Source organism: Triturus cristatus, chromosome 10 (genome assembly GCF_964204655.1).
Source record: "Triturus cristatus chromosome 10, aTriCri1.1, whole genome shotgun sequence".
Lineage (NCBI taxonomy): Eukaryota > Metazoa > Chordata > Amphibia > Caudata > Salamandridae > Triturus > Triturus cristatus.
Window position 1 is genome coordinate 1015413802 of NC_140593.1, and position 72089 is coordinate 1015485890.

Sequence of the window (72089 nt, forward strand, 5' to 3'; positions counted from 1 at the left end):
GAATAGCATGGGATGCAGTTAAATTTCAAATTCATGGGCCCACGGAAGTGATTATTGTGCCATCTGTATATCATGTTTCTATGTTGCTCATTCTGTGACCCGCCATTGCACCCAGAGTCCAAGTGTTTCAGAAAGTCCAAAGGTGCCAAGAAACAGGACTGATCACCCCCTCTTGGCCAAAGCCCGATCCCCGGGAATTGGTTGGCAATGGTCCCATGGCTCAAGGTGTACAACAATCCCACAGCTGCTCATACATTGTATGAAGGTTTCAAAGAGGTCTTTAGAATCCCAGCAGAGGGTTGTATTGGCGTATCCTATTGCAGAACTCAGTAGTCACTCAGGTCCAATCCTGGAGTGGCTAGTGCTAAAATCCTCAAGTATATGGGTCTGGGGAGGGTGGCAGGCCCCTTTGACTCAGTCCCGTTTGACAACTTTCTATGCAGTTCCCTGAGGGTAGCTCCCGAAAAGAACCTAGGAAATATAGATTGATACATAACCTATCAGCACCTAGGGGTCAGTCAGTGAATAAAACCATTGACAGGGCCTTACGCTCGGTCAAATATGCTTCTTTGGACCAGACGATTCGGATACTGCAGGAGTTGGGGCCAGGAATGCTTTTAGCGACACTGGACTTAGTGTCGGCTTTCCGCTTGCTCCTGGTACATCCAGAGGTTTTCCATCTTCTGGGTTTTCAGTTTGAGAACTCATTTTATTTTGATAAATGCATGCCTTTGGGCTGCTTGGTCTCATGCTCCTATTTTGAGAAATGTAGCACTTTCCTTGAGTGGGTCTTTAGCAAGAAGTCATGTTATCAGTGGGTATTGCCCTACTTAGACGATTTTTTGTTTCTAGTTCCCTCTAGAGCAGAGGAGTATGCTGAGGTCTTGCAGTTTTTCCGGTAACTGATGGAAAATTTTGGAGTATCCCTAGCTCAGGGTAAGATTTTTGGGCCTATCACTACAATTGAATTCCTAGAGCTTGAGTTGGACTATGTCGCCAGGGTCTTGAGGCTACCCTTGGAAAAGGTTAACACTTTTTCCACACCTGGAAACCATGTCTGGGGTCTAGGAAGATTACATTGCACCAGTTGCAAGTAGGGGTGGGGCAGCTGAATTTCGCCTTATGCATCATTCCCATGCGTCGCCCCTTTTCATGATTAATTGCGCAGGCCATGTCTGGTTTGAGGGAAAAACACCACCATACCAGGTTGTCAAGGGAGGTCTGCCAGGATATGAGGATCTGGGAGGCATTTCTGCAACATTTGGTGGTGTGGCTCAGCCCACCCCTGACCAATGAGCAGATAAGTTTGTTCACTGATGCGGCAGGCAGCGAAAGTTTTGGGTCTATCCTACGTCCAGCATGGTTGCCCTCTCTATCTGGCCAGAACATTTATGCAACCCGTCAGTAGTATTCTGGTCGAACAACATGACAGTGGCAGATTGCATCAACCAGCAGGCAGTGAAGTGTAAAATGATCCTTAGGCTTTTTAAGGAGATTGTCTTGCTATATCTGAAACTTAATGTAAAAGCTAAGCATGTCCTTGGTGTACTGAGCAATGCAGCTGATGCTTTATCTCATTTCAAGATGCTGGCTTTCAGGTACCATCACCCAGGAGCAACAGAGTTCCCTGCGTCTTTCGTGGACCAACTGTGGTGGCTTGATGCCCAAGCTTACCAGACCTTTTGGCAGCCAGTCTAGTGTCCAGGATGAGGCGTGCCTAAGAGGGGGCATTTTGCGCATATTTCAAATTCCTGGAGCGCAATGAGGTTGGGTATTTGTTCTCCCCTACATCAGTAAATGTCCATTTTTCTTGAGACGAAATTGAGGGTCAATAAGGGTTATATGAACATCTTTCCATTGTTGAAGATAGTTCGCCATTTCAGACTAAGTGGTGCCTCTAATGGTAAATTTGTGATCATAAGGAATTTATAGGTTTGTTCATAACCAGGATGCTGCAAAAAGCATCAATACACTGGGATTATCTGTGGTCAGGCTGAAGCAAAGGCAGTGTGGAGAGCTCTATGGAAGCAAAGTAAGTGAATGAGCAGATTAAAACAGTGATGACCGGGACATTTCCTAAGGAGAGAGTAGAAGTGAAGGCACAGCACTGATCTCTGATAGGATTATAAGTGCCTTAGGCAAACATTGTATGAGAGCATCTGGGAGACATTTTTAATTTATAGACAATATTCCCTCTAATTTGTAATCAGGAATATAGGTAGCTCACTATGCTGATGAACATAGTGAGCGAGTTACGACTGTGAATAAGGCAGGAGGGTAAGAGTGAGGGAGAAGCATAGGATCCATTAAAATTGTATTTAAAGATGTTCAGGAATGGATATTTTAATATGTCTGGCCTTTCTTCTAATAGGTTGTACCATTTGGAACCTTTTTCACTTTAGGTACTCTTAATCCTAAATGAGTTTACTGTTGATGCTTGCACAACTGTTGCTGATTATCTGTACAGATATGTGCAAATTCATGGGTACAAAAATGCATCTTCATCATCAGAATGGTAAACTGTGTATACAGAGGAAGGAGAACACTCTCCAATAATCTAGTAATAGTGAACCAAACCTAATAAATATATGTATAACCCAGAAGCACTATTTTTGGGATAATGTCTATGAAGAAATTAGCATTCGATTTTTCAGGTGCTCTGTTATAACTACCAAATTAAATATCTTTTGAGTAACAAACTACTTCAAGTGAACACAGGAAATACATTTTTGGAGCATTGCTTCTTACTTCCAATATTAGTCAGTGGTATGAAGCCACTGGCTATGATTGGCATGCAGTGATATTTAGGCAGGGCCACTGGAAGTATGCGAAAATGGAGAACAAATTATGTGTCAGGGTTGACTAAACGATGCACCAAGAAAAAGCAAATTATGTGAAATAATGCAGTACATTTTCTGAGTACTACTTTATAAATTTGCAATTTTTAGGTTTCGCCTGCACAGCGCTTGTGCTGTGCTTTTGAAATCTATTGTATTTAATATAAATCTTAAAAGGGGCTTAAATCCCGCCCTTACTTTTCCTTGGTTTGTGTGCTTGCCACTTACTTTTGCTCTGTTTCTATTGGCTGTACCATACTATCTCCTGTTGTTCCTCTTGTGTTTTACTTATCTGTGTACCATGGCCCAAGTACTGTTTGTATCTGCTTTTGTGGAACTTTTTTTTAATGTTTTGCCTGCACAGCCCTTGTGCTTGTTTACATAATCTCCCTGTGGCTGAACGCATTTTAATCATGCTTGTTTTTATTTCATGCCACACTCCATATGAGTGCATGTGTTACATCTTTTCAATGCTCCCTATCACCTCCCACTTCCTGCTGTTGATTTCTCTCCACACTCCTCACACTGTAATATGAACAGATTAAATGACTCTGCCTGTCGGGTCCTTCAGGTCAAAACCATAGAGCAGATGTTTGAGCAAATATTTAAATACAAAACATCTTTTGAATACCACATACCTTTGAAATGGGATATATATTTTTACAATGTTATAGTTATTAGTTGTGTTAAATGTTCAAACCTTTTTCAAAAACTTTTCCAGAGAATGTCTATGCTCATATAATAAAATACTAAGCTTTGCATTCACATGGCGTTTTGTTTAAAAGCAGGGGCTTGACTTTCCAGTCCGGCAGTGCCGTGTCCCTATTCCAAGACAAGCAGAAGCGGAACAGCTGATGTGGAAGGAAATTAATATGCTGGTTGGATATGATGCCAGAAGTATGACCAGTGTGCTTGCTCTCTAATAGGAAGGAATTACTTCTCATCCAAATATCAGGCAGCATCTGAGAGCGTGTCTTCTATAGCTAAAAACCAGAGAAGGGGAGAGGCGAGTCACCCTAGGGTATGGGAAGCACAGAATATAACTCAGGTAGATCCCTTTCCTGATTACTTTGTATAGATGATCTCAAAAGACATCCAGCTATCCATCGCTTAGTGAGGCTGGGCTGAGCTGTAGCTTTCTAGTCCTCAAACAACACAGTACACAACTCGTTGCTCTGTCCTATTTCTATGAGCATTCCAAGCTCTCTAACGCTCTTTATGATTGTCAGATAAACGACAACAGCGGCGTATCTGTAGCCCTCGATGCTATTTCCACACTTTGTCTGGAGTACGCTACACCTATTGCCAAACAGAGCACAAGCATTATTGTTAATAGAGTTAGAGTCTACTCCAGCGTCTGGTTGGGAATTCAAATTTCCAGTCACCCCCCTTCTGCTCCTATTGTATTGATCATTTACTGTTCGGTTTCACCAGTTCGATGCTCATATTTTCAGAACAAGCATGCACCATTCTGTGTCACATTTCATTTGCTCTTATTGCTGTGAGCATGTACTGCTCTGCAGCAATTGCCCCTTTTGCTATTTCTATGTTTAACATACCTGTTACGTCTCACTGGCAGGCTGAATGTCAAGGATTCTACTGCTTTTGAGAACTAAGCATACGCACCCTCCCCCTATCCTTTTGCACCTATTACTCAATGTCACTAGAGGTGAGCGAGCCTCTGAAAGCTCCTGGCCATTGCTCTGCTCGAGATCCTTTGGAACCTGTAGCCCACTACAAGCTGAACTCACAGAGGGAGACAGGTTTTGATGCCCGGCCTCAGCTCAGCATTCTGTGGATCCCAGCAATACTCCCTGAAAAAACATATAATGTAGGATGTTGAAAAAGCACATTAATGTCTTAGGGCATGGTAGCATGGCTTAAATTAAAGAAAACAAGTGCTATGAGGGTGCCAGCACTGCTCACGCCATAATATTATTATTTTCTTTATTTTTCAGCCATGTTGGGGCAGCCTGTGCTGCTGTGCTAAATGTCATCTACAAAACCAATAGATCTCACATAGGTGAAACCTATTGGCTTTGCCTTTCCATAGATCCTTCCATTGCACAACACTACGTTGCTGCAATTTTAGTAACTTCTGATCTGTTTGAGCAAGAAACATTTTTTAATTAAAATGTGTAGATGTTGCAGCAAATAATGGATTATGTTGCAAATGCAACAAATCTAAAGTTACGCTGAAAACGCCGAAGCCACAAAATTGCATAATTCCAGTGGCCCTGCATCATACAGACGCTGAATTGGCTCACTGGATTAATGCTCACTGTTGATTTCTGTAGAAATCAGAAGGTCACAAACAAATCTGGCAAGGAACAATCATCCTTCTACCCTTCAGAGCCTGTTAAAATGAGGTAACAGAAGCAAACATTGCTCTCTGTTTCCATGCTGTACTGTCTGAAAATAAAACACTTATTGTTAGACCTGGCATCTTTGGTGTGGTTTTCCCGCTAACTCTTTTATCTTCAACCCTCTTGTTTTGCGGACTTCGTTTTAGCTGGCTTTAGTACTCTGCACACTTTGCTACTGCTAAGCAGTGCTAATGTGCTTGTGCTGTCTCCTTAAAATATGGTAGAACTGACTTATGCCCAATTGACATATTTAATTCACTTTTAAGTCCCTAGTAAAGTGGCACTACCTGTTCCCAGGGAATGTACATTGAATGCTACTAGTGGGCTGGCAGCACTGATTGTGTCAACCACTTAAGTAGCCCTTCAAACATGTTTCAGGTCTGCCACTGCAGCCTGTGTGTGCAGTTTGGAACTGCCATTTCGACCTGGAAAAATAAACCTTTTTGCCAGGGCCTCACCTCCCTTTTTAATACATAAAATTCACCCCTAGGGTAGGCCCTAAACAGATCGGGGCAGGCTGCAGTGTATTTAAAAAGGTGGACATGTCATTTTAAGTTTTACATCTCTGGTAGTGCTAAACTCTTAAATTTGTGTTTCACTACTGCAAGGCCTTCCACTCCCATAGGAAAACATTGGAGTTACTTTATTACATTTAATAAGCTGTAACTTGCAAATGGCAACAGATATAGAGTTCATGTATGGTATTTTAATGAAAAATCATCTCTTAGAGTAAAATGCGACTTTTAGAAAGTTGGCATTTTCCTGCCCTAGCCATTTAGGGCCTGTAGCTGTGTATTCTGCCTAGACAGCCACACACAATAAAGTGCTTAGGTGTGCCTGGATGGGCCACCACTGGCAGGATGGGAGGGCAAAGCCGGGCACAGCCCTACTTAACCTCTTCAGTGCCCCGCCCTTTCCCCGCCCTGTGCCGGGCGTTGCATTAGCGGGCGGGGTTCATGACGAGATAGTCTCGTCATGGGCACAGCGCAACCGCGCTCCATGACGAGACTATCTCGTCATGGGCACTGAAGGGGTTACAATTGAATAGGCTGTGTCCTGCCTCCACACAAAAGGGCTGCATACCCCCTGTAGTTAGTATGGAGCCAGGACAGGTAAGACAGGATGCCTGGGGACTTCAAAGGGATGCCTCTGGAAGCTTCTAACACCTTCGGGAGGGAGGACATCAGGTTTAAATATTGGACCTTATATACCAACTCTTCAGTACACTTCTGGACCTGTGGATAATCTGCCAGGAAGAGGGACTGCTGTGCTGCCGAAAGGACTGCCATTCTGCTGAACTGTTGCTCCGAATGACAGCTTCCCTGCTGTGATGACCTGCTGCCCTCCTGCCTGGGGAAGGAGAAATGGATCTGCAACTTCATCTTGAACCCATGACCCCAGACTGACCCCAAGGGCTAGTCCGTGGGCCTGTGGATCTGAGCCTCAGGGACATAAAAGGGTCCCCAACCTTCCCCTGGACCCAGCTGCAGCGACCCACCAAGTGGTGCCCCTGAGGACCTGACCCTTGGTGTGGCTCAGCGAGCTTAATTCACGCTTTTGGGCTCTTTGCAAATGGGCCTGTTCACACCGAGACTGCGCCGCTTGCACCAAAAATCAGCATGAAGCGCCGCCTGCCCATCTCTTTGCACTGTATCATCAACAGCTCATGGGGAGAGCCAATGCAAAGCTCCAGCCAGTCCACGACGCCCAGCCTGCCCTGTCATGCCACAATGGCAGCCTCCCACAACCCTCTCCTTGCACCACGTGCCCCTCCCTATGCAAACGGGACTCTTGGCACAAAACTTGAGAAGGTAAACTTTCAGCGGGAGTAATCTGGGACAGTAGTGACCTGTGCTCCACCACGGTGGGCCTGAACTTGTGACTTTGACACGGTACAGCACAATCAGAGAGCTGCGGTTTATACTTTTTAGGTGCTTTTTTACACTTTATTCTTTAAAAATTCATAAGTCTGGTTCCACTGATTTGGTGTTTGTAATTATGGTCTTGTTCTTTTTATTAAATTCAGCTCTATTGTTATATGGGGTTATGTGGCCCTTAGATACATTGTCGACATTGCTAAGTTAGCATAAGTTTTGGTTGCCCTATGCTGCTGCTTTAGCTTTTGCGCATGCCTCTGCTAAGAGTTTGTTTTCGCAACACTTTGCCTCTGCCCTGTACATGATAACAGATTGTTTTTCATATTCTCAGCTTTCCCTTCAATTCTGTCTGAACATAATGTGCAAGGTTGATCAACAATGTCTCTTGTTATTCTGTTCTGGTCAGTCCCTATTACCTAGACAAAACATGTTACCAACAGCTGCAATATGGAAGAATTGTGCTTTGATATAGCGTTGTTGCATGTTTTAATAACACATTCGAAGAAAGCAGTTCCATGGAGCTGAGCTCTGCTGTTCCTATGATGTAAACCTTTGCGTTTAGGCTTTCAGGTGGGGGGTCTGCTAACAATGCCTGGAGATCTTCTGTTATATAAAATAACTTCTTACTGTCAATGGGAGGGTGATTAGGCCTAGTTATTTTGCCTTTTTCACAGTCTTTATAAAATGACTACTCCTTTTGTATTCTATGGTATTGTAACAATGCTAATGATGCTAGCTTTATGCATTTTGCTGCTGGTCGTGGTTCGCATACTGTTTTATGAATCACTATAGTCAAAATAAACATTTTGAACTTATTTAGTGACTCTGATTATTCTTATTGTGAACAAGTACGAGAGAGCGAAAGATTGTCTTCTTCCCACGACTCTGAGGTGAGTCGGAGTGCTCGTGTTCTGGGTTATCTAAACATTCGTAGCTTCTTGATATTTGTAGGAGACCGAATGACACACTATTGCTAGTCGATTGGGATTTTGGGTACTAATGTGGTAGGAGGTACACCCCTATTTACTGAGGTCCTGTTTTCTTGTGCATAGTTCTGTGTATGAGCAGAATCCCCGCAACACTAACTTTCTAACCTGGCGTGGGATCCTTTTTGCATCATGTTTTTACTGTTTTACTGTTTGAAGTGTTGCACAGATACTTTACACGTTGCATCTCAGTTAAGCATGATGTAGCGCCTAAAGGTTTTGAAAATTGTAGGGGTGCATCATATTCACTGTTAGTTGGCACCCGCACATAATTAATGTATCTTTAGTTGTGCTGTGCGAAATTTATTAAGAAATGTATCAGCTATGTCGCAATGTAGAAGCGTTAGGAGACGCGAAAATATATTGTGAATGTATTTAGAAAAATGCATAACGATTAGTTCCTGTTTAATGCAATGTATTAGGCTAAACGTGTAACCTGATTGAATTAACTCATGTATGTCGTTTATCCACGTATATGAAAGTAAAAGCACTAATGTTAGAATGTAATTTAATAGTGTGTTTAACCTAGTAGAGGCCCGAATTCACATATATCGTTGAGAAGAAAGGCCTGGTATTTCTTATGTTAGCTGAATGCGGTAGGCCGCAAGTGATTTATTCTAGTAGAGGTTTTGGGCTGCAGTAAATTGTAGAGTTAAGAGATGCGAAGTATTTCTCCATCCCATGATCTCACCGCAAGTTCAAGGACAGTTGGTTCATTAGTAAAAAGGTCTTTGTCTAAGAGTTGAATTATGGAGGAAGCCAGACATGGGAGTGCATTGGAATGTGCCAATCGCAACTCCTAGTGCCGACGGTGTCTGGGACTCTAGGCCAAGCTGATGGACGATGGAAGATGGACAGAGCTGGATGCAAAATTACTGGAAGAAGACCTAGTCGAGGAGGTGTGCCGGAGGGCATGTTCTGTGATTTGGGGTTTCGTATTTGGGACAGCGCCCCGAGGGTTGAGCAGAGAAGAGGTAGGCGAGGAGCTAGAAGGAGCGTTTAGATCAAGCTCTCTAAGTGAAGACTTCTTAGGAAGTTCACTTCTGACACCTTTTCACGATTTCTTGGGTCTTAAGGAAATGGTAAGCAGGGATGTCATCTAGCATAGAGTAGGGACAGAAATGCTTTGGTTTAATGATTCCTAATATCGACATTAGCTTGGTAGTTATCTACCTCATGCTTTTAGAAGCCGTACTTTTGTTTATATTCAGTCGAATGCGGATTCTTCGTAGAGTGGCATTTGTATTAGTACCCATTTACCTGTTGAGCCTTGTGCTAAGGTGCTTATATCTGCAGATGTTTTTCTTGATAATAAAATCCCGAGAGAAATAGAGATTGAGTTTCGAGTCTTTAATTATGTCAAATTGCGGAAGGAATTCTTTGATAATTGTGTTTGCTCCCTCCACGCCATTGGGCAAGTAAAAAGGTCCAGTCGACCAGAGTGGGTTCTTGAGATAATTGGACACAAGAAAATTGGGCCCCAGCAGTTGGTAGCAGAGTCGGATGGTTACTTCCGATAGCGAGGGACGATTAGATTAAGATAAGTGATCCTTGAGACCCATAGACGATAAGTGATGGTGAATCATCAGATGGTGAGCAGCAGACGACGGCGGATGATGAACATAGACGGCGAGTAGCAGCGCGGCAGGAGGCAGCAGTTCGTGGAGTGAGTATGAACAGGATGAGATGTTGTAGATTGCGGTGTTGATTTGTTGTGTGATGTCTTGCGGAGTTGGAGTGAATGTTGAGTGATTGTGAGATCAGGCTGTGAGCGCGCGCAGCCCGGGAATTGTGGTGTAGAAGACACCGTGGTAGATTTTGTTGACCACCCAAAGGAGATCGTGAGGTACCATCGATCACCTGGACCGAGATAGGGGGAGCGAATGTGTGAGTGCATGACAACTCGACGCTGGTCGTGGGTTGTTGTATGCGGATTTGAGTATTTGTAACCTATCAGAGGCGAACTTTCTACCCAGACGGGGACAGACAGTTGCCAACCGAGGTCAACAATTTCGAGAGACTGTGGACGAACAGTCAGAGGCTGTGGACGGACAGCCAGAGAAGTAACTTGTTTGGGACAAACGGTTATTTCAGTGTATGAGTGGGACGAGTGCAGGCGTGAGAAGGAAAGAGAACTGCTGCGAACGAAGAAAGGTGACGTCAGAGAGTGTCGCGCTGTGATAGGCTGGTTGGTATTAGTCGCGCTGTTATTGCAGGGTTCGACATCAAGAGGTAAACAGTGTGTGAGATCGAATTTGTCAATCATGAAGTGTTTTAAGGTTTTTCGAGAACTGTGTAGAGGTGATAAACATGTGGTTACTCGAGAGGGAGAAGAAGCCCCTCCCGAGGATACTCCAGCACATTACATGGCAAAGAATGTGGGATTGCATACGATAATTTGGCTTGAGAATTGGCATAAAATGACTCAAAGGGAAGGGGAATTAGCATTCCCGAGGTATGGCTCGTTCAGGCTAGCAGTGTTGTACCAGTTGAAGTCTGTGATGGCGGGTTTACGACCTTTGCCAAGGCCAACACAATTCGAAGCACTACATGCGTGGATTAGAGCAGCGCATGATAGGGACAGAGGAAGGAATCAGGAAAGGGTGAAAAAGTCGATCAGGGCTTTCCAGGATGCCAGATGGGATGCAGCGGAGAAAAGGTGGAGAGTACAGGCAATAGAGGGAGATAGACTGTATCCCTTATTGATCACATCGGAGGGGGTAAAGAACGTAAAGCCAGAAGAAGAGGATGATAGTGATATAGATGATGACCTATTGGAAAGATTGTTGTCAGAGAGACCTCCTCCGTATAACCCAGAGGTCCCGGAAGGGATATTGGTTCAGATAGAAGAGACTAGAGGAGTAACAATCCACCCAGAGATGAGAGTAGAAGGAAGGCTCTCGATTGGAACAGAGGGTACAAGGAGCCCGTCCGAGGCAAGCGAAAAAGTCGAGAGAGATGTGAGGTTACCGGTTACTATCGGACCTATTGTTTCAATTTACCACCCAGATTCAGAGGAGGCTGCGAACCCAGAGCGGTCAGCCGAGGGAGTAAGGAGAGAGGTCGCAGGAAGTGACCTAGTGGGTGCGAGGGCTCTTACTCCGGACCCTATAGAATGGAGTACTCCCTTGCCAGCCATGTCAGATTCATCTGGGGAACAGAGAGAGCAGAGACCGGAGAAGTCGAGGTCCCTGATGGAGTCGAGATCAGATTTACGATCATGGGTACCACCAGTGAGAAACCAAAGCCCAAGAGTGATGACAGCAGAGAGAGAACGGGTCGTTTTCAGCGATCGATCCGCTCCAATGGGTATACCAGAGGAGAATAGGTCGCAGGAACAAGAATGCGAGGACAGCGGTAGGGAAGGGGCAGCCTGCCGAGGAATACTGAGAGGAGCCCTGAAAGGGGGGATGATGATAGATGTAGTAAGGTTAAAAGCGGAAGTGGATGAGATAGTAGGCGGAAGCTTACCCATTGAGAGAATATTAATATATGGGCCAGACGAATTACTCTTCGTAGCGAAGGATGTGACTCGGAAGGCACGAGTTGTGCATGAGAGACTGTCAGAATTGGCTAGGCGATATGAGGTGGACTTATCCAAAACGAAAACATTGCAAGGAGGTCATAGGTGGCAGTACAGTGACCAGGAACTGGAGGAGAAAAGGGTTGCGGGATTGAGATCCCACATTAGAGATCTGATTACATCCATGCGTGCGTGGATGATGCTTGATAAGTGGGAAGAAAGGTGGGCCAAGAAGAAAAGCTCTAGGGGAACGGCAGGAGAGACCCCACCTCCGGGTGGAGGGGCGTTGGGGATAGGGAACTTCCCTTTGAGGGAAGTGCAGAATGGAGGATACGTGCATGTGCCCTGGAGCAGGGGTGATTTGGCGGCGTTTATCAATGATTTTCCCCGGCTCAGGGAGAAGCCCGCAGAGTGGTACAAGCAGGTTGACCGCTTTGTAAAGATTTCGAAGGTATTGTGGATTGATCTGAATACCTTATTCGATATTGTGGTTCCGGGAGATTTGTGGGCCGCATGCAAGATTGCCATTGATTGGCCAACTTATGAGCCTGATAGGAACGCGATCACGAATGGTCCGGCGATGATAGTAATGAGGAAGTATGAGCAAGTGATTGCCTGGTTGAAGTCGAAAGGTTTCACCACAGGACATCGATTGGGTGAAGATAGACAGGACAGTGCAGGAACCTAAGGAGACGGTACATGAATTCTATGAGAGACTCTTGCAGGCTTTTAAGCAGTATAGTGGCCTAGATGCGTTAGAGACGAAAGATATGGGACAGTTTGTTTCAAAGTTTGTGTTGGGATTGAGGCCAGAGGTTAGCCTCATGATACAGCAGCATTTGATTTGTTGGTAAAACAAGCCTGTTGATGAGATTTTACGGTACGCCCGATATTGCACGGATGAGATTGAATCCAAACACAGGAAGTTGAAGGATAACCTGATGCTCGTCCAGATGCAAACCGCTCAGGGACAGCCAAATGGGGGAGCATTGGTAAGGAGGCAGGGAAATTATCAGGCGGGAAATCAGAATGTTCAGGGGCAGGGAAGGCCAAGACCAATAGATCCTAGAATAGGGATGGATGTGGCGACATTGAAAAAGACTACAGCATGTCATCAGTGTCACCTGGTTGGACACTGGAGACGCGAGTGTCCCCTGTACCCATGGAATCAGATACAGCCAGAAGAAGAAGTAGTTCAGGTCCCTGGGGTGGAGGCGGTACAGACAGTAACTAGACCTAGGACGATAAAAGGGGGGACTGGTGTTCTGCAGGTGCAGGTTCCCCAGCCACCCAGAATACAGAATGTACAGCAGGGAGCTCGCACTTATTTGCAGATGCCAATGTTCGAAGTGAGTGAGGGAAACGATACAAGCTTGTTGGCACGATTAGGGTCAAAAAGAGACAAGGATTGCATGCTTAGAGCCATTCTAGAAGTAGATCAGACAGGACCCTTTGTAGAAGCAGACCTTGACGGTCACCCTACAACCTTTTTGGATGATACGGGGGATACCAGATCGACTATAAGATCGGCAGTGGTTCCAGGGTTACCCCTTTCTGGACAAAGTATCCAGGTTGTTGGAGTGGCAAATAAGAAACTGATTAGTCCACTGACGGAGCCAATTCCAATCAGGATAGGAAATTTCAGTGATCGACACCAGTTCGTGGTGTGCAACTCTAGTCCGGTTTGCCTGTTAGGAAGAGATTTATTGTGCAAGCTCAACTGCACGATTTACTGTACCCCGAAGGGAGTGGAGGTACAGACGAGAGACGATGACGCGACCTTTAAGGTTGCAAATCAGCGTGTGTGTGTGGAAATGTACCCAGCATTAACGGTGGAGGAGCTTCCACTTGATCTGAGGGACTCAGTGTCTATTGACGTATGGGACCTTAGTGGTGAGGAGATTGGTTTAGTCAAGGGAGTAGACCCAGTGAAAATCCAGATTAAACCAAATGTAGAGTTTCCGAGGACACCCCAGTATAAGTTATCTCCCAAAACTATTGCAGGGATTAAACCTGTGATTGAGTCTGTGATCAAGCAGGGAATACTGATGGAGATTATGGGTAGCCCATATAATTCGCCTATCATGGGACTGCAAAAGCCAAGCGGGAAATTTAGGATTGTGCAAGATTTGCGAAAGATAAACGAAATAGTTGTTCCATGTTGTCCAGTGGTACCGAATCCATCTGTGATCCTATTTCAGATCCCATGTGAAGCTGAATGGTTCACAGTGATTGACTTGTGTCAAGCGTTTTTCTCGATTCCTCTGCATAAGGACAGCCGATTTCTTTTTGCGTTTCGGCTGGAAAATCGTGTGTTAACGTGGTGTCGTATCCCACAGGGGTATACAGAGAGCCCATCTATCTTTAATCAGATTTTGAAGAAGAATCTCGAAGGTCTTGTGTTGCCACAAAACTCTGTTTTAGTGCAATACATTGATGATCTGCTTGTTGCGTCAGAGACGGAAGACGCCTGCAGAATTGACACCGTTGCTCTGTTGAATTACTTGGGAGAGAACGGTCACAAGGTGTCTCCAAACAAGCTGCAATACTGTTTGAGCGAGGTTCAGTATTTGGGGCACCGAATTGAGAAAGGCAAGAGAAAGGTGTCTCCAGATCGTATTGATGCAATTTTGAGAATGCCAATTCCCTCGACGCAAAGGGAAGTCAGAATGTTTTTGGGAATGGTGGGCTATTGCCGCCAGTGGATCCCAAACTTTTCCTTTGAAGCGAAGCCTTTACAGTGGCTGACGCGAAAGGACGCGAGTGATCCGGTACCATGGGATGACGACTGTTTAAGGTCATTTTTGAGGCTGAGAGAAGCTTTATGCAGCGCTCCAGCTTTGGGAATGCCAGATTATAAAAAGGCATTCGCCTTATTCTGTTGCGAAAAGGGAGGTTGTGCATTAGCAGTGTTGACTCAGAGTCACGGAGGACTCCGTAAACCAGTTGCCTATTTTTCAGCTACTTTAGATCCAGTAGCTTCTGCGTTGCCCGGATGTCTCAGATCCGTTGCTGCAACAGGTGTCAGTATCGAAAGATGTGAGAGCATTGTGATGGGTCATCCGCTTACTGTTCATGTGCCACATTCCGTTGAGTTGTTGATGACTAGGACTAAAACACAGCACCTCACAAATAATAGGTTGACTCGTTATGAGCAAGTCATCCTTGCTGCAGACAATGTGACGCTGAAGAGGTGTTCTGTTTTAAATCCTGCTACACTGTTGCCTATTCCAAAGGTAGATGCTGAGGAAGATTGTGAGGACCATGATTGTCTCGATGTGACGGAACTATGCACCAAACCGAGACCTGACATTGTCTATGAACCGCTCCCAGTTTCAGATGAGATTTTCTTTGTGGACGGTTCATGTTTAAGAGACAGTGTCGGTCGACTGAGAGCAGCGTTTGCTGTGTGTACCATCACAGGGGTGGTTGAAGCCGCTTGTCTAGAAGGAGTACACTCCGCACAGGTGGCTGAGCTTATTGCCTTGCCCCGTGCCTGTTTGGCCGCTGATAAGATCCGTGTAACGATTTACACAGAGAGCCAATATGGGTTTGGTGTAGTTCATGATTTCGGACAGTTATGGTCCTAGAGAGGGTTTATGACATCTTCTGGTTCACCCATCAGAAATGGGGATTATGTACGACAATTGCTGGAAGCATTGCAAAGCCCAGATGAAATTGCTTTTGTTAAATGTTCTGAACACACTAAAGGAACCGATTTTGTGTCATTGGGTAATAATTACGCAGATGAAGTTGCTCGATTTTGTGCAGAGCAGGGATGTAATTATACTGAGAATCATGTTGTGGAAAGTGAAGAGAAAACAGATTACACTGTGATGTTAGCTATGGCAGACTCATGGGAGGAACTGAAGCAGTTGCAAGATGGAGTCTCCGATCAGGAGCGGGACAGCTGGATACGAGCGGGATGTGAGAAAGGAGATGTGGATATGTGGGTTTCGAATGATGGACGCGCTGTGTTACCGGAATGTTTGTTGAGTCCCATGGCGAGACTGATACATGGTGCTGTACATCTTGGCAGAGATGCAATGATGCGAGTGTTTCGCCAAACGTGGTACAATCCGAAGTTTCGGACGGTAGCTGAGGCTGTGTGCCAGAGGTGTGTTACATGTCAACAGATGAATGTAGGAAAGAGGACTGCTGTGACGCTGAGTCACATAGGTAGGTCAGGTGGACCTTTCAATAGAATGCAGCTGGATTTTATTGAAATGCCGAAGTGTAATGGGTTGAGGTACATATTAGTCATAGTATGTGTCTTTTCCAGGTGGGTGGAGGCTTACCCGACACGTAGGTGTGACACACTCACCGTAGCTTATTGAGAGAACTAATCCCGAGGTACGGTTTTCCTACCTCTTTTGAATCAGATAGAGGAACGCATTTCCACAGTGAAATCATGAAGCTGCTTTGTGCTGCCTTAAATGTAGACCAAAGATTGCACTGCAGCTACCGACCAGAGGCTTCTGTGATTGTGGAACAAGTTAATGGAACTTTGAAAGCCCGAATGGCGAAAGTATGCTCTTCGACATCTTTGAAATGGCCAGACGCATTACCTTTAGTTCTCATTAGTCTCCGTAGTGTCCCTGATAGGAGGACTGGATTGTCACCCCACGAGATCCTTATGGGGAGGGCGATGCGCTTGCCAGCAATACCTGCCATGCTTTGAATAACATCACTGATGATATGATTTTGGACAATTGTAAAGGCCTGGCTGACGTGGTCCGTTCTGTGTCTCAGCAGGTGCAGACAGCAACGGTTCCAGCCGCAAGCGACCTGTGCCACGACTTGTGCCCAGGGGACTGGGTATTGGTGCGCAAACACGTGAGGAAGAGTTGCCTGGATGCTCGTTGGCGTGGGCCGTACCAGATAATCCTGGTTACGAATACAGCAGTGAAGTGTGGGGGACTGCCGAACTGGGTACACGCCTCCCATACCCATAGAGTTCCAGCACCCTTGGAAGAAACAGCCCCTCTCGAGAACAAAAACCCAGTTGAGGTGGCAGAGCCATCTGAGAGGGCAAGTCAAGCTGTAGGGGTTGCTGATGCAGCTGGTTGTGCACTAAACCAAGCCGAAAGGGAACGTGAAAGTAACACTGACACGGACTCGGAAGAAGAAGAAAGCGCTGCAGTGGGCAGTACCGAGTCGAATTCTGCTGAAGGAGAAAGCAGTGCACAGGGTATCAGTAGGGAGCGTGGAGGTGCCACAGAAGCAGAAAGGGTTTGGCCCGTGAGTCAGAGACGGGTAAACTCGAGAGCGGCACCAAGAACAGATCTCGCCCCAGTTTCCAAAGAATCAGAAGCAGAGCAAGGAGACGAAGATCGACCCCAAGGTACTCTGAGAAGGTCGAAGAGAACAAGAGTGCCGTGCCAGAAGTACGCCTCACCAGAGTGGGCATACTCGGTGACTGATGCCAAGTTTACTGAACACGGGAAGGTTGAGATCGATCACACTGGTCAACAGTTTCCCGTTTCCGAGAGTGGAAGTGTTGTTGAAGATTCCAGGATTAGAGATCGAAGGAATATTGACCATCAATATTCCGACTCCGCCATTCTTGAGTATCATCCGTGGTCTGATTCTGGAAACGCTGAACTTCCCAACCTTTGCAGTCATACCAGCTCCCCAAGAACTGACAACCCTTGAACTTGAAATACTGCAGGCGGTCCTAGAACTGTTGGGACCGGCAGTTATTCTGGACTGATTGTAAAGTTGTTGTATATAAAGTTTGAAAAGAAGATAACCTAGGCCCGAGAGGAAGAAGAATAAATTTAGGGATTTTGCGTTGAAAGACGAAGAAGAGTTAGGGAAGCCTTCCGGATCAGAAGGAACGAGAAATTGAACTTTGCTAAAGGTTTCCCTGGTTCAAGAGAGCAGCTGAATTGAACTTGCTGGATGAGAAAGAGACTTGTATCGGCAGAGACTGTACTGAACATTGAGAACATTTCAGAGATGGCGGAACCTGGGAATACACATCGTAGAGCCAAAATAGTGATAGGCACACTGTTAGGGGTAGTGATAGCGGTTATATTTGCAGTAGTAGTGACTTCATACATGGTGGCCCATAGACAGGAGGGGGAGGTCCAAGGAGCACCCACACCTACCACTCTAGGACAGGGAGGGGTCACTATTAGAGATCAGAAAGCTCAGACGCTTGAGGAGAGTCGCATGTTTCATATAGATTTATCCAGAGCTGATTTTAAACGTAATGCTTATGCGAAGCTGTTGTATGAGTATGTGGATGCGATTGATGCGAAAGATTGTTATGTGTGCATGCAATTGCCTGCTTCAGTAGACGAGGGTATTAGGTACCATCAGCTCCCATTGACATATGGGATTTCTTGCAGCCTATTGCTTAGTTTGTTTTATGAAAGGAAACAGTTTGAGTATTTCTTCTCAAATTATGATACAGTACTTCCTGAAGTTCCGGCATATAAGCATTTGAATAAGTATGATTATTACAAGTCAGAGGATAGGCTTCGGAAGTATTTTAGACCAACTGTGAAGCTAGATACAGCTTATGCTCATAGACATAATCTGACATGTTGGTTGTCCGAAACGGAAAAGAAGTTCATAGGTCAGATAGAGGATAGGTATAGAAAACTGACCCAGACACGGAATACAGGAGATAGTCCAGTGGACTGGACGGATGAGGAGAGATTGCATAAATCTAAGGGAAGTTATGGACCAATTGCATTAGATGAGGTACAGAAGGGGAAATTGTGTGTTGCCCGTCCTCAAACCCCCAAGGAGAAGGTTCTAGTGGGGCATAGTACGTGTGAACATACCTTTACCATGGAGGACTCTGCTAAGAATTTCTTGCAAGGTTCGGTACAAGTGATTCCGACTGTATATTATGTCTGTGGGAGAAACGCATCTGTGATATTGCCCGCGAATTGGTATGGTACGTGTTATTTGGCAATCATCTTCCCCAAGATTTATCATACTGAAGATTTGAAGCTACTAGAGACGGGACGTCATTCCAAAGTGCGTAGAGCTGCAAATGCAGGAATGGTGATTGGTGATATATTTGGAGTGACAATACCTAGTTTGGGTGTGGTCCTGAATGATGTGAAAATAAGAAGGTTGGCGACTGTGGTGGATGGATTGTCAATGAATTCAGCGAGGTCATTGTTGTTGGTGAATGGAGAAATGTTGTCGATACGGAATATGGTTTTGCAGAATCGGCTTGCGTTAGATGCATTATTGGCAAAAGAGGGCGGAGTCTGTAAATTGCTGAAGGTCCAAGAATGTTGCACGTATATTCCAGACAATAGTAAGGACCTGGAGAAATACATTGTCAACATTACCACGATCCATAAGGAAATAGTAGATTTGACGGAGGAGAATGTGTGGGAAAAGATTGGTCAAGGATTTGGTCGAGTGGAGACTTGGTTTGCGAACTTGGGAATGGGATTCCTGGGATCTATGTTGAAGCCGATCATAATTGCAGTGGTATGTGTGATCTGTTTGTGGGGACTCTTAAGAGCCTGGAAGTGGTATAGAGGGAATCGGGCCGAAAGAGCCCTCAGAGCAAATGAGCAGAGAATGGCGAGATTGCAGGACCGTCAATATCAGAATCTTAAAAGGATGGAAGGGATCCGACATGGTAGGATGGTAGCAACTGCAGTTTAGATCAGCTTTTATTCCAGAAGGAATGAGAATGATGGTGTGATGACAGTTGTCATCAAAGGGGGGAACTGATGTAGCGCCTAAAGGTTTTGAAAATTGTAGGGGTAAATCATATTCACTGTTAGTTGGCACCCGCACATAATTAATGTATCTTTAGTTGTGCTGTGCGAAATGTATTAAGAAATGTATCAGCTATGTCGCAATGTAGAAGCGTTAGGAGACGCGAAAATATATTGTGAATGTATTTAGAAAAATGCATAACGATTAGCTCCTGTTTAATGCAATGTATTAGGCTAAACGTGTAACCTGATTGAATTAACTCATGTATGTCGTTTATCCACGTATAGGAAAGTAAAAGCACTAATGTTAGAATGTAATTTAATAGTGTGTTTAACCTAGTAGAGGCCCGAATTCACATATATCGTTGAGAAGAAAGGCCTGGTATTTCTTATGTTAGCTGAATGCGGTAGGCCGAAAGTGATTTATTCTAGTAGAGGTTTTGGGCTGCAGTAAATTGTAGAGTTAAGAGATGAGAAGTATTTCTCCATCCCATGATCTCACCGCAGGTGCAAGGACAGTTGGTTCATTAGTAAAAAGGTCTTTGTCTAAGAGTTGAATTATGGAGGAAGCCAGACATGGGAGTGCATTGGAATGTGCCAATCGCAACTCCTAGTGCCGACGGTGTCTGGGACTCAAGGCCAAGCTGATGGACGATGGAAGATGGACAGAGCTGGATGGAAAATTACTGGAAGAAGACCTGGTCGAGGAGGTGTGCCGGAGGGCGTGTTCTGTGATTTGGGGTTTCGTATTAGGGACAGCGCCCCGAGGGTTGAGCAGAGAAGAGGTAGGCGAGGAGCTAGAAGGAGCGTTTAGATCAACCTCTTTAAGTGAAGACTTCTTAGGAAGTTCACTTCTGACACCTTTTCACGATTTCTTGGGTCTTAAGGGAATGGTAAGCAGGGATGTTATCAAGCATAGAGTAGGGACAGAAATGCTTTGGTTTAATGATTCCTAATATCGACATTAGCTTGGTAGTTATCTACCTCATGCTTTTAGAAGCCGTACTTTTGTTTATATTCAGTCGAATGCGGATTCTTCGTAGAGTGGCATTTGTATTAGTACCCATTTACCTGCTGAGCCTTGTGCTAAGGTGCTTATATCTGCAGATGTTTTTCTTGATAATAAAATCCCAAGAGAAATAGAGATTGAGTATCGAGTCTTTAATTATGTCAAATTGCGGAAGGTATTCTTTGATAATTGTGTTTGCTCCCTCCACGCTATTGGGCAAGTAAAAAGGTCCAGTCGACCAGAGTGGGTTCTTGAGATAATTGGACACAAGAAAATTGGGCCCCAGCAAGCATGACTGCTCTGTGCCAAGCTACCAGCGTGTTGAGCACAGGTTAATTTGGGGATTTGCTTATGCCTTACCCTGAATGTGATTGTGGTTGCTGGTTGTACAGGGCTCACACCCCAGTCAACCAACAATCAGATTTCTCACAGGCAGTCTATTGAATCATACACTCATATACCTGGTACTTAGGGGCAGATTTATATCCTGGTAGACAGCCCATTGTTATGCCGAGGTGAAAGAGTAAATTACTCCCTCGCCCTTGATAAGGGACCACTCGCCAGATTTGTAAATGACCTCCAAGCTGGTGGTCATTTATAAAGCTGTCACAGTGGTTCCTGTCAATGCAGTTCACTGTTTAGCACAGGGCTCCATCGCAAACAGTTTTCTTTTTTATTTTCAAAAAAGAAAATCCCAAAATGGGATTTTTGTTTTGAAACTTAAAAATACAGTTCTCCTTGCCATAGGAGTCTTCTCCCATGGTGAAGGGAACATTTAGCAATTTTCACTGCCACCTACCGCCATGCGACAATTAACATCTAATTGCTCCAATCTAAATCAGGTGTAGGGAATTACAGGTCTGCCTCCAACAGCCCTTAGTCCACAGGGCAGTGGCGGCTGGTGACATTTGAAAGTGGTGAGGCGTAAAAGTTAGGGATGAATGTTTCACAGAAAGCGCGCAAGGCGCGAAAGCCCGACCATCATAAGGAGGGTTCGAGGGTGCTCCCCCTGGAGAATTTTGAAAAAATAGTGAGCAAATAGTGCATTTTAAAGCAAATTTGAGAAAGCAAGGTTTATGAAGCACAGTGATAGTGAGGACTTTAACTATTTAAACATGTTGCACTTAACTATGCCACTAGTATATATATTTTATTTTACATTGGCTTTATAAGAACCCGTCTGACATTTTCTTCATGCAATTTAGTTATGAAATCAGTAAAGACATGTAATATGTTAATGATGTAGCTGCAACAGCAGAGTATTTAGAATCATATATCTAAAACTGAACAGGTCTTTCCTTTTCCTAAAGATGGTAGGAAAACTTAAAATAAAGTGAGTAAATATGTGAAAAGGAATTAGAACAAAAAAGATGGCGTGCGTGGGCTTATGAAGGAGTGGGTATATCAATGCTGGATGCTCACACTGGTCGCTGTTCCCAATTACACGTTTATTTTAAACACTAACACCGTGACAACAGAACACATGGCTATGCGGGCCGTGGAAAAGAGAAAAACTATGTAGTGAACAGTATTAAGCTCCGAATGAATTGAAGCATGACAGAAACAGGGAAACCCACCCTATCTTATTGTTATTTTTGGATACAGAAACAGCAATTTTTCAATCGGTCTCTGAGCTCAAAGTAAAGGCCGTGCTGATGTTTTGCATTTGTGTTCCGATGCGGCAGAAGTAGCCCAGGCATACTGTCCGTGTAGATTGGATTTCGTAGAAGCTCACACTATCAAAGCATAGCTAAGCACATTGCCAGACATTATATCTATAATAATTACCTAGGACTACCATAATACCACAATCTTTCTACATTCACGTGATTCCTGTCACTGCCACACCCAATCATGCAAGCAACACCGTCACCGTGGCCTTCAAACTATGCCATGCTGCGTCATTCATTTACCAGTGGGCTATCACTTTCTTTTTGCCAAGTCAAGTGCAACGCTGCAAACTGAGGCAAAATTCGCAGGGCTTTACAATTCTATTATTTAATTGCCGCTTGTTTATGCGAGCTGGCCACGAGTGAGGCCAAGTTAGCTTTTGGCATGGTCAGCACAAATTAAAAAGCCCAAGGTGTCGGGCACCAAGCTGGAAGCTTGAAGAGAGATCCCTGTGCAGTGTTATTTAGAGATAAGAATAGGTGAGAAGGACTGTCAGACCTGGACATGCCGCTTTCCTGCTGCTCTCAATACAAAGACTCGGTGTGGTCTCCAGCTTTACTGGTACTTACATTATTGGAAATTCAAGGATGAGGAAGTCAGACTTGAGACTGATAAGCCCAACCATCTACTAATGACCAGGCTCCTCTGTAAATACAGACTCTACACGGTCTCCAGGTTTACCCTGGGTGACGTTTTAGTGTTCATTTATACATGTGTAGTGTCGCCAGATTGAAACCTCCAGGCCCCACCGCTATACCCACTTCGCTACTCTATCTATCCTCCACATGGTCTCCAGCTTTCCTCTTGTTTACTCACTATTTGTCATTCCTATCTGGGTAATGAGGGCAGCCTGGGTCTACCAGCCTGCACATGCACTCCTGCTCTCTCGCACCCCATCTCCTACTTACCGTCTCTCCTGCACCTTGGTTTCCAGCTTTATTGTTGCCATCCATTGTTTATTCACAGGAGGATAGTGATGCTTAGTTGATGAATGGATTGAGTTTCCAGTGCAGCTCATGAAATTAGTTTGCCCAGCTTTAAGGCAGTATGAAAAATGTACTGTATAGATATCGGCGCTACTAGACCTCCTTGTGTGAGCTATAAATGTCATTCATGACGCCTTAAGACCGCCACAACCAACCAGCCTTCCAATATTACCCTTTATTGCACATGCTCTAAAGGGTTTCCAGCTGAACATGGTACGAATGTATCTTATATTGACAGCAGATGTGGACTCTAGACTCTCTCTATTTCCACGATTCCCATTGAACTCTAATCGTTTTTTGTCTTTACGCTGCCATTTTCCCTACACCAGGGCCAATGAAATTATGTGGCAGGGTTTGCTAAATTATGCGCCAAGAAAAGGCAAATTACGCGGCTTAATGCAACACTTTTTTATAGTATTACTTCATTATTTTATAATTTTTACACATAGTAATACTGGCTGGGCAAAGATTTCATCATTAGTACCAGTTTAACAACGAATATATTTCGAGCATTAAGAAACCCAATCTAGTTATCACCTTAAATAACTTTAACACGACAGATGTTCCAGTCTAAGGGTTCTCGTCAGCTTTAGGTTTCCTACAACTTCACTGGAAACGTAGCTCAGTGGATTAATGCGCCTGAGTAAGCTGCACGTCAACGGTTTGAATCCGGGTGCTATATGGTGAAACATTAGCTTCCAGCTAACAAAACATTTAGACGCCAATGAGAAATTTGGAATAAGTAGAAACTAAGTCAAATTATCTTTGCAGTTTTCTTCTGTTGGGTGGGAACCCAGAAAGGTAAAAATGGGTTTTCCATGTAAACAAAACAGAAGGGAATACAGAGAGCAGTCAAAGAGATTGTTAAATTCTTCGAGGTTTTCTTCTGCTGTGTGGTTTGGGTGAAATACCTTACATTAAATCACTTACTGATGTAGATGTAATAGAAATTTCAAAGGCATTCCAAGTATTATAAAACTACACCAGTTGGCCTCAAGTTAGGACTCAACAAACCATTTTACATTCTCAAGAGCAAACCAGATTCCGACTTCAAGGGATGGGAAATAATTTTTCCTCCGCAGACAGAATGCGCAAGTCAAGCCCCCGTGCCTGCCAGAAGAAACGCGCATTTGTTCCTGTAAGTCCACTCAAACCCTGCTACTTACTTAGGACGACTATGTATGTATTTTGAAAAGAAGCCATATTTAGAATGTGTGACCAGTCGTGGCTCGTGTCGTGGGGGGGGGGGTCGCGCGGGGGTGGGGTTTTTTAAATAAAATCCTACCTGAGCAGGTCCGGGTCCGCGCCGCCTCGGGTCCGTTCTGGCACCTACACTGAGTCACTGCCAGCCCATCACTGCTGGCAAGACCCCTCTCAGCCAATCTTGGTGCTGGAGCAGTACCAGGATTGGCTTAGAGCAGGCTTACGCTCTGCCCGCCTACCCATTAGGAGACCGAGGTTTGAGCCTTGGCTCAACCCTCGCTCTCCTAATGGGCATGCGCCAGCCTTTGGAAACACTAATGCGCATGACTGGGCACGGTGCAAAAATCGCCCTCCGTCCCCACTCATGCGCACTTGTGTGCTGCTGCCTGTTGCCCCAGACAATGCCTGTCAGTCAACATGACGCCAGACCGCCCACCCCCTTCAGACTCTGAAGGGGGTGGGCGGTCCAACGTCATACTGACTGACAGTTCTCCCATAGCGTCTCTGAACTTAAGTAAACTGAGAGTTTACTTAAGTTCAGAGACGCCGAGGAAGCTGCGGGCGCGGGGCGCGGGCGGGGGGGGCAACGCCCCAACGCCCCCAATGGACGCACCGCCACTGCCACGGGGCCATTGAAGGGGTATAATCACGGTGGAGACAGTTTAGTCTTCACAGTGATTAAACCTATGGTCCTCCAGCATCTAAATCGGGCAGGTGGACGATTATCTTGGCTGTATTTATAAGCTATTGCCATTGCGACGGAGTATGCTTACCGTCTAGATATATATCGGGGCGTTAATACCATTCACACCAGAAAACCTACAAAAATTATTATTCAATCTTGTTCTCTGCACAGCAATTGTTGTGTAAGGTGCTAGATCAATTCAGTGTAAATACATGTAATAAACAAATAAAGGCAGAACCGTGAGGGCAGTCAGTTATGCTTACTTTGGGATTCCAAGATTAAGTGGATATATTAGTACATTTTTAAAGTAGCACAACAATAATATATTTAAGTCCTAAAGAGAGACTGTCAAATGAAGTGTATATTGCCTCAGGTAAAAATTGATTTTTCTGAATACAATCAACCATCCAATATATCAGAAGACTATTTATACAGGCAACACTTTTCTAGGTTACATGTGGAAAAGTGCTCTAGTCACAGTGTTAACGTCATAACCCTAGTAAAGATTTGTAAGTCAAATTTTGCATGTGCCCAAACATAAATATTCTTGTGAGCAAAATACTCTTCCATTTCACCTTACCAATTTTGGGGATTTTTTAAAATAATATTGGCATTTATCATTTCTACAAGGTTTTCCCTTACCATCCTACTAAAGTTATTTGCACCTGCCCTGGACCGAAAGAAATGTTCACCTTTTGTAGGGTAGAAAAGTGCCAGAAATTGGTTTGTGAATACCCACAAAAGTGTACGCCTTTTGGTGTGCACAAACTTCAAGATCGTTTCTACCCTGGAATGCTCACTCACCAAACACAGTAGCAAATGTACTTGCACAGAAACCTCTGAATAGATCCTTTAACCGTTAAAGGATCTATTCAGAGGTAACGTGTACAATAACAACTTTCCTAAAAATGACTGAAACGCATAAATAGTGTTTCAACATAAAGAACTTCATTATGATTGACACGATTTTAGATGCAATAAATATGTTATCAATAAAATCTGGCATCAAGGTGTTTGGAATGGGGGCGTGGCTTGGAGCCATTTATCCGCTATTTACCTGCTGCTAGGCATCGCATTGGACATAGTGGCGACATGGAATCGTGCTGTAATACCTAAGAAACCTTGACTGAGCCTGTTGCTGACTGCTCTGGAAGAGACTCGAGTTGACAGTCAGTATGCGAGGCACAGGCCCACTTATGCATTAGTGAGAACGCCATTATCTGCTGCTGTATAGGGCCGTGGGCGTTAAACGGAGCACTGAAGCAGGGCCGGCTTTAGAGATTGTGGCGCCCTGTGCGACAATCTTTGTTGGCGCCCCCCCCGCATCCCCCAGCAAACATTTTTTGTGTTGAGTTGTTTGGTTTCTCAACCGCATATTAAATATATACAGGATACATTTTAGAATATATAAAATGTATGCTCAAATGTCATGTAAATTAAATAGGGATTAGATGGGGAACAGATATTACGACACCATCAGTCAATTATAGCTTATTTTATAGCCCAAAACAATATACATCTTGTTGATGTAATTATTAACATTTTCTAACTGTTAATTTTGTAAAAACAATTTGCAAATTTCAAGAAAATTGAACTTTACGGGCTTTCATTTTTGCAAATGCCAATATTGATGTGGATAAGTCCAGTTGTTGTGCAATATCATTTTCAATGGATAGGATTGCCAAAGATGATAGCCTTTCATCTTTCATTGTGGATCTTAAATATGTTTTAATTGACTTTAACTTAGAAAAACTTCTCTCTCCACTAGCTACTACCTCGGATTCCCTCACTGCCACCCTCCAACAGAGCCCCTCATCTTTAAGTAGCCCCTCTCTCATATGCATTTCATTTGTTGTATAGCGCTACTCATATCAGTGTAGTGTGTGTCAGTACTTTACACCACGCACACATTATACAGAGACAATGAATCATACAAGTATATAAATCAGTATACAGGGAATACCACATAATGAGGATTACAAGGTGTATGAATCACATTTCATCCATGCTGGTGGGCCGGATATTTTTAGAGGGTTTGGTCTGGGGAAACACAACCTTAGGATTTAAAGAGTATTCCATGGGGTCGGTTCAGCTTTACTGATAAAAATGTATATCTGCCCAAACATACTCATTTTATCAAAATTAGAATAATGAAAGACTGGGGAAGTTCTAACTATGTCACAAAAAAGAAAGCGAAGTTCTAACTATACCATTCATGTTTGTATGCAGCTCTTTGATGACAGTTCATTGGTCACTGTCCTATGTTTGGATTGTAACTTCTGAATTGCAAGTAACAAAAGGATCTCTGTGACAAAGGCAGTAACCCACTGAGCTTCCACATAAAATACAGTTCATCTGCATTTAAAAACTACTAACAGACAAATGATTGCTCTCCAGCAGGATCATTAATCACCAGCGTTATCTGGGCATCTTTTATTGTCTTATTGTTGTCCTGCATCACACACGAAGTATGTGCCCTGCTGGGCCTGCGCATATTTTAAAAAGAAAAACATATTAGTAACACATTCTCTTACCTACTCCGTTAGTCAAACTTTGTGTCACAGCCTGCTGTGATAAGCAGCTGCAGGAGTCAGGAAAGGTGAATATGAATAAACAAACTTATTTTCTCCTGCGCTGCATAGAAAAAGAAATATCCACGCAGCAGAACATTGTGGCCATTGCCGGGAATGTGGAGATGAAGGGGTGAAAAAATAAACAAAGCCTCGTTAACATGAAAATGGTCTTTTAAAGACCTGTGAAGTACTCGGGTGCGGCTGCGATAATCTCTAAAACGTTGTGTGTGTGCACGCCCGGGAAGCTGTCTCTGCCCCGGCTGACACACACGACGTGTTCTTTGCGCGCCTGCCTTCAAGCCCTCACTGTGAGGGCCAAGGCTCATGTTTGGGTCGCTAAAACCGGGCCTGAGAAGGAGGGGAGGTCACCACCCTATATTGTTTGTGCATAGTGCACATTTAAATTATTGATTGATTTTAAAAAAGTAGACCGTCACCTAACTCACTTTATGTTGCTGCAGAGAGGAGGCTCGGTCTCTGTGCCACTGCCAAAAATCCAGTGGACTGTCGGAGAGCGCGCGCAACCACCAGCAACATTAGCCGCCGGAAGAGTATCTGCGAGTTTTCCAAGTCCCGCCCCCGCTCGCATCCCGCGATGTAGGTAACGGTTTCAGTTACAGGCCAATCAAACGTTCAACACTTAGTTAGAGGCAGTCAGGCAGAGCAACGCATGGGCGGGCAAAACAAAAGCGTGCCTCCTGATTTGGTAACACGGTTTTCCTCTCTTTCCATTTCTACGAAGATACATCGTAGAAAAGAAAGAGGGGACAACCGTTTAACAGTGCAGGCAGGCTCAGTGAGTGCTGTTTTAAGAGTAAGAGACGTAGGTGGCACTGAAGTGACTGCCCTGCGCTTTGATCTGGATGCAGGAGGTCCCATGGGCTTTGACCGCAATGTGGCCGGGCCCTCCACGTAACATTACTAGCAGGGAACAAGTCCCCCCAAAAAGTGGGGGAACTCTCCAAGTTAGGTAGTATCACAGGAAGTGGCATCACGGCGTGTGGCATTGCAGGAAGTGACATCACATGAAGTGACATCACGGCACCCAAGGATTGACAAACTAACACTGTTGCCAGCCTACCCCCACCAGGCGTAATATTCATGTGCAGCGCATTTCCATGTAGATGTGATTGCTTTAGCCGCCTGGTGGTTAAGACATTTGATGGAAAGATCTATTTTTGTCTAGTCCTACTTTTGACTTAAAGTAGCATACAGGGTTAATGTGCCTCCTCCAAAGCACATCATGTAACATGCAGATGGCAGATTTTATTTTATGTAGATAGGTAAGTAGGTTACTGCTTTGAACACAGAGATCCTTTTGTTACATGCAGTTGCATTGTTATATCCTTCTAGTATAGCACAGTGAGCTATGAAGGAGTATATGTGACTCCTACATCCAGTAACCCTCACTGTCTTATGTAACACATCCTGTGCAATGATTTACAAACTTTTGTGATTTATTGACAATATAATATGTATGTTTGCTGTAAAGTGATCTGGCACCCTACATTGGGATGAATAGCGCTGTAAAACAAATAAAACAAGCATTGGCATAGCCAATAGGTCTCGCCTTTGGGACCTTATAAGTGTTTAGCCATGCAACAGTTAATGTTACTGCACCAAGGATATTGTGCTGGATAACTAAACACTTAAACGGTCCAAAAGGCGAGACCTATTGGCTATGCCAATGCTTGTTAGCATTTGAGTGTGATTATAGAGGTATGGGCGAAACCGTTTAGGGCCGTTCTGTCCAGAATTTGATGGCCAGTGGTGTTGAAAGCACTGCTAGATAACAGGAGTATAAGAAGTCGGGAATGGGCACAAGTGAAGGGTATGACATGAAATTCCAAATGTCAAAATCATAAAATGTGTGATTTAAGATATGGATGTCGTTTAAGAACAAATGTGTTATTTTCTTGAAAGTTAAAAACAACCAATAACTGCATTGTAAATAGAGACATGAGTTTTCCATTTTTACTATAAATGCTTCCCTCTCTTTATTTTAAAAATCACAAAGAAGTATAGGTTAAGGGTCTGATTTGCAAAGGGACTTACGTGTAGTAAAGGTACAAGTGTGGAGTCTCTGCACTCTGGGCAGCCTCTCTGTCCAGCGCACTGCAGTGAGTGCAGTGCCGAGATTCTGCCATGAGTGAAAAGACACGTAACTTTATTGCATATTAGTCCCTTTGTGATTTGAGCCCTAGGCCTTCATTTAAGGGTCTCACCATATGTTCAATCATGTCTGCTAGATCAAACGTTATGCATATAATCAGAAGCCCTAGTATTAAAACATGCTATCTTGTAATGTGCCATACATTGTCATTACCTTTTCTGTTTGCGAAAGGCACCAGTTATCGAAAGTAGTAAAATAAACTTTTACCAAACTCACCTTGGTGAAACTGCAACCATTGCTGCTGCTTATTGAGGAGCATAAGGGCTGGTACCCAGCTAATGCCCCGTGCGCTCATTGAGAAAAGTGTGGGGTGACCAGCAATATCAAAGGAGAGGCAGAACGATCTAAGAGTATGAGCATAGACAAGAACAGAGGAGAGGATAGGATAGTGGAATGAAGGGTCCCGAACACAGGAGAGGGTTGAGTAGTCGGTTACAGGACAGGCAGTCAGTGCGAAGGGGAATGCAGGGGAAACTGTTGGATGAAAGAGGCAAAGATTTGATGAAGGGAGGACGAAATGGTTACAGGGGGGGGGCACAGGGTGGATTAGCTACTTTCATAAGAGGAAACGTTTGTTAGGAGGATGTTGTGTTAAATCGTAATAATGTAACTGCGCAGGGTTGAGGCGAGTGAGGACTTGAGCACTGTGGACTAATTATAGTGTTAATCTTGGAGCAGATGTAGCAGGGTGAAGTCATGAGCAGGTAAGGATGAACAATAGAATACTGATAATTGAAGATGATGGAGAGAGTAAAGAGCTGAAGGTTTGCACAGAGCGCTTGTGGATGGTGAGGTAATGAGGTCCTGGAAATAGATAGATTTGACACCTCCTAGATCATTATGCAGTGTATGAAGGGCTTGCTTATTAACCAAGAAGTTAGCAGTGAATATGTGCTTTCGCCATTTATGTACTGCTGCCCTCATTTACTGTGTTATGCGCTCTTATTTCAAGTATAATTCATGGCTGAGGCCTATCTTTGGTACAAGGTGGATAATGAAGCAGTTGTATGAGCTGTAGTCAAGACTGAAGTGAGGACTTTATGAAGATCACGTGGAAAGCAGTGAGAGAAGTGGGGTCCTGTTTTCTACAGCAGATGGGTACATGAGAGAGCGATCTACAAGGAGGCGAACTGATTTGCATGTGAAATGTGTGATGTCAGATGGAGCGATGATGGGTTTAGATTTGGATAAAGTGTTTGAAATTAGCATAAAATTGAGTGGCTTACCTTGCTTGTGGGTGGGATTAAGGTAGGTGTCATTTGAGGAGTGATCAGACAGAAGTGGAGACACTGCCGAAAGCATCAGTAAAATATTTTGGCAAGTTATGGTCACACCAGTGAAAGCAGAATCGTTTGGTGAAAGCAATAAATAGGTGTGTAGCATAATTTCCGCCAGCTGTAACTGAAAGCCATTACTATATAGTTACAGAGACGAATGCGTTTCCAGATGTTTGGAATGAAAGAGGCTTATGGTGCGAGTCCTAATGAGAAAACATCTTGTCATCCATAATAAAACACTGACCAAGGAGAGTAAGATCACATAGGTATGCTTTACTAAGGTAATACCTAAAACAAAACAAATGTTAGATTGGTTTTGAAATAACAGTAAAATCATGAGTCTGAGTCTTAGGACCTGGAAGGCCAGTGCAATCAGGAGTGAAATACGGACAGTATTGGAGCATGCTAGTACAAACTATGTTCAGGATCCTTTGAGACACCTTTAAAAATACATTTTAATACAAGTAAAAGGGATAGCTCCTTTCGCTCCTAAAGCGTCTTTTTTTAACGCAGAACAAAATGCTGTATGGTGCTCTGTAAAACACGTTAGCGCCACCTGGTGTATTTCATGCAATACGGCCCCAGAAAAGTTCTGCCAAATGCAATGGATCTCCGTCACATAAACAAAGGCAATAAAAATCAAACATCAAAGCGGCGAAAGTGAAAGTAATCGAGCAGAGCATCAAAGCGCTGGGTGAGAAGGGAGGGGGGAATGCAAGGGTCAAAGCGGCTAAAGTGAAAGAAAGCTATAGAGAAGGGAGGGGGGAGTGGGAGCAGCTGTGCACGTGCATGTGATTGTGCACTCAAGGTTTAGGCCAGCCAAAAGACTGTGGGTAGCACTTTGAAAATCCCACATACAAAATGTCTCTTCGAGCCTTTGGCTCAGCGAGACCTAAAAACTGGTATTTAAATGTTATTTTGCACTGTGACAGAGTAACCCATCTGACATTCTTACAGTACATGAATATCTATTATGTATGGGGGGTCCAAACAAAGTCAAAATCGTGCCTCTCTTATGCGCCTTTGAAGTGTTATCAAGCTGCTGCTTTTGTTTCCCTTCCTCTGCATTTACATCTAGGTGTGAAGCTACAGGCAGCCCCCAGCCTGGATACTCGGACAAAGAAGGCCAAATGGGCCCTTAAATGTGGCCTTTGTTATGGCCCAGCTGGAGACTCAAATAACAAAACCCCCCTCCCCGTCTGCACGTTGCTGCTCAAAAGGAAATCAGATAACGAGCAGGCACTGCTGAATGAATCCCGGTGTCCCAAACTTACACCGGGACGAGTTCAGCATATTTTAGAGTGGGGTTCAACTTCTTGGCAGGGTGGATGGCGTCCACCCTGTGAAAAGTGTGGGTGGATGCCGTCCACCCACGTTTACCCCCAGACTCAAAACCTGATTACCAGTGAGTGGCAGCCGGGGGCAGAGGCACACATGCTGGGCCTATTGGATTGCTTCCTTGGTGTTTCTGGGGCTTAGGCGGGCTCACATGCCAGTGGGGGCCATGCTGGGGCTTGCGGCTTCCCCCTGGGGCTCGGCACCGCCAGCTGTCACTGGAGGAGCTGTGGTGGAGACGGAGACCGGGTGCTCCTCACTGAATCAACCCACCATCGGCACGAACTGCACGCATGCCCCGGCCTGTTCCTCCTCGCCCATCAATAGATAATGTGTACCTGCCTTGCTGTGACTGAGTGGGGCCCTGGATCCTGCTGGGCTGCGGTGCTCTGAATCTGGGGGTGCTCTGCTCTGATTGGGGGCACCTGAGCTGCATAATTGCAGGAATTTGACGGTGGTGGGAGTCCTGGGCATCTGATCTGGATCATTGTACTAGAGCTCGGTCAGTTGTGTCGGGCTCGTGAGGTGACTAGTCTGCTGTTTGAAGGCCCTGGAGTTAACGTGCCAGTGCATGAGGGGTCACTGCAGCCTTGACGTAAGGCCTGGGTAGTGCCCTAACCCAGCTGGATGCAGCACTTTTGCCTGCCTCTTTGAGTGCCTCCACCCCCCCTACTATTCGCACCTTTGCTGGGACACATTGAGGCATTTCCGCTCTGCATTGTTGGGTTGACCGAGCCACTGTGCCATTTATGGTGTCAATTGGCGCCAGTGGGTGGGCCTAGTGCTCCTGGGTTCATGCTGCGAAAGGTGCGTTCCTGAGTGCGTGGCTGTCTGCGGGCCTCCCTCACTCTGGGCTTGTTTGTGTCCCGCAGCTCTCCATGCTCTACAGGCTGGATTTTTGATTGAAGATACTTGTGCCTCGCATACTGGGAGTTAGTGGTCTTTGGCAGGCCAACACCTGCAGCTCTGCTGGTTGTGTCCTGCTGGACTCTCCATTCTAAAAGACCAGAGCCATTGGTCCTTTGCGGTATGGAACTGGCAACACCTCTTCAGCTATTGGCTCCACCCCCTCCACCTCCACTGGCAGCAAATTGGACACCGTCCTGGATGTGCTGGAGCACCTTAGTACCGCCCTGGATCAAACAAGAGCATCTCCGGAGCATAAGATCAACAAAGTGGTTGCTGTCCTCACGTTCCTTCATGCAATCCACCGAAACTGCCCAATAAGGCCCGTTCCATGGAGCACACCCTAAATGACTTCACTCCCAAAGCCCGTGCACTGGATTCCTCTGTGGAGACTTTAATCGATCGTGTGTACGTATTGGAATGCAGAGTGGATGACACTGATGGACGTTCCAGGTGGGACAACATTCACATGGTCTACTTGCCAGAAGGGTTGTTCCCATCCGAAGCACCCTCTTGATTTTTTTTTGATTTTTTTTTGTCGAGCGTCCCTATTGGGTCCCAGTGTGCCCCCCACCACCTGGATGGAATCCAAAACAGTTGCTGTTTTGGTTGCTTCACTACACACATAGAGACTCCATACTGAGAGAGGCAAGACTGCTCCCAGACTTCAGGGTACAGAAGTAAAGAAGCTCCATCATGTCCATGAACCTCAGTTGTGCACCCTCAATTTGAAATATTCTCTTTTCTTCCCTGTGGGACTAAGGGTTGTGGCTCAGGGGAAAACACAGTTCTTCAAAACATCTGAGGCTGCCTGGGAGTGGCTGGCCTCAGCAGGCCTGACGAGCCAGGCGTTGCCATTGGGCCCAGGAGTTGCTGCCCTACCATTCCCGAGGAGGGGCACGCGCAATAATCGCCCTTCACAGACAGAACATGCTCCTGACCTGGAATAAATCGTCCAAGATCAACGCTGGGCCTTGCAGACAGTGGCAGCTATCAGAGATGTGGTACAGACTTCGGACCTCAAACAAGGTCCTGCTGGCTCTGACAGCGACAACGGCTCTTTGAGCAATGGCCTCCCTTTCGAGGCTGACTCTGCGATTCCTCCTGATGTAACACCACAAACAACGAATTATATTATTTGAGTTGTCTGTTGTTTTAGAGCTCCACTTGCGCATGTTAGCTGATATCTTCTGATAATAATACTCCTTCCTCACTGTGCTTGTATGCTATTGCTGCATAGTCTACAGTGCTATTCAACATATACGATGTTTTGCCACTAATCTATTCCCCTCTTTTTCTCTTCTGCTAGTCCCTTCTCCCCCTCCTCCCCTCCTTCCTTCCTCCTTCTCAACCGTTTTCATCTTTCGCAGCTAATGTTGGGCTCTGTATGCATTCAATTATCATGCCATGAAATATGCTATGTTGAATATTCTATGTTTGCCTATGCATCTTTTGTCTTGGGAGCTTCCGGCATTGGCTCCCCTTGACCTTCCTCTCCTGTAGGTACTTTCTTCCACTCTCTTTTGTTGTACCGGACTGCATTTGGTGTTTGGGCGGATACCTGTTGTCCCTCAGCTCTGCTGGAATTTGTTATCTCTGTTTAATGCTTTAATGGAGCATTCTTGGTTGCTGTTAGATGGAGCCCAACTTCACCCCCTGTACCCGCACGACTGTCTGGTGGCTGTGCGATGCCTCTGTGGCTGTCTTATGGGAACATACAACTTCTCACTCTCATGTCTTGCAAATGGCTCCTACTAACATCCTTACATGGAATGTGAGGGGCATACATACGCCTGTGCAGAGGTACTCGATTTATTTTTACCTTCGACATCGTTCTATACAAATCGCGCTCCTCCAGAAAATGCACCTCTCACTCCCAGAAACTGCTCAGCTGCAGAGACGCTAGCGTGGGCAGCTGTGGGCAGCTGTTTGCATTCCATTTCTCCAATTACACGAGAGGGGTGCTAGTGTGGATTAGGCCAGGAACCACTTTTGTGGCAGATGAAGCTGATATTGATGCCAAAGGTCGCTTTGTGTTTGCGTGCGGGCGCCTGGATGGTTGATGGCTTCTGCTGGGATCGATCTATGAGCCAAACACTAAACAGGTCCCTTTGCTTAATAAGCTGTCTGGCATACGTTCTCACTGGTGCGGCCTCCCGTGGCTCATAAGCGGTGATTTTAATAGCATTGTTGACCCAGAGCTTGACCGCTCGTTCCCTCCTCTGCCCACCGTGCCTATAGAGTCAGGTACATGGTCATTGCGTGCCTGACTCCAACACTGGCAACTGATTCACATTTGGTGCCAGCGTAATGCCGCAGTCAGGGTGTACTCGTACTTTGATGCCCCACACCATCTGCATGTCCACTTAGATAGAATTCTCTGTAGTGACAATCTGGCACCCACCATATCACAAACTGACTACTTGGGTTTGACTCACTCGATCACAATCCGCAATTTATACAAATGGCACAGGATAATACCGCTCTGGTCATTCCCACTTGGCGGCTGCGGCCTGAAGCACTGGAGGACTCCTCCTTACCGGGTTTCCCTTGGTACCACCATAACTGAATATTTTGATCATAATCACGACACAGATTCCACGAGACTCCTTGAGTGGGATGCATTCAAAAGCAACCTTACACACATTGAGCACACACTCCTATGCCACAAAACCCGTGCAGTACATGACTCAGCGGAACGGGCTGGCTGGCGAGTAGGCACCGGGAACATGCAGTGCTGCTGGAAAGACTGCACTGCCTCAATTATGCACCCCACTTGGCTCAGGCACACACCGCTGCCGACGGATCAGGTCGTTTACTGCAGTGGATTATACGCCAGGACCAGTCTTGCTCCCCTATATTATCGTTGCGCTCTGCTAATAGCTCATTGCTTCACCCCGAGAGTGAGATACACGACAAACGTAAGTGCCATTACTCTTCTTTAAATCAATCATCGGTGATAGAGGATCCACAGGCACTTGGTGCCGTCTTTTGCTCACTCTTGTTGCCCTTCCTCACATCTGAGCAGTGGGAGGAGTTGTAAGGAACGTATTACCCAGTTTGAAATCCAGGAAAGTATACGCGCGCTCGCTACTGGCAAGACACTTGGCCCTGACAGCCTACCCACTGAATTATATAAAGATTTTACCCCCTGGTCGCTCCCCATCTGCAGCAATTGAATGAGGAAGCCCTCTCTGCTGATATCCTGCCCACCTCCCAGTGGGAAGCACTGCTGGTTTCCTCTCCCAAGCCCAGCAAGGATCCCACAGAGCTGAGCTACTACAGGCCTTTAGCGATGGTTACAGCGGCCAAAAGATCCTGGCTAAACTTCTCGCAACCCGCTTAGCACCTTTGGTCCCAACGCTGGTCCACTCTGACCAGAATGGGTTTGTCCCAGTGCACAGCACTTCCCTGAACCTTAGGCACTTTTTCTAGGTCATGGCATATTCCCCACAGAGCTGGCCAGGAGCTGGCTGCCTTGTTCTAGATCTTGAAAAGACCTTTGATTCACTGGAATGGCCTTTTTTGTTTGAAGTGCTGAATTGTTATGGCCTTGGACCTCGCTTCCTGAGGCAGGTACAACTGTTGTATGTGCAACCCATGGTTAGGGTCATACCCTGCTCTCTCATTTCTGGGCCGATACAGATTGGCAGGGGTACCTGGCAGGGATTTCCCTCTCCCCACTCCTCTTTTCCTTAGCCATGGAACCACTGGTGGTGGAGTTTCACAACCAGAGGAGTCCTGAAGTATTAGGCTTGGGGGCAGGCTGCATTTTGTGTCTCTCTCTGTGGCTGACCTTATTCTATATCTCAGAGACATCCACAAGGTCCCAGAAGAGGTTGCTGTAGTGCTGCATATCATTGCTTCACAGTCTGGCCTCTGAGTCAACTGGGCCAAATCATGTTTATTCCCTTTTACATCAGAAGTAATAGACCCATGACTTGCTCTCTTCAGCCCAGGACATTTCGGTATTTGGGCATCTGTATATATAATTCTTTGGAGGATATGCACAATGGCAATCTTACCCGTGCAGCTGCATCTCTTTGGCCTCAGATGGCTTCTGGCAGACACTCCCGTTGTCGGTGATAGGGCATGTCGCCCTTCTAAAAATGGTGGTCCTCCCAGACTATTGTCTTATTTTACTAATCTACTTCTCTACGTCCCATCCAAGTTTTTCTGGGACCATAAGTCCCGAATCAGGGAGTTCATCTGGAACTCGGGTCACTGTAGAGTAGCACTGACGAAACTCTACTCACCGCTGGATCAGGGTGGCCTCGCTGTGTCAGATTTTGAATACTATTATCTAGCCTCTCAATTGCAATGGGTAGCCAATTGCTCTCTGGGCTGCAGTTATCTGACACAGCCACCACCCTACCACCCTGGAAGCTGTCTAATGTACTCCACATTGTTTCACTCGCTTATGCGAGTTGCGGCGCTGGACCCCTTGATGTTAGGTGTTGCGCACCGCTGTTACCTTCGTTGCCTCTGTCTTACACATGCAGTGGTTCCCAGAAGGGCTTCACCTACATCTGCAGCGGAGCTAGAGGCCTGGCATGTGGTGGGTCTGCACACGCTAGGGGATCTTTACAGTGACAGTACCCTGATCTCCTATGACATACTGATAACTGACTGGTCTTCTGTCGGGACAGCTCCTCTTATATAACTCCTTGCTAGCATCACTGTCCCGACATTGAGGTGACCTGGCCGCAGAACCTCCAACTCATTTACTGGTACAATATTTGCAGGTTATGGGGATGGGCAGGTGCCTGGTGTGCTGGCTGGCTATCTCCTTGCGAACACGTACTACACCCTCATATGCCACCCTGCGCGCTTACTGGGAGAGAGACTTTCCCTGACCCTGTACTGACAGGGAGCGGGTCCTACTAACATTCTGCACAAAGTGAGGTTCCACCTGATATAATTCTATATAATACACAGGCCCTATCTCACTCCCACCAAAATCAATCGATACTTTAAGTGAACTGATGTGGCCTGTCCCAGATGTGCCCTGGTGGATGCAGACCTACTTCATGCGCTATGGTCCTGTCCCTCCCTCTACACTTACTGGCAAAGTGCTTTGGCCCGGCTGACGGCGTGCATGGCATGTCCCAATTTGCAGTCTTGGGAGGTGTGTATATTGGGTTTGTTCCTTAGGGCTAAGAAATATAGAGCAACCGCCAGGTTTCTTGACCTGGGTTTCTTGACAGCTAAACGTCTTATCACCAGGCAGTGGAAATCCTCAGAACCCCCATCCCTTAAAGTGTGTACACAGTCCTTCCTGGTGTGGGCGCAGGCAGAGGAGGTGGCACTCCTGCGTGAGGATACTGTGGGACTGCGCAAGTATTTGTTAGCCCCCAGCTGCGATGCGATGCTGTCCAACTTTAGAGCGTTCCTGCTCAGGGAGGGTGGGGACGACCCTGATTCGTGAGTCTTTCGGAGACGCCACAGGGGATGACAGACTTGTACCATGTTGGGTGACGTGTCACTTGGGTATACCTTCTCTCCTCAGACATAGCTTGGATCTTGCTGAGCCCTGGTGCACTATTGTCGCGAGGTTGAATTCTGCTGGACGGTGTAGGATGGGAGGGATTGTTGCGATCTGAGACACAGGTTCCAGCTGTTTTTACTCTTATATAACAGAATCTTTTCTAATTTACTGCAAAGATATGTATTGTCAACTCTTGTGGGGCTTGTCTGATTTCTTTGATGCATTGCGTGGCTATTTATACAGGTAACTGTTGAAATGCACGAGTCATTGGTCGTTCCCGCAATTGCTTGACTCACTGCTACCCATGACTGTTGTCATCTGATTTTGGCAACTCTGTAATAGTTCTTGCTTAATACTCTCTGACTATACTTGGGACAGTGATCCCGCCTTGCTTTGTTGCAGACAATGTAAACTGATTTTACTTAACTTAAACACAAATAAAAAGATTCACACACAAAAAAATCAAGGGGGTTTGGAGCTTATTGGGTGTGATAATTATCACCTTTACAAACTGAAATGGGGTACACCATCCATGTGGATGCTGGTGTCTACCACACCAAAAACTGCTGACCAGGGGAGGCTGGTGCATAGGGGTGAGATGGTCGTCGCCCTCCCACCCTGGGGGACCAAAAAATACCTGATGAAAAACACTGAGCAGCTAGGAATAAATTGTGCTGGCTGCTAGTGCTCAGTGAACAAACATGTACAAAATTGGGGTTTTCTTTAGGGGGGTGTGGGGGTATGGCCTTTGCTCTGCAGTGTCTGCACATGCTTTTGGCTGGGCGAAGATTTCTTCGACCTAGAGCCAGAAAGCAGGGCAGTGACGACACACTGGTGGGTGCAGCCTATTGCTAACTATCAGAATAGCATTTCAATTTTGGGCGTTATTCCCTTGGCCCAGGGCGGAGCTGGAGGCCCTCCATTAATTCCAATGGCCGATGGTGGAGCATTCCGGCAGGCTTAGAGTTTGTGGGGGTGTGGCAGTGGCCTTTGTCTCCTCCACTAGACCCAGCAACAGTTGTTGTTGTTCAAGTGATTGGTTTGCTGGGGTCTGGGGGAGGAGTCGATTCGAAATCGAAAGACCAATTCCAGATTTTTCCAGTTTGGGCTTGTGCATGCATGCTCTCATTGGTATTGGTACTATTGCCACGCTGTGCACTGCTGCAGTCCTCTTGGGAGTCTTGGTAACTGTTAGAACCGGCGGTCTCTAGTTGGCAGAGGTATACACTTCTGACAAATAGGGACCAACCAACTCTAGTCAGGGCAAGGGGATTACACACTCAGATAACCCCTGCTACCCCCTTGGTAGCTTGGCAGAGCAGACAGGCTTATCTCAGAGGCAGTGTGTTAAGCATTTATGACCACATACAGTAATAAAGTGAATACACTACAGATGGACACGACACAGAAGTTATTATAAAAATAGTATTTTTATATAAGGCTTAGCACAAGACCAAATAACGACAAAAATATACCACAGTCTTAATAAATACTCTTTGGAAGGAAAAATAATAGTTCAAGTAAGGTTTCTTCTTGGCAAATAGTTCTTTAGCAAAGTATTCTTCTGAGTACAGTTCTTTGGCAACAATGTAACCCCCACAGGAGTCACACGACGTCGAGTCTACAAGATTCCCAAGGTTCGGCGTCGACCGCGAGGAGCGCTACGTCGAGCCTGGGGTTGCAACAGACCCCACAAGTACAGTACCTTGAGAAACGAAGAAAACGATGATCCACGGCGTCGAGATGTCGGCGTCGAGGTCGGCGTCGATCGTGCCTCGGAGTCGGGTCAATCCGCAGCGGCGTCGAGGGATGTCGGGCCGGAGCAGCGCTCACGGCGTCGAGACGGGCGTCGAGTCGATGCGATCAGCAGCGGCGTCGGGACGGGGTCGCTTGGAGGCAGAGCCGATACTCACTCCTCACTGGCGTCGATACCGGCGTCGAGACGGGGTCACTTGGAGCCGGGGCCGATACCCACTGCTCACTGGCGTTGCTGCTGGCGTCGAGACTGCAGATTTCCCCTTGTGTACTGGAAACAACACTTTCCAGCAATTCAGCAAATGGTGAAGTCTTTTGGCCCTGTGACTTCAGCAGGAGACTGGCACTCTTCCAGTCCTTGGAGATTTCCTAGCAAGTGTTCAGAGAGTACACACCAAGTTCCTCTCTCCTTGTTCCTTGGCAAAAAAAAAGAAGCAGCTTTCAGGTTCCTCCACAGCAAAACAGCACTCTGGCAGAAAGGGGAGGCAAGTCCTTAGATCAGCAGGCTTCTTGTCCTTGGTACAGGTTTCCTTGTCAGAAGTGATCTGAGTTCTTGGTTCAGGGGTCCGTCTCTTATACCCCTTTTTCCCTTTGTTCCCTTTGTCCAAGCAGGGAGATTCCCACCATCTCAGGTTTGTTGTGGGTGTTGCCAGGCAGAGGCACCTGGCCTATTCACTGAGCAGGGCAGAGTCCTCAGCCGCCCAGCAGGAGGCGGAGCCAGTATTGTCACTGGCAGGAGCAGGGCTATCAGTCGCCCAGCAGGAGGCGGAGCCAGTATAGTGTCAGGCAGGGCAGGCTACTCTTCCCTCACTCTACGTGTAAACGCCCCATTCACCCCACACTGACTCACTCAGACCTCTGGAGCCACCCAGCCCCTGACACACACACCAAACCAGCAGAGACCGGTAGATAGTTGGACAAGAAAATAGCCACTTTCTAAAAGTGCTATTTTCAAACATAGAATTTAAAAACCATCCATCCTAAAGGGTGTGTTATTAAATTCTGAGTTCAGGGATACTAAACTCGACTTGCTACCATGCTCCCTGAGTCAGATAGATTATAATGGAGTTAATAATCAGTCTGCCCAGTCTGGCCTATTGGAGGCAGGTAGCCCTTCAATAGTGAAAAACGAAAATGGCTGTAATTCACTATTAGGTCATGCCTCACACATCAGGGCATGACCTACCTTTTACCAACAATGCACCCTGCCCTAGGGCCTACCATAGAGGTGTCTGAAATGTGGCAAAGTGAAGGTTTAGAGACTGGTAAGTAGGTTTCCTTACCAAGTCGACATGGCAGTCAGGGACTGCACGCAGGCGCCGCGGTGGCAGGCCTGAGACCCATTTTGCACGCTGCTTCTGTGGGTGGCACAACCAGTGCTGCAAGCCCACCAGCAGCAGTTAACTTACACGCCCTTGGCACACGCAGTGCACTAGACTAGGGTCTGAACAGTAAGTCAACCAAGCCAATCATGGTAACACCAATCAATATAACAATTTAACATAGGGAGCACTTGCACTGTGGCACTGATCAGCAGTGGCACAGTGCCCAAAGCAATAATCCAGCAAAAACATCGTAAACAGAGGAGGCAACAGAAAAAAATGGAGGAGAGACTCATGCCAATGATGCCAGGTCTAACACGTGTCCCCTCCAGCTGAAATGTGGGGAGAACTACCCTTCACCCAGGGAGTCCTCATCACTAAGGCGGAAAAATCTGGACAGACCATCAGCATTGGCGTGATCTGTACCAGGGCGGTGTTCCACCGTAAAGTCCATCCCCTGTAGGGAAATGGACCACCTCAACAGCTTTGGGTTCTCACCCCTCATCTGCATTAACCATCTGAGGGGCCTGTGGTCTGTCTGAACCCGGAAGTGAGACCCAAACAAGTAGGGTCTTAGCTTCTTCAGCGCCCAGACCACAGCAAATGCCTCACGCTCTATCGCACTCCACCTTTGTTCCCTGGGAAGTAACCTCCGGCTGATGAAGGCTACAGGTAAGTCTCGGCCCTCCTCATTCATCTGTGCTAGAACAGCCCCCACACCATGCTCTGAAGCGTCCGTCTGGACAATGAATTCTTTTGAAAAGTCGGGTGCCTGGAGGACCGGTGCTGTACACATTGCAGTTTTCAGGGTGTCAAAGGCTTTCTGACAGGCGTCAGTCCAGATCACAAGTCTCGGCTGCTTCCTGGAAGTCAGCGAGGTCAAGGGGTGCACAATGTTGCCATACCCCTTGACAAACCTCCTGTAGTAACCCGTGAGACTCAAGAAGGCTCTCACCTGAGTCTGGGTTTTGGGCGGTTCCCAAGCCAGGATGGTATCTATCTTGGGTTGCAGGGGGGCCACCTTGCCGCTCCCTACTTGGTGCCCCAAGTACACCACTGAACCCTGCCCAATCTGGCACTTACTAGCCTTGATTGTGAGGCCTGCTCTGCGCAGGGCCAACAACACTTCCTGGAGGTGGCGCAAGTGTTCCTCCCAGCTGGCGCTGAACACTGCTATATCGTCCAGGTAGGCGGCGCTGAAATCTTCCAGCCCGGCCAATACCTGGTTAACCAACCTCTGGAATGTGGCAGGGGCATTCTTCATCCCAAAGGGCATCACACGGAACTGGTAGTGCCCATCTGGTGTGGAGAATGCAGACCTCTCTTTTGCCCCATCAGTCAAGGCGATCTGCCAGTACCCAGACGTTAGATCAAACGTACTAAGGTACCGGGCAGCCCCCAACCGATCGATGAGCTCATCAGCTCTGGGGATGGGGTGCGCGTCAGTCTTGGTGACCGAATTGAGTCCTCGGTAATCCACACAGAACCGAAGTTCTGGTGAAGCACCAGGCGCTGCAGCCTTTGGGACCAAGACCACTGGGCTGGCCCAAGGACTGCTAGAGGACTCAACCACCCCTAAGGCAAACATCTTGGAGACCTCCTCCTTGATATATGCTCTGACCTTTTCAGTCACCCTGTAGGCCTTGTGCCTCACAGGAGTGCTGTCCCCAGTGTCCACATCATGGACACACCACTGAGTGACACCAGGGATTAAGGAGAACAGATCAGGGAATTGTACCAACAGATGGCGACAATCTTGCTGCTGCTCAGGGGTCAGTGTGTCAGAGAGGACAACACCATCCACTGACCCATCTTTTTCTTTTGCACACAGGAGGTCAGGAAGAGGCTCACTCTCCTCCTCCATCCCAGCATCTGTGGCAAGGAGCATGCCCACTTCGGACCTTTCTAAGTGGGGCTTTAACCGGTTGACATGCAGGACCCTTAAGGGGTTCCTGGGAGACTTCAAGTCCACCAAGTAGGTGACATCGCTCTTTTTCTCCACAACCTCAAATGGTCCAGTCCACCTGTCCTTGAGCGCACAAGGTTCCACAGGGGCCATGACCCAAACTTTCTGACCAGGTTGAAGCTCAACCAGAGTGGCATTCTGATCGTACCACCGCTTCATCTCTTCCTGGCTGGCCTCCAGATTTGCCTGAGCAAGATCTCTGAAGCGCCGAGTCTGGTTCCTAAAGGCCAGCATGTAACTATATACATCCTGGGGAGGTTTCCTGGGAGATTGCTCCCAGCCTTCTTTGACCAGACTCAAAGGTCCTCTTACCGGGTGACCATACAAAAGCTCAAAGGGGCTGAACCCTAGAGACTTCTGTGGCACCTCACGGTAAGCAAACAGCAGGCATGGCAAGAGGACGTCCCATTTACGCCTCATTGGTTCTTCAAGACCCATGATCATGCCTTTTAGGGTCCGGTTGAATCTCTCAACCAGCCCATTACCTTGAGGGTGGTAAGGAGTGGTAAACTTGTAGGTTACCCCACACTCCTTCCACAGAGACTTCATATAATTCGAAATGAAGTTGGTGCCCCGGTCTGACACCACCTCTCTGGGGAACCCCATGCGGGAGAAAACACCCATCAGTGCCCGTCCCACCACGGGGGCCGTCACTGTGCGGAGAGGGATGGCTTCCGGGTACCGGGTGGCATGGTCCACCAAGACCAGGATAAACCTGTTGCCCATGGCTGTCTTGGGGTCCAGTGGCCCCACAATGTCAATTCCCACTCGCTCAAAGGGGGTACTGACGACGGGAAAAGGTTGGAGGGGAGCCTTCTGCTTCCGCCCACTTTTCCCACTTGCCTGGCAAGTCTGACAGGTCCTACAATGGATATCTGAATCCCTTCTCATCTGAGGCCAATAAAAATGGGTGACAAGCCTGTCATAGGTCTTGTCCTGCCCCAGATGTCCAGCTAACGGAACGTCATGAGCCAACCCCAGTAGGAAGGCTCTGAAGCGCTGGGGTACCACCAGCACACGGGCTGACCCAGGTTCAGCAGCCTTAGGCTCACTATACAGGAGGTCGTTCTCCCAGTAGACCCAATGTGATCCTGACTGATCACCTGTCGTTTGGGCTGAGGCCTGCTGCCTCATACCCACAAGAGAAGGGCACACTTTCTGTTCAGCACAAAATTCCTCCCTGGAGGGACCACCATCCTGCTGCCAATGGGTCAGCTCGGGCAGGTCTCCCAGTTCGGCCACTTGTTCTCCTGTCGGTTCCAGGGCATCCCCCTCAGGGTCTGCTCCCTCCTGGACCGCGGGAACGATGGGGGACGGTTTCCCGCGCCCCCTGCCTCTTCTCTTCATGGTTGGGACCTGGGCCATACTTTCAGGCTCCGGGCCCCCATCAACACCCTTACTAACTGACATGGACCGGGTGGTCGCACACACCCACTCAGGCAGACCCAACATTTCCAGATGCGCTTTTCTCTCCACCTTAGCCCAAGGGGAGTCCTCCAAATCATTGCCCAAGAGACAATCAACAGGCATGGCGGGCCTCACAGCAACCTGAAGAGTACCTGAGACCCCCCCCCACTCAAAGGGAACTTGAGCTACCTCACACTGACTCTGTGAGTTGTCAGCAGCTACAACGGGGTAGAATGCATGAGGGACCACCTGCTCTCTGGACACCAAGTGACACTTGACAGCTGTCACACTCGCTCCGGTGTCTCTGAGAGCTTCCACCCTATGGCCATTAATGGTCACCCACTGCCTATATTTCTTAGTGTTACTAGGCAGAGGGGTTGGAGGGACCATTTCCACGTCTCCTAAAGAGACCAGGGACATTTCTGCGGGACCCCACCCACCGGGGGCACCCATCTCCTCCCCTCCCAGGGCTACACTCGCTACCTGACGAGGGGGTGCACGCGGCGGTGCATTCGAATCCTTCATGGGACACTGGGGATCATAATAACGGTGTCCCACCTGCTTACAGGCATAGCAGGTCATGGGGCCCCTGTGAACAGGTTTACCTGTCGGGGCCTCTGGCTTCTTTACAGGGGGAGGCTGGGAACCCTTCCCTTGGTTCCCTTGGGGACTACTTTGGGGCCCTTTCTGAAACTCCCTCTGTTTACCCCTGTCCCCCCCACTCTTCTGCTGGGGACCCTGCCCACCCTTGGCTGAGTCTCCCACTGGACCCTTGTGGACCCTGGTACTGACCCAGCGGTCCGCCTCCTCAGCAAGTTTTCTAGGGTTAGATAGCTTGCTGTCAACAAGGTGCTGGCGTAGCTCTGGGAAACAGTTATTAGACAAGTGCTCCCAAGCAAACAAATCATAAAGAGCATCATAACTATCAACCTTGCTACCCTTTATCCAACCATCCATGGTTCTGCAGAAAAAAGACACATATTCAACCCACGTAGTACCAGGCAACTTCTTACATTCTCTAAAGGTTTGTCTGTACTTTTCTGGGGTTAAGCCATATCTCAGCATTAAAGCATCTTTCATATGAGTATAAGACATCCTATCCTCAGCAGGAAGGCTCAACAAGGTATCTCTCCCCTCGTTTGTAAAGCGGCTCCACAACCCCGTTCCCCAATCCTTCTCAGGGACCCGGTGGGCCAACAATGCTAACTCATACGCTTTAAACCATTGGCTAATATCTTCATTCTTACTGTAATCTTTGATCACATCCTTAGGAAAATAAAACCTACTTTCTGCAGGCACGGATGGAGTGCTGCCACCAGAGGGATTTAACTCTAAACTCTTAGTTTTAAGCTCCATCTCCCTCACCATCTTCTCACGTTCAAACGCTAATTTCTCTCTCTCAAAATCTAATCTTTTGCTCTCCATTTCAGCTTCTCTCTTGCTTCTCGCATTCTCTAATTCCAACTGCCCTCCTAATTTAAGTTTCGCCATTTCTAACTTGTACCCCCTCTCCTTCTCCCTGTCTTCTAATTCTCCGGGGGAAAGGCTCCTAGAGGACGCACTACTGCCTGGAGATGACACTGGCCCACCTGTGGGCTCTTCCTCTTCCTCTTCTTCTTCCTCTTCCGGTACCACCACCGGATCAGAGGGATTTCTGGCCTCTAACCAGGCCTTCAGCGCTTTGAGGAAGCCCTCTTTCTTTGAGACACCTGTGGTAGGAACTTTAAACTGCTTGCAAAAACCTTTTAGATCTTTTAGCGTGTAGGAATCTATCTTCTCCTTATCGAATTCCCCCACAACATTCTCCACAGGTGTAGCAGCTCCGGCATTCTCCATGGTCAAAACTGGCAGTGTTTAAGAAAATAAGCTCCAGGAAAGCGGAGAACAAAAATAGGCAATCCTACCAAACAGACTGTGGCTGCGTTATGGTCTGCTTTCACTATGTAGCGTACACTAATCACTGCACATGAGTCATAAATGCAAAGTTCAAATCCCACCGCTGCCACCAATGTTAGAACCGGCGGTCTCTAGTTGGCAGAGGTATACACTTCTGACAAATAGGGACCAACCAACTCTAGTCAGGGCAAGGGGATTACACACTCAGATAACCCCTGCTACCCCCTTGGTAGCTTGGCAGAGCAGACAGGCTTATCTCAGAGGCAGTGTGTTAAGCATTTATGACCACATACAGTAATAAAGTGAATACACTACAGATGGACACGACACAGAAGTTATTATAAAAATAGTATTTTTATATAAGGCTTAGCACAAGACCAAATAACGACAAAAATATACCACAGTCTTAATAAATACTCTTTGGAAGGAAAAATAATAGTTCAAGTAAGGTTTCTTCTTGGCAAATAGTTCTTTAGCAAAGTATTCTTCTGAGTACAGTTCTTTGGCAACAATGTAACCCCCACAGGAGTCACACGACGTCGAGTCTACAAGATTCCCAAGGTTCGGCGTCGACCGCGAGGAGCGCTACGTCGAGCCTGGGGTTGCAACAGACCCCACAAGTACAGTACCTTGAGAAACGAAGAAAACGATGATCCACGGCGTCGAGATGTCGGCGTCGAGGTCGGCGTCGATCGTGCCTCGGAGTCGGGTCAATCCGCAGCGGCGTCGAGGGATGTCGGGCCGGAGCAGCGCTCACGGCGTCGAGACGGGCGTCGAGTCGATGCGATCAGCAGCGGCGTCGGGACGGGGTCGCTTGGAGGCAGAGCCGATACTCACTCCTCACTGGCGTCGATACCGGCGTCGAGACGGGGTCACTTGGAGCCGGGGCCGATACCCACTGCTCACTGGCGTTGCTGCTGGCGTCGAGACTGCAGATTTCCCCTTGTGTACTGGAAACAACACTTTCCAGCAATTCAGCAAATGGTGAAGTCTTTTGGCCCTGTGACTTCAGCAGGAGACTGGCACTCTTCCAGTCCTTGGAGATTTCCTAGCAAGTGTTCAGAGAGTACACACCAAGTTCCTCTCTCCTTGTTCCTTGGCAAAAATAAAGAAGCAGCTTTCAGGTTCCTCCACAGCAAAACAGCACTCTGGCAGAAAGGGGAGGCAAGTCCTTAGATCAGCAGGCTTCTTGTCCTTGGTACAGGTTTCCTTGTCAGAAGTGATCTGAGTTCTTGGTTCAGGGGTCCGTCTCTTATACCCCTTTTTCCCTTTGTTCCCTTTGTCCAAGCAGGGAGATTCCCACCATCTCAGGTTTGTTGTGGGTGTTGCCAGGCAGAGGCACCTGGCCTATTCACTGAGCAGGGCAGAGTCCTCAGCCGCCCAGCAGGAGGCGGAGCCAGTATTGTCACTGGCAGGAGCAGGGCTATCAGTCGCCCAGCAGGAGGCGGAGCCAGTGTGGTGTCAGGCAGGGCAGGCTACTCTTCCCTCACTCTACGTGTAAACGCCCCATTCACCCCACACTGACTCACTCAGACCTCTGGAGCCACCCAGCCCCTGACACACACACCAAACCAGCAGAGACCGGTAGATAGTTGGACAAGAAAATAGCCACTTTCTAAAAGTGCTATTTTCAAACATAGAATTTAAAAACCATCCATCCTAAAGGGTGTGTTATTAAATTCTGAGTTCAGGGATACTAAACTCGACTTGCTACCATGCTCCCTGAGTCAGATAGATTATAATGGAGTTAATAATCAGTCTGCCCAGTCTGGCCTATTGGAGGCAGGTAGCCCTTCAATAGTGAAAAACGAAAATGGCTGTAATTCACTATTAGGTCATGCCTCACACATCAGGGCATGACCTACCTTTTACCAACAATGCACCCTGCCCTAGGGCCTACCATAGAGGTGTCTGAAATGTGGCAAAGTGAAGGTTTAGAGACTGGTAAGTAGGTTTCCTTACCAAGTCGACATGGCAGTCAGGGACTGCACGCAGGCGCCGCGGTGGCAGGCCTGAGACCCATTTTGCACGCTGCTTCTGTGGGTGGCACAACCAGTGCTGCAAGCCCACCAGCAGCAGTTAACTTACACGCCCTTGGCACACGCAGTGCACTAGACTAGGGTCTGAACAGTAAGTCAACCAAGCCAATCATGGTAACACCAATCAATATAACAATTTAACATAGGGAGCACTTGCACTGTGGCACTGATCAGCAGTGGCACAGTGCCCAAAGCAATAATCCAGCAAAAACATCGTAAACAGAGGAGGCAACAGAAAAAAATGGAGGAGAGACTCATGCCAATGATGCCAGGTCTAACAGTAACGAGTCGACGAGGAGCCCGGCTTCACTTGAGAACATCGATCGATCGAGCCAGCCAGGTCGAGCATGTCATTCATCACGTCGTCGTCGTCGGTAAAACACGGGGGTAAGTCTGTCAGTGAAAGTGAAAGTGAGAAGCGAAGCACCACCAGCCTCTCACCAGGCCCTCCTCCCCTCTGGCTTCGGGGCTTTTCAGTGAGAAGCACTCTCCCTCGCTCCGAGAGTCGAGAGTGTGTGGGCAGTTATATTTATGTATTTATGGCTATTATATGCATGTCCTAAATTATATTGCGGCCCTGAAGAAGTTATGTTTTTTTAACAAAACTCGTGGGTTATGGTTGTTACTGTTTTACTGCTTGAAATATACAATAACTCCAGATTATTTCATTTGACATGTTCTTATTAACGTGGGTGCACCGCTATGGTTATAATGAATGTTTTTCTGCTAAGCAGAAGTCTCAGGTTGCTGATATTAGTCTGCGCACCAAATCTATGACTGGGGACAGTGCGAGATTTGCGATTTGCATGACTTAGCCGCTGTGTTAAGTGGTTTGAAACACCAACGAAACTTTCATTGAAAGTTTCGTTGGTGTTTCCAATCTGTTCCCATCATGAGAGGTAGTATAGAGGGGAGCCAGGACGGGGGTAATCCACCCAGAATTCATAGCGGGTAGGGGCCCCCTGACTGCTCACCCCCTCAGAGTCCACAAAGGCTCTGGGCATCTCACCTGTGGGACAGGAACAGGTCCGGGGCAAGGCGAGCCCCCCAGCCCCCCTTTGCACTCGGACCAGTTCTCCAAAAGCTGACCCAAGCAGAGAACTTTAGAACGTGTCACATTAAATTACAACGAAGTGTGGCTCCTCCGAGCCCCGCCCTCTCTGTCAGGTCTCAGCTGGCCTCTCGCGAGGGAGGTACCCTCAGCCTCCATGCACAACTGAACCCCGAGTTTCAGATAAGGTTATGGGATGTACCTCACCCTGCAAGGGGCTCCTGAGGACGCAACGCTACACAACAAGAGCCCAGATAGATGGGTGCACCGCTATGGTTATAATGAATGTTTTTCTGCTAAGCAGAAGTCTCAGGTTGCTGATATTAGGGTGCGCAGACTGCGCACCAAATCTATGACTGGGGACAGTGCGAGATTTGCGATTTGCATGACTTAGCCGCTGTGTGAAGTAGTTTGAAACACCAACGAATCTTTCATTGAAAGTTTCGTTGGTGTTTCCAATCTGTTCCCATCATGAGAGGTAGTATAGAGGGGAGCCAGGACGGGGGTAATCCGCCCAGAATTCATAGCGGGTAGGGGCCCCCTGACTGCCCACCCCCTCAGAGTCTACAAAGGCTCTGGGCGTCTCACCTGTGGGACAGGAACAGGTCCGGGGCAAGGCGAGCCCCCCCCCCCCCTTTGCACTCAGACCAGTTCTCCAAAAGCTGACCCAAGCAGAGAACTTTAGAACATGTCACGTTAAATTACAACGAAGTGTGGCTCCTCCGAGCCCCGCCCTCGCTGTCAGGTCTCAGCTGGCCTCTCGCGAGGGAGGTACCCTCAGCCTCCATGCACAACTGAACCCCGAGTTTCAGATGAGGTGATGGGATATACCTCACCCTGCAAGGGGCTCCTGAGGACGCAACGCTACACAAGAGCCCAGATAGACGTGCCTCCTCCGCTGTGCCAACCAAACATTGCTGGTAGCAGGTTAGTGTTGCCCTCGGTTCAATGACCGCCCCCCGCTTTCACTGTGTGTCCTCCACCTTCACCCCCAGAAGTCGCCAAACTTTCAACTGTGAAACTATAAACAGTGTATAAACGTGATAGTGCAGCTGCCTTGCACAACCACAACACACCCGTGAGGCAATGCAAGTGGGGAACTGTGTAATAATGTCCGATTGTGCAACACCCAATAAAACTAAAACCTACACAATTAATCTGTGAGATAGTGAAACCGTGATACAGCCTACAGTGCAACTGCCTTACACAACACACCTGCGAGGCGATGCAACTGTGCAACAGTGAGCGGTTGTGTAACATCGAATAAAACTTAGACAATGAATCAGTGTGAGGAAATACAACGGTGAGACAATTACATTGGGCGAAGTGAAACTGTGACTCAGTGAAACAGCAAGACAATAAAAGTGTGAGCTGTTACATTGTGAGATACAGTGAAACTGTGAGAAAATGATTTAGGGACACATGAAGCAGGGTGGGACGACAGGGGAGTGAGACAGTGAACGCATGAGACAAAGAAACAGTGAGACAGTTACATTTAGGGACACATGAAGCAGTGCAGGACGACAGGGCAGTGAGACAGTGAACCTGTGAGACAGCCCCATAGCATTCGTCATGATAAAGGTGCGCTCGTGTAACTGCGTGAGGCAATGTAACCCGGACCTCTCACAGGACACTCTTGCATATCTGCCAGCAGACATCGCACTCCTGGATGTCTGTCCACAGACCTCTCACAGGACACTCTTGCATATCTGCCAGCAGACATCGCACTCCTGGGTGTCTGCCCACAGACCTCTCACAGACAGGACACTCTTGCATATCTGCCAGCAGACATCGCACTCCTGGATGTATGTCCACAGACCTCACACTGGACACTCTTGCATGTCTGCCAGCAGACATCGCACTCCTGGATGTATGTCCACAGACCTCGGCTCACACTGGACACTCTTGCATGTCTGCCAGCAGACATCGCACTCCTGGGTGTCTGTCCACAGACCTCTCATAGGGCACTCTTGCATATCTGCCAGCAGACATCGCACTCCTGGGTGTCTGTCCACAGACCTCTCACAGGACACTCTTGCATATCTGCCAGCAGACATCGCACTCCTGGGTGTCTGTCCACAGACCTCTCACAGGAGGTCAATTACACACACAAACATTCCCTGATTGTAAAAATCCTTGTGTAAAACCAACTTTTGTGAATTCTAAAAGTGCATTTACAGTTGTAAAAAAGCTTCTTGCGCTTGTGACACTCTCTGTTGTGACTTTAGTCACTCTGATTTGTGGTATGCGTTTTACCTATTACAGTAAATAGGCTTTGATTGATGTCTCTTAGACGCCAGAAATACAGCGTTCACCGAAGACAGTGGGCCACTGTCTTCGGTGAACGCTGTATTTCCTTTGCTGCTAGAATCCGAAACTAGGCCACGGGAGGCCTTGAGATGCCACGCAGAGAAAGAAGCGCGAGCTGCCCAACTGGAACATTTCAATGCGCTGTCAGAAGAGTTATGTTAATGTAGGGAAAATGACGTGTTTGGGTTTCCTTACTCACTCACGATATCTCCACTGTTTTTCTGAATTTTCTAGTTTTTTAATTACTCTCAACCAGTGTTACTCAAAGTAGGCCGGGGACCTTCCCATGCCGCCCCTGGTTGAGCAGCAGCACCAGGCCGCAGTTTACTTTACAAAGCATTATTAACCACAGAAGAAGCGTTTCGCCATGGTACATCGGATTATAAAAGTGCGTTGCATTTTATGTTTTTTAAGTAACAGTTTTCAAGCATGAATTTGGAAACATTCATGCCCCTCTTCCCCTGAGAACAATGCCAATCAGCAAAGTGAAATAAAACAATGACCCAAGATTACACAGTTTGGTCAAGTGCGGAAGCTGGGATTGATCCCAGGCAACGGAGAGCATCTGGTGTGTGTGGCATACATGCCAACATTTCCGAAGAGCAAAGTGGGAGATTTAAAAAAATCGTGTTACTGTCATGTATGGGCTTTGGAAGTGTGCTGCTGCAGCACTGGACATTTGAAACGCAAATGCACTTTTTTCTCACATTTCAGAAGCATGGAGCGCAATGGCAGGAAGAGAGAGGGTGATGCAAGTGTTGTGCCCCCGAGGAATCGGGTTTTTGCTTGCAGGAATATGGAGGTAGGAGACTACCCTTGAAATCGGTAGTCTCCCGCCTGAATCGGGAGGGTTGGCATGTCTGCTATTGTGCATTGATTTTTAAATATAGGCTCACGACTGCCTAAAATATTCCGTGCCTCAAAGGGTAAAATAGACATGAATGTGTGGCTTACATATGATCAAATCCAAATGTATACATATCTAATATGCAGCAAAGTGTGTACCTTAGTTAGGTTTGGCTGGAAAATCCATCAGAGTGTGTGGGAGTGTTGTGATTTGACTTACTGTGACAACAACTCTAGTGTGAGGTATGTATTCTTTGGCTTGCAAATATTCCCCATCAATCAACCTACACACAGATTTTTTTTTAAGGTCTCGTTCCCTATTTCTGGTCTCAAGGAAAGACATCTTTGGTCATCATCATTAGGCGATTTGCAGAATATTTACTATATAAATAAGTGTTTTGTGTATGTCAAAAGGGTCTGAGGTGCTCATTTATTCACGGGTCTTTCAGTAAAGCACACTGCACAGAGCTCTGGGCATTCCACAGGCTGGACAGGGCATTTGGCATGACCCAGCCCCGCCAATAATTTGGTGAGTCTGACTCCAGTGAACTGGACTACTAACTTTCCCCAAGTAGGTATTAAAAAACCTGAACTACACTGTTAACCAGAGGCGCAACTAGAGTCAAATTTCGGGGTGGGCTAAGAAAATATTTCGGGGGGGGGGGCTGATGCTTCAAGCAAAAGTCGGAGTGGAGCTGCAGGGGCTCTAAGCAGGGGTGAAAACCATCAAAGCCTCATTAACAAGAAAAAGGTCTTTTAAAGACTTGTGAAGTACTCGGGTGCGGCTGTGTGTGCGCTGGGAAGCTGTCTCATTCCCGGGCAGCCAAACATGACGGGGGGGGGGGCTGAAGCCCTTTGAGTCCAATGGGCGTTGCGCGCCTGATGTAGAAGAGGCACTATTATACTTTTATCTAGCTCACGGTGCACTCCTGCCTTTTCAAAGGGCTGCAGGCAGCAATGTTATTATTACCCCGTGTAGTGGCCCACACCATGAGGCTCATGGTGTGGGCCACTACACGGGGTAATAATAACATTGCTGCCTGGAAGAGAGACTAAGATTTGCATATCTCCATGCTTCAGTGACGAACGCTCAAGCCATGGAGCTATCCTGGAGTTGAGAGACACATTACTGACTGTACTGACGGCTGCAGGTCCCCTGGTGGAAGTGTGATACCAGCTCTCGTTTATTCCCTTCCCCCATCATGTACGGCGACAACCCGGTTCCTCACACTTTGAGTGGCAGCTTTTAGTGTAACTGTTATGCACATACGGCGCGGTGGCCGGGACTGGGACACGGCATATCCAGCTGGAACAAGGCTGGCTGACACAAGACCAGGCGGCGTGGCACAGAGGTTACCACCAGGGCCCCCAGCAAACTCACCACGCCCCCAGCGGTCGCGGCCTCAGTGCGGCCATAGCGCCTCTATGTGAGGCCACCTACTTTGAACACCAGCACCCTCGGATGCAGAAGGCAGCCAGCTATCCTGCCTCGAACTGTTAACTCCCCCCAAAAACACCGACGCAGCTACCTTGGGCTGGACCTTAATAGACAGACCATATGTGGACCGGTCCTCCTTAAAGTTAGTGGGCGCCCAAACTCCCTGCCGGATACCCCGTGTGCCTGCCGATCTGATTTACCATTCTTCTGACACGGGGCCCTAAAAATATATTTATTATTTTTACCTCTAGCATGAGTGCTTTAGGATAACAAGGCGCGTTAATCTCTACCTAAATATTTGTTTTTTTGGTCGAACCCGTGTCTCCCAGGCCGAAGGCGAGCGCTCTGATAATTGAGCCACACTCACCTACGCATGTGAGCTGAGAGGCATCCACACTTGATTAAGGCAGGACGGAAGCTGGACACTGGATTGGGGGAGTCACATCAGCCCCCCTTGTGGACACCAGTCCAAGGCAATGGTGCCGCTAAGCGACACTGTTTAACTGTTGTTTTTCATTTTTATCACTATCTGTCTACTCTGCTGCGAATCCGATAATTTACTTTACTGTTGCCTGCGGGCCCGGACGGCAGGGTCAGGGTGACTGACTCTGTGGCGGTAGTTAAGGGGATAGTAGAGGAGGGTTAACTGGCTACTGGCTTAGAGGCCTTGGCTCATGTTAGTGTCGTGAGTTAGTGTATGTTGGTCCGAGTCCGACCTGCACCGTGGCGTGTGACGGTGTATGTACCAAGTTGGTACATACACATGCCACGGCGCAGATCGGACTCGGAGCGGTCTCAACTGCAGACAGAGGCCCAGGCACAAGCAGAAAGGAAACAGCACGCATTCCTGGCTCCTAGACTAAAACATGCATGCCCGAACTTCCGAAGATTGTTTAAGTGTTGTTTTTAACTTTTTATCACTGTCTGCTGCGAATTGCAGCAGACAGTGTTAAAAAATGTGAAACAACACTTAAACAGTCTTAGGAAGTTCGGGCATGCATGCGAATCCAATACTAAAAATTTACTTTACTGCCGCCTGCTTGCCCGGCCGGCAGGGTAACTACTGACTTTGATTCTCTGGCGGTAGTTGGTCCCATTCAAAGTATGTTAGCCCTGATGAGAAGTGCTGATACTGTGCCCTTAAAATATAGCAGGCTGGGCTGGTGAGAAGTGATAATACTGTCCTAATAAAAGAACAGCTGTGCTGATGGGAAGTTATGGTATTCAATTTCTAAGAGCCCTGATTTAAAAAAAAGGTATATATTGTCCTGTTAAAAGTAACACATGAGATTCCTGGCACCGCCTCATTAAAGTATAGTCATCTGATGAAAAGTGCTGGGCTGGTACTGTCTCATTACAATATAGCAGCCTGGTGAAAAGTGCATTACTTCCACTTTAAAAGTATAGCAGGGCTGATGAGAAGTGCGCCGGCAGGCAGGGCCTGGCTCAAAGGCTGAGAATGCCAGGGGGAAACACAGACACCTGCAGAATTCTTTCTAAAATTGTCTATTTCTTTAATGCATAATTGTTTTAAGCTAATAACTTCAAGTCTGGTGCTTTATTTTTTAGCTTAGCAGATAGGCACATTATGTAATTAATAGCATCATATGGAAGAGAAAAAGGAGGTAAAATGTGTAATATCTAACGTCACGCAGATGGCTTGATTCCTTTTTTTAGTTGCAAGGAAATGTGAGTAATGGCCTAAAAGGCTTTAATTGCCACTTGCCATTTAAAGTGTTGAACCACTGAAGTTGAGTGATTTCAAATTATAGCATGGAAGGAGGCAGTGTATAATTTAGACCCATGTCCTGGAGGTCTTTTCCATTGACTTAACTTTTTGGGACACATTTTCTTGAGGATTTTTTCCAGGGATTTGAATTCTAAGTCTTCCCCAGCACTTTATGAGACACTTTACTGATATTATACCTGACACCTGCAGCCAAATAAATCACCTGAATGTATGTAACACTATTAACACATGTATGTTGACTGTAATTGCCTGCCTGGGTGCAAGAGTTCCAGCATGCAAAGCCGCTTGAGTTAAAGGCCTAGTCCAGACTGAAGGTTCACTGTGGCACCCAGGGATGGAACACACCATTAGGCAATACAGACATTTGCCATGACTGCCACTGCCAACCATAAGATGAGTAGATTACGTCAACACAGCCTGCAGAATTCCTTTTTGGGTTCACCCTGACCACTAACCAACTGCTTAGCCCACACTACTGGAGAAACACAGTTCAAAATTCAGGAGGTGCTACTTTTATTTTCGAATTGAAAGGAGCCGTGAGCAAGCTTGCTTTACAGAGGTTTAGCAGCTTATTGTGATTATTTATAGGATAATTTGCTTTGACAATTGACCTAATGTGTTTTTTGGAACAACCAAAATTGGAGGGTAAAGCAGTGGGGGGGGGGGGGGGTAAATCAACAGAAGGGAGGGAGGTAGAGGATGAAGTGATTTGTTACAGATTAAAAGCAAGGCCAAAGGTCATACCCGCCGCATGCCTGGGAACTGTGTAGTGGACATATGAGGGTTGGATGGTACTCGTGTGCTTCGGTTCCCAGTACAGAACATTATCAGGGCCTGGCCTGACTCAGGAGTGAGATTTATTGCTTTCATCACACGCACTTGCAGTTAATCGCTTCCAATGCCGAAACACTAACCCTTACAGAGTATGCATACCAATGAAGTGGAACGTCACTCAGACCTGCCAACTCAGAAAATGTCTTCACCATGTGAGAGGGCTGGATCTTGGAGATTGGGTCTGTCTATGGCGCTGCTGTTTCAAGTCAGAATTTCTAGCTGCATTGTTCCCTACTTCATATTAACTACTTGCTGGCTATCATTTGTATCTAGCAGAGATACTGTAAGCCTCATGGTAGTGAAAGGGCAGGGCCCATTTGTACTGGATCTTTCTAGATATGCCAACTGATAAATCTTTTAAGCTGCATGAACGTGTGATAGGGAGAAAATCAATTGAGTCAACAAACCAATTCAAGGTAACACACCTCAATACTTAACAAGTCACAGACAACTGGAACAGGTTAGTTAGATTTATTACAATGCCAAAAACAGTAGGACATAAACCTCAGTACAATGGTATAAAGGTACAGAGGAAAAAAAAACTCTTTCCCATAATTCCCTTCATTCACGTACTCCAATGATGGTCACACAGCCTAGGATGGACTTTTCCACGGTGTTCTCCAGGTTGCTCTTCGGCAACATTTATTTTGCCCTTGTTTCCCATGCCTTTTTATGTGCGAAACTGACTTCCGAGTATTGTCCCATATCACCTTACATCATTCTAACCTCTCCTTTCCTTGACAAGCTGCTATAACAAAAACATTACTATTCCTACGAGAAAGCTTCTCCACCTGCAAAGAAAACATGAGATAGTACAAAATCACAGTGCACATGAAATTTAACGTTCATTCAGAAAGAGAACTACCAAGGACTGGTATTTCAGGCCTACAAATTGAGGCAACATAAGAATGTATTTCAAGCATTCATGTTACATAAATTGAGTTTAGCACAACTACATTATAATTCTGCTAATGCAAATTATCAAACTAAAATGAAGCATTAGTTTAAACCACAACTAAAAAATTATGAATGTAACACAGGTTTGTTCAGATGAGTAATTCCAGACGTCATGTCTATTTCCTATGTTATTTTGTTCATCGTCTAGATAATTGCTAAAATACGGCATGTAAATGCATTAACATGGTTTACATTTCTAACACACTTGTTTGCATGAAACATGATTATATGTGGGTGCGCTTGACATGTGATTATGATGCATCCCATCTAGTGTCCAAGTTTACAGCTACTTTTTACTTATTCACAGGGGCCATCGATTGACCCAGTAACTGGCAGAAAGGCCAGCCAGCATCACTAAAAGACTCAAAGCACTGCCCTACTCCATCACACCACTTGGATCACTAGATCATTTTCTGTTATACAAAATGAATACAGTTGACCAGCTACTCCTCACACAATTTTTTTAGGCTGAAAGAAGAAGAGAAAATGCGGATCAAAACTTTAGGACCATATAAGCCTGAACTCAAGCTTGAACAGTCTACAAAAGATCGTGGAAAAGATTACACTAGAACATTCACTACTACATGGTATACAAAGAAAATGTGGCTTACTGCTAGCACTACTAAAAATTCGCTGTTCTGCTTTCCCTGCTTACTGTTTGGTGGTGCAGTACCATGGACAAAAACAGGAGTTACGGATTTGAAGCATCTCTCTGAAAAAATAAAGAAGCACGAATCATGTAAATCTCATCTAGATAGCTCAATAAAGCTTGCCATGTTTGGAAGAATGAATATTGCTTCACAACTGGATGATGGCTATCGCATTGGAATAAGGATTCATAATCTAGAAGTTGATAAAAACAGGTACATTTTATCTAAATTGATTGACTGTGTGCTTTTTTGTGGTGCTTTTGAACTGGCATTACGTGGTCACGATGAGCAGGAAGGCTCTCCAAATAAAGGAATCTTTAGAGGCCTAGTTGATTTTGTTGCCAGCTTAGACAGTGCAATGGACACTCACTTAAAATCAGCAACAGTTTTTAAAGGCACTTCCAAAACCATCCAGAATGAACTCCTGGACTGTATGTTGGAAGTAACAAGAGAGGTCATAATACAGCAGCTACGAAGCTCTGAATTTGTGGCTATTCAGGCGGATGATACTACTGATGTATCCACACAGACTCAGTCCGTACTGGTTTTCCACTACATTAATGCCAGCAATAAAGTTGTTGAGAGATTCTATTGTGTTAATCAACTAAAAGATCCCTCTGCTCATACAATTGCCACAACTGTGCTTCAGGAACTTAATAATATTTTCCCAGAGACCAGTGACAAAAAAAAACTAATTGCTCAAAGCTATGATGGAGCTAGTGTGATGAGTGGTGGCTCTGGGGGAGTCCAGAAAAAAGTTAGAGATGTTCACCCCAATGCACATTATGTGCATTGCTATGCTCATCAACTTAATTTGATTATGGAGCAAGCAGTATCAAGGATCTCAAAAGTAAAAAATGTTTTTGCTATTCTCTGTGGCTTTCCTGCTTTTTTCTCACGATCTCCAAAAAGATCTGAAGTTCTCCAAGACATAGTTTCTAGAAGACTCCCAAGAGGGGCTACAACTCGCTGGAATTTCCACATACGCACTGTCAATATGATCTATGAGTACAGAGAAGACTTGAAAAAATGCTGTAGGGCCATTGAAAGTAGCGGTCATTTTGAATCAGTTGCTGTACGCGAGGCCCATGGATTCATCAGAACATTGGAAGACAGAGAGTTTCTTTTCTTCCTTTTTTTATTTCATGACATAATGCCCCATGTGGACATTTTGTATAACCAGCTACAAAAGAAGGCCATAGATGCCTTATATGTGCAAACAAAAACAACAGATTTTGTCACCCACATCACCCATGTAAGGGCATCTGTTGACAATCTTGATGCTAGATTGCCGGTGGAATCTGTGTTTTCAAGCCACAGAACTGATATAAAGGTCTTGGTCCAAGTTGCCAAAGAAGTTTGTGATACTATCATTGTCCACGCCAAAGAACGCTTTGAATTTACCAAACATCTTGTCAGTGCTACTTTACTCCAAAGAGACCACTTTGAAAAATATGACAAATCATTTCCAAATCAAATACTCAATGAAACTATAAAGGCATATCCCATGCTAAACAAAGAAAAATTGAACTCTGAACTATCAATCATATATGGGAGGCATGAATTTCGAGGAGCTAGTGGTGCCATTCCCTTATTCAGTTTATCTGTTGAAGATTCTGATCACCACACCCATGACCACAGCAGAGGCCGAGAGGTGTTTTTCAACTCTAAAGAGAATAAAAACATTCTTAAGGAACACTATGATAGAGACTCGTCTGAATGCATTGGCCATGTTGTCTATGGAACAGGAATTTATCAGAGACATTCCAGAATCTAATAAGCGTACTATAGAGAAGTTTGTCACTCTTAAAGATCGCCGTGCAAAATTTCTGTACAAAAAGTGAACATGGTTGACACCCAATAACCTTTTTGGAGGGGTTTGACTCATACAGCTACATCACAATGACACATTTTCAGCATTTTCCTAGTGCTTTACAAATCGCAATCAGTTGCTGTTATAAGCTTTTTGTATTCCTCAAAAAGATTCAAGCACTTTTCATTTTTCCGTCTTTTGGATTTGCATAGTTATTTGTCTGTGTGTGTCGTCTTTATTTGCCGATGCTGCTTAAAAGTTTACATTTTATAAATTACTGTTACTCGTTAAATATTATTGTTCGAATATAAAGAGTGGAAACCAAGCTTTGCCACTTTAACATATTTGTGTTTATTTAACAATATTTTCTTAACCATGTTAACCACTTGGTGTGGTTTTATTTATTTGTTAATGCCAAATTAAAGTTTCATTTTGTACTTCACTTTTCTTTTGTACATTATGGGCCTCATTTATGACGCCCCTTGTGCTGCCGCAATGTCTCTTTTTGTGATGTTCCGTGGTGCAAGATTTTTATTTACGAGGCAGCACTAAGCCACTTTTTTTGGCTTAATGCTACCTCGTAAATATGTTCCCCTTTAACTCAGTTTTCTGCGTGCAATGCGGGTTGCTGGGGGCGTTCCCAGCAACATCCATGGTTTTTTGACACTGCCCTAGATTTATGAGAAATAGGTAATCTGAAGCAGCACCAAAAACTTACGGAGAAATCTCATTATTTCGCCTCATTTTTCTTTTTTCTATGCATATTGCCTTCTGCAGCACACAGGGAAAGAGGAAAACGCCTCTTGTAATTGCCCGCAATGCAGGCACCAGTGCCCCATGGTGCAGCAGTGCCTGCATTGGCGCACAGCAGCTTATTGTGTGCCGGTGCATGGGGAAAGGACAGGAATGCGCCGTATCTGCTGATAGATACGGTACATTTGTGCCCTTTTTTTTTGCTGTAGGGCAGGGCAGCAGGAAGGCCTACTGTTCTGCCCTACAGCAAAACCTCATAAATGAGGCCCTAAATGCAAATTCATCACTGATTTCAATTTTTTTTCTTGTAATGCTCTACATTTATAAGTTTTATTATTTATGTTTCAATTTAAAAATTAAACTTATTGTGTTAACTCCTTTTTCTCTATTGTAAATTTTGAAACACTTTTTAAACCATATCTGTCTTTTTCAGTATATATTTGCTTTCCACCCAAATTCTTGTCGTCAGGTTTGTATGTTTTGCACCTCAATTTCTGTTATGTGGACTTTCTGTCAGTGTACATTTATAGTATATAAATGCTATATTTTGCAAAATAAACACAGTTTGCTGAAATATAATTTCTGTTTGTCTGGCTAATCTTAAAAAAATCAAGGATGAACTGCAATCCTGAGATGGATCTCTTTCGCCATCTAATTTTCAAAGTATTTGCAATGTACGGTCTTACCAATGGTGTGAGCCTTGATGACTTCATTAACCAATACAGTACAGAGGAAGAGATGTGTTACAGGTAGAAAACACTTAGAGGGCCTCTTCCCATTGGCTGTGTGTGCTTGGCTTGGGGGTCGTTTTGCAAGCAGAACAGTTAGAGGATTGGGCACATTTTTGATATGTTTGTAATGTTTTCTTCACACTTGTGCTTTAAAATGCTATATTTGGATCCCGTTTTTGCAAAAATTTACAGTAAATATGTGGTGTAAAACCCACCATTTGAATACATGTTTTGAAAAGTTTTCTTGCGGGGGGAAACACCCCCCGCACCCTCCTTTTTCAGTTTGGGCACTCTCGCTCGCGCATTGTACAAGGGTACAAATTTTTCGCCCCACCAGTTTCAAAATCCACCAGCCGCCCCTGCTGCTGACCCTTTTATTTTCAGGGTCTTTTTCTCCCTTTAAGTTCCAGCAAATTTTAGCAAAAGAAATGTAATGGCTGTATGGTTTTTATTGCAATCAGTATGTTTTGGGTAAATATAAAACACAAAAATCATTACTTCGATGTGTGTGGAAACAGGAGTTACTGCACACATACTCATGCTGTGAAGGACAGAAGAAAAAATGTCTTCTTTGGGTAGAAGCCCCAAAAGAGGTCAGAGACTGAGGGACAGATTTAGAGTCTGGGGAGCTATGGCCTCTACTCCCCTGCTCTGTGCCTTCAGCAGAGCCACTGACCTGCCTCCGAAAAGGGCATTGAAGCCGTGGCGGGTGGCACCATGTTTTATGCAACCGCTTGGCAAAGGTTTTTGTTTTTTCAATAAAAGTCTCAGAAAGCAGGAGTTTGTTTTTGAAAAACAAAACATATTGACCCTGCTGCATTGGGAGTATTTACCCAGGGCATGGCAGTCATCTCTCTGGTTTCCTGTTCGGGACTAGCAGGCTTTCCCTGGCTGTTACAAATCAGATATTGTGTGTCAAACCAACTACCCTAAATGGGGCAGATGTTCTGACATACATTTACCAACAGCCCTTTGGTGGATGGACCTCTCGTCAAAGGTTTCCATTGGTGAAGCCAGCTCATCTGAGCAGGGACATCTTAATTATTATGGGGGCCCCAGGCCAAACATTATTTGGGGCCCCCTGTGCAGAACAACTCTGAATTTATTATCCATTTTCAGCTAATTAAAGCCCTCAGCAGCTATGGTCTGATCATTGACAGCCCTCTTTGATGGCTCCAAAAAACCCTAAAGGAGAGCCCAGTCCTTCAGGGGTGGCCCGTTTCATTTCAAAGCCTTTCAGTATTTATGCTATATTGGATACCTGGGAGCCCCTTTTCATATTGTTCGGGGGGCCCCATCATTTTTGTGTTATGCCACTGTCTGGGGCTGTCCTGGGAGCTTATTGATGGGCCCCCTATGAAGGTGGGGTCCTGGGCCACTGTCCGCTTTGCCCACGCCTTAAAACGTCTCTGCATCTGTGATGTTGGAAATCTAGTACTTCCCCAACTAGCAAAGCAGGAGAACTGCAAGTACTGTGGACAGGACGTCCATCACTTTTTGGAGATGCCTGCACCTGCAAAACTGTAAATCGACCTTTAAGTCCTGTCGAAGCAAGATGTACATTTCTATTCCAAGAGAACACACACAAAAACTGGTGAATGCCTAGTGGGAGGGGTTTTATCAAGGGGAAAAAAGTTAGCAGCAAGACTGCTTGCACTGTGTTTTTCCACATGCAACAATATAGGCATGTTCATTTAGGGGTGAAAAAATGGAACTCCCAAACCCTATCCAGAATTAGGCCTAGAAAGTTGGGACAGGGGCAGGATTTTATGTTTAAATTACTGTCATTAGTAAATTTACATCCATGTGTGCTCAAAAACATACAGGTGTGCATTTGCTCAGTTTGTTTATGAATTAGGACCACAACCTCAAAATATATTTTCTGGGTGGTCAGGATGATAGTCTGGAATATCGAGTAGGGAATACCTTTATGCCTTAATATCATAGCCAAAATGTCGAGGACAAAAATACCAAAAGTGTATTTATGTTTTTATTGGAGAAAGCAGGGAGTGTGCCCTCCATGTATCTATCCATACTTGCCAGTTGTCTCTCTACACAAAGACAGTACTGACTTTCATACCTATCTATTCCTTATTACTTTTCTCTCGTTAAAAATCCATTCATTGAATGCGTTAGCCACCTTTATCTACAGTAGGATAGAGACGCGGCGGCACCGGCAGCTCATGTATTGCCCACGTTCTCCAGCATACTCTCTTCGAGAAACAGCTTTTAATGAAATATATTCAAACATAATGATTTTACCTTGATACCTCCCTAGGGTCTAATCTGGATTTTAACACTTGACCAAAAATAATGTGATTTAAAACAATCAATATCAGCCCTGCCAAGAACCACACATCAGGGGTTAGACTAACGCATTTCAGAGCTGGTGTACACAACACTGCACTCAAATGCGTCAGCCACGCATTATCGCACCCCTGGGACAACACTGCGACAAGTCGCGGTGCTAATGAGGCAGCACAGCCAACATACTAAAAATGTATTGCAGATATGAGACTGCCACTGCCACTGTCAGTCGAATGTTAGCTCTGTCAGAGCCGAAATAATCACTAACCATGCTGAGGGTTTACGATAATTGAATCATTAGGAGGCCAGGGCTTTACAAATCAAACCGCCATGCCCTGCCTCCACCCAAGTCTATAGTATGCATCCAACGTGCGATTCGCCCACCTATTCAATCCCCTCCCCACAATCCTGCCTAATAGAATGTCCAAACACGGTTTGTTGATAAGCCACGGCATAGTCCTTTGTTTCACATTAACGTGATCGTTATTAACTTGATCATTTATACAAGCATAATCAACAACAATCATTTGTTTGATTCTTAAAATCAATCTTAAGAAAGAGCAAAAGATGCAAACATATTCAGAAGGTTACGTAGGCGAAAGACTATTTACATTAAAAACATTGCATTAACCATCCAGACACGCACATTGTGTTAAACACCCCCTGTGCTCGCTGTGCCAGTGCTGGAGCAGAGTTTTCTGTTTGAAAATTCGTTGGTTTTTGAAGCTCTGGTATGTCTATTTGTCATATTAATTTATTAATTACTAATAATTAATTATTTGTCTTGTGCAAGTGTGTTTATATTAATCAATCCGTTTGTCCTAATAAGAGAGAGTTACACGTGGGTACGCATAAATGTGCTGTTTAATAATAACGTGCGTGTTTTCATGTTTAAACGTTGCTATGTGCTGTTTATTTTTGAGCACAAAACGCTTTCCGAATTAATGCTTTTCTATGTTGCAAGTGCTAGATAGATACATACACATAAGGGTATTAGTGGGATTAGCACTGTTTAATCACTATGCTGTGGTAACGTTGTTTTTGTTTCTTTTAATTAAGATGGTCTATTGTGGCCTATGGTGGCCTAGACAAAGATGGCCGATTTTGTAAGCCTGGCCTCGATTTGAAAGTAGAAAACCGTGATGGGAGAGAGCCCTGCTGAATATGGTCCTGAAGTCAGCTGACCACAGTCCTTGCTTGCCTTGCTAAAATTTCCGTGAGGACAGCAGCAGCCTGGGTAATCTCCAAGTGAAATGGAACGTCCTTGGCAGCCTTGGGAAACAAAGGAGCCTTAGAGAAAGATTCTGAACTATGGTATCATTGCCGAGGAGAAGTAGAACTAACAAGATACATTTATGTTTCTTGGTTCCTGTTCCGTAGTCTTTATTTTGTGATTTTTCCTGAGCGGAGATTTTCAAATGTAGCAATGTTACATCCTTTCCTTCTCGCTCTGCTCAGCGGTCCAGCGGACATTACAACTTTTTTATGTATCTTTCCTTTGTTCGATTCATTATAAGAATTGTTAGCCTAGAGAGGCCACTTGCCACTTGCCATTTGCCTTTGCCGCGTACCGAATCTGCGTTGCTGAGGATTGATGCTGAAGGGACTTCGTCTTGAGAGACTTTACCGAGAGACTTGTCCTGACCCGTTCTGACATTTAGCTAGAATAGGTAACTATGAGAAAAATGATTTATTCTGATTGATTTCCATTTGACTAATTTTAGATAAAGCAATATAATTTGAACATGGTGTTGGATATTATTTCTTGTCAATTATTGTGTATTATATTTTGATTATTGCCGTATAGGTTGTATAGATTATGTTTATGGACAGTCATAATAACCAGGTCTTATCGACCTCGATATAGATGCAGGGTGACTAGGAGTTTTCTTTCCACAGGTTTATTGCTGGTAGAGTATTTGAGCGTATGTTAGTGAAATGGGCCCTAGCGTATGATGAATGTATGTGCGTGTAACTGTGAGATTACTCTATCTGTGGTAGTGGGAATATTATACACACCCTGATCTCTATCACCAGCAGGCCCCAACATGCACTGGCCCCTGAGTACCACCCCAGGGCATCTGACAGCATAGATGTATCACATTGTCCAGCAATCATTAGTAGCAACTTTTCCAACCTCCATCCTAGAAGTAACTACCACACCAGGGCACCGCATAACGCATTGGCCCCAACAGGGTTCCTGATCGGGTAGGGCAGGAGAGTCCAGGACAACCAGCAGGTCAGTCCCCCCGCCCGCCAACCCGGAGCCCCACTGTATGCTCCCCTGGCCAAAGGGTCAGTCCATACAAAAGTCCACATCTCGGTATCCACTGCTATCTTGCTGCCAGGGACCCCGCGTACACTTTCTAAACCCTATGTCCCAGGGATGGGTGGGTGGGTAACTTGCAGCTGATCTACCTTCTGGAGAAGCTGAAGGGGACAAAGAGGGTGATCCTGGTCCTGCTTGCTGCTTTTATTGTCCTCAGGGTAGTCCCGCGCGCCCCAATGACATTACAGGTCGGCCCCTTGCGGCAATCACTTCTGGTGCACAGAGGCGGGAGGAATGGCTCCCGCCCGAGATGCAACTAAGGGCGCCACGCCCCAAGATGCGAGTGGCGCCAACACACTCTGGGTGTACCAGTCAGCATGTGGGTGATCCCTAGGGCGGCGCCTTGCCTGTAGGTTTTCTGCAAAGGCACCAGGTGCACATTGGTGGCCAGATTACCAACTGTATTTCAGTTAATACTACAAAAAATATTTGAGGACGGTATGGTACGCTAGGACTTCACAATCACAAAGCATCCCTTGAGTGGTTTATTTAATCAAGGTACTGAACTGCATGGGGATTCCATGTTTTGGGGGAATAACATAAGGAAATCAGGGTTGCCATGCAGTCTCCACGTTATTCCCCAGTATTCTGCGTGAAACATACAGATATCTGAATGCTTAGTTTCGAAGGGTTTTGAGAAAGTTGTCTGTTTTCAGGATGTTCCTCTCCAATCCACTGGGGCCCCTTCTTGTCATCTATTTTAAAACCAATCCCCAGTGTCTTCAGCCACATTGACAAACATACGCCCCTGCCTGTCAGTGCAAGATGTAAAAAACATATTCAATAACCCTTGTAATGCTGTGACGAATGTACGTGGGCACAGCACAATGCACTGCTGGGTATTTCTGCAAGCACGACAGCTCCTCTTAAAGCTTCAAATGTGTGCACCATTTTAGTTTCATCCATTTTCATTCAAAATAAGTTTCCCACTTAGTTTACATTTCTTGAATTTGACACAATTTTTCAACAATTTAGGATGGAGGGAGAATTCCTATGTCGCTGGGATGGCACCTTCTTGCACAGCATGCCCAGTTAAGCATCTCTGACTTCGACGCTCTGGGGAAATACGAAGTCGCTTGCTGGGGAGGAAGGTGGAACACACTGTACTGCTTGGATTCTATTCCTGTGACTGAAAGTAAAAGACAACTATCGAGTTGGGATTTTAAAAAGTTCAGTTTCACTGTTTCAGCGAGGAGTTCTTGTCATCTCGAATATACTTTCCCAAATTATACGCCTTTGATATTCCAGCTTCTGTATAAAACATCAAGGACGCCAGGTTGCATCGTGGCCAGGTTGCATCGTGTAGAGTGGTAATGCCATGCATTTTTCAATGAATTACCGAAATGCACAGTTATGAGTTTTGTCATCTGGAAAAAGGCACCCAGTAAAACCAGTTGCTTTTATTTGCCAGTTAAATGACCTGGAATCAGACATGCAGAAATGGACCAATAATGCAGAAACCTGTCTGTTATTCCACATTTCAGGCAGAACTCTTGTAATGGCCGGTAATATTGCCTATGCAATAACTATATAAAGTCATGAGGACTGTGTGATATTACTTCATATATAGCACATTGTGTACATACACGAGAAGTAACTTTTCACCATTTACTTCAGCATAGTTACCAAGAGCAATAGAAATCGCTAGCATTGTGAATTATTTTTCACATTCTGGATGTGGAAATGTGATTTTACTCTACCCCTGCACCACTGCAGACGTGTTGCATACACTCCATGCTTGTGATATACTCCAAGTATCTATCTTGAAAACGGATTTCCAATCTGAGCCCCACATACGCAAAGGCGCCCATATCAAAACACTGATATGACATCTATGACATGTTACAACCCCTTAAACTAGGCTTGTTGTTCATTCCAGAAACTTGTCCCATTCCTTAGTCCACAGCTGGTGTCGAAGTCTGCCACAGAATATATATTTAGTGCAAATTTACTAAAAGATGGCGCCTTGCAGTACAGCAACCAAAGTTTTTGCGCAGAATTGTGTCGAAGAGAGAAGACTGACCACCGCCATATCTACTAAGATATGACACCGTTTTTTCTCCCTCCTGCCCTAAACAAGCACTGGCCTTTGATTAGAAGTGATCCAATAATAGGATAACAGGTGTCAAGATGCCCCTTGATCTGCTATAGAGGAGCGAGATCTACGCGAGACCACATTGTCAGAAGTAATATAAATATTACTGTAGGTAAGTATAATTGACTGACACCCAGAGAGGGTTTTGTGAAATGTATCAAGTGCAAGGCATGATGTAAATAGTACCTCAATTAATATACTGCATTTACGAAGAATATTAAAATCAGAGGGAGATGGACTTGCAAGAGTAATTTTGCTTTATATGTGCTTACTACATGCCCATACTGGAAACGGTATATAGGCAGCACGACACTACGGTTACATAAAGTTATTTTACAACCTCTGAGGCCAATGAGAAATACTGCTGACATGACATATCCAATTGCAAGACATTTCAGAAAAGTTCAGAATGGTAAACAATTAAAATACTATACAGCCATATAGCACAGGTACCTAAGAGCACAATTAACCAGGGAAAGTTGACTGAGGAAACTAGAATCTAGATTTATTTTAGACATGGATTCCAAAGTGCCCTTTGGGATAGATGTTGATGAAAAATTGCATACTTTTTTATGATTGCCCTCTCTTAGCTGTATAACTTTACATTTGACCTTAGATATTGATTTACTCGCATATAATATATTTGACACACATTTTATTGTATTTGTATTCATTTTAAATGTTGGCAAGAGAGGAATAAACAATTATTTGACTATTTCACCCACTGGGATCTACTATTCAACAGTTAGTGAGGATAAGAAGAGGAACATGCAGGAGACAGTCGATGAGTTAAAATATTTTATATGTACAATGAATCTCTTGGAAGTTGAATTGTTATGTTAGAGGTGTTGCTGAGGAGTCAGTGTACATTCTATTTGGGGTAGTGGGCATACTCTGCTGATTTTTCAATAAAGTCTGATAATTTTTGCATTTAATATTGGGGCATTGAGTAAAATTATGAATGTGATATTTGTTGATTTAAATGTTGTTTGAATTAAGTTAGCTATTGATTTATGTTTAAGATGAATTAACCTCTTCTGTGCCCATGACGAGATAGTCTCGTCATGGAGCACGGTTGCGCTGTGCCCATGACGAGACTATCTCATCATGAACCCCACCCACTAATGCAACGCCCGGCACAGGAGGGGGAAAGGGCGTGGCACTGAAGGGGTTAATGTTTGAGTGGCACAACAATTGTTAAAAGTAAAATATGAGTGGTTCTTTAATTCATAGTAACTTCAGATTGGAAAGCTGTGTATGTTAAAAGATGGTGCTCTCTTTGATTTAAGTTTGTCCTATGTTTATGTTTACTGCACTGCTGACAGAAAAGGAAGTAGTATGTAAAAGTCGAAGAGATCGTTCCATCTGTTTAATGAACAAGGCTGGGTGTACAGCCGAAACATGTTGATTGCACCTCAACATAATATATACGGAAAACAGCTTTGGAGTTCTTCCCTTCTTTCCTTCTTACTGGAGGAAGCAAAATATATATTTATATATACACATATGTATATGTGCATTCGTCGCTCCTTCCAGACCATGGGACCCGTGGAGAGTGGCGCGAACTCCGGCAGAGCATACCGGCGAATTAATATTTTGAATAAACAACCATCAGCGCGCTCTCAGAGTGTAAACAATCCAGTCCAAAGTAGATGTGCCAGAAGTTGTTTAATGCACAACTCATTTTGGCTGCCCGCAGCCTTGATCACGTACAATGTACAAACCAATAGGTTTCTCTTAAGTAAAAAAATATAGAAACAAAAAACAGTTTCCGACTGGAAGTTACAAGGCTGTAAAATACAGGTACTGTGGCGGCCATCTTTGAATGTATATACACCCAATCTGGTATGGTATTACATAGGTAATTCAATCCATAAGACATGCATGGTAAACATGAAAGATCATCAACACAATTGCATCATTGTAGTGATACAATAAAAACCAAACATGAAAGATAATCATTGTTCATTTAACAACTTCTGGCACATCTACTTCAGACTAGATTGTTTTCAATCTGAGATCGCGCTGATGGTCGTTTATTCAATATATATATATATATATCCCCTACTGGCGGTCACCAGTAGGTAGTTATAGTTAGGACCCAGTTTCCATAGGAAAAGCGTTTTTTGTTTTTCCAATAACTTTAGCGCCGGTTGACGAATCTTTGCGAAATTTTCAAAACCAGTGGCCCGCTGCGGTCAGCTCCTATCTTGAAAGTTTTGGGGTGATTCGCCAAGCGGGGGCCGAGAAAAAAGGAGGGTCCCAAAACACGTTTTCCGCATGTTATTTTCTATAGGAAACTTTAGACAAAGCTATAGCCAGAACTGCGGAACGGAATTACACCAAATTTGGCAAAAAGGTAGCCCTTGGTTCAGAAAGAGTCCTTTTTGTTAAATGGTGGAAATCCGTTCTGTTGCTCCTGAGAAATTAGAAAAAGAGAAAGTTTCAATATCTAGGGTAGCGGTGGGTTCGCGAACCCTCCCGAGCACGAGCTTCACTGTGATTGGCTGCCAACACTCCAAACCAGGAAGTGTTGGCAGCCATCTTGTGACTCGGTAGAACCGAGTCACAAGATAACAGTGAAAAAAATGTTAAAAACAAGAAAAGGGGGCAGGGTAGAAACACCCTGATCCCCTAGGCCTGCTCAGGGGGTCCCACAAAGACCCACAAGGCCCAAAAAAGCATTTTTAAAAATTTTTGGGCGGAATTCGCGCTGGGGTCGAGAATCCTGGTGAAATGTAAAAAAAATTGAAGCGCGGGCTCCCGCGCTTCATTTTAATGAGGCCCCCGGGTGGGCCAGGTCCCAGGGGCATTGTTAAAAAATAACGCGTCGGTGTGACAGACTGGCTCTGTTTGTCAAATAAAATATTTGAAGGAAGGATCCTGAGTGCAGCGTATCCTTGTTTCTAAACAAAAAAAAAAAGAGAGAGAGAGAGAGACAGATAGATAGATAGATAGATAGATAGATAGATAGATAGATAGATAGATAGATAGATAGATAGATAGATAGATAGATAGATAGATAGATAGATAGATAGATAGATAGATAGATAGATAGATAGATAGATAGATAGATAGATAGATAGATAGATAGATAGATAGATAGATAGATAAGTTGGAATAGTAATTTATATTATTCCAAAGTCCAGCACTTCCCTAAAGCAAGTAATTGTAATGACTTGCGTGCTAAAGGAACCTGTGGTAACAACGCAGCTGTGGTAGCGCCTGCGCTGTTCAGCCATGCA